Genomic DNA, 65,312 nt, shown 5'->3' on the forward strand with positions numbered 1-65,312 from the left:
TTCCATCTGATCCTAGTTAATTAGGTCTCATCAGGAGTGGCTGCATTGTCTCCTTCTGTGGCCTGGTAATGCTGCTCCCCCCTCAGAGAGAGGTAATTAAAGAGCAGGCCAATCAGATCATGTCAGAAACAGTCCCTGTTCCTATTACTATGGAACCAACTGGACACTGAACTGCCATGGGCTACATCTGTGCAGGGATCTTCGGTTATCTCCATGCATGGTCCTTGTTTGGAGTATCAGGCTCAGGAAAGACCCCTGTTGCTCTCCTTGTGGAGTTCCTGTCCTCTCCAGGTCTTACTATTTCCCACTTCTTTCATAAGGTTCCCTGCACTCTGCGCAAAGGTTGGCCTTAAGTCTCAGTATCTGCCTTGATAGTCTTCAGGACAGAGCCTTTCAGAGGTCTTCTGTGGCAGGCTCCTGACTTGTTACCTCTTTTCTCTTTCTTCTGATGTCCATCCTCTTTGCCTTTCTGGATAGGGATTGAGCATTTTAGCAAGAGTCCTTCCTCTTTAGGTGTACAGATTTTAGTAGGTTTATCCTATATTATATGTTTATATGAGTGAGTATATACCATGTGCGTCTATCTGCTTCTGGGATAGCTCACTCAGGATGATTTTTTCCAGTTCCCACCATTTACCTGCCAATTTCATGATTTCCTTATTTTTATTGCTGAGTAGTATTCCATTGTGTAGATGTACCATACTTTCTGTATCCATTCCTCCACTGAGGGGCATCTGGGCTGTTTCAAGCTTCTGGCTATTACAAATAAAGCTGCTACAAACATGGTTAAACAAATGTCCTTAATGTGTACTTGAGCCTCTTTTGGATATATGCCTAGTGTCACACCCACTCCAGCGTCTGGTGTAGCATGTCAATAGATAGCGCTACTCAGACTAAGAGATATGTGTCCTTTGCGATTATGCTCTCTGGAGGTCCCTGGCAGACCCCATCCCCCCCACCCACCTGTCTGGCAAAGAGACGCATTCTGAGATTTCTACACTTTTTCAGTTGCGGTTCTGGGGCTGGATTAATGAGTTTTTTGATCTTTCTCTGTGAATCCTGAAACAGCACAACTACTTTTATAAGGAAATTTATTATTAGTAGATTATTAAAAACTTTAATAAAAATAACATGTAAAAAATAACTTTAAGAAAAGTAATAAATTAGATTTAGTATTAATAGGCTCCTTCTTAAAAAATAATAGCATGAGAGGTGCAGCTGGCAGGAGTTTCCCCTCCCTTCAGTGCCTTGTTCCTAGGGAAGATCATAAATCTTTAGCAGGACATATGGGAGGATGGTTAACAAAGCTGTAGTTAGACTTTGATACAGAGAAAGATTTTGGCAGGCATCTGACTTAGCTCCTGACTTTCCTCTTCACTGGTTAGCAATAATGAAACTGTATTTGAGGTTTCTTTCCCTTTGTCTGCTTTGATTAAAAAGTTTTTAGGCCAAGATTTCTTGTGGGCACTCCCCTATGTTAAAATGTAAACTTTGTATCCTTTGTAAAAGTCTAAATGTTCTGGGAAGTATGCCAACTTTAAGGTGCCTTTTGTGAAATCATTATAAAAATACTAGCTTGATTTCAGTAAAGTGCAGCAGAGCCAAAACCATCAAGGTGTCTCTGTCTGTCAATTCATCGCCAAAACCATGTCTTCCTGTCCAAAGCCTTGTTCTCCCAAGGACGCCGGGAGCCCAACTGGGCCGGTCCTTGGCAGCCTAGGAGTGGTACAGCTGGGTTTTGAGGAAGCACTATTCCTAATTGTCTGAGGAAGCACCAAATTGATTTCCAGAGTGGTTGTACAAGTTTATATTCCCACCAGCAGTGGAGGAGGGTTCCCCTTTCTCCACAACCTCTCCTGCATGTGTTGTCACTTGAGTTTTTCATCTTAGCCATTCTGATAGGTGTAAGGTGAAATCTTAGAGTCGTTTTGATTTGCATTTCTCTAATGACTAAGGATATTGAACATTTCTTTGTTTCTCTGCCATTCGATATTATTCCTCTATTGAGGATTCTCTGTTTACCTCTGTACTCCATTTTTTAAATGGATTACTTGATTTGTTGCTTTTTAACTTCTTTAGTTCTTTATATATACTGGATATTAGTCCTGTCAGATAGAGGGTTGGTGAAGATCCTTTCCCATTCTGTAGGCAGTTGTTTTGTTCTGATGACAGTGTCATTTGCTTTAAAGAAGCTTTTCAGTTTCATGAGGTCCCATTTATTGATTGTTGTTCTTAGAGCCTGTGCTGTTGGTATTCTGTTCAGGAAGTTTTCTACTGTGCCAATGAGTACAAGGCTCTTCCCCACTTTTTCTTCTAAGTGGTTTAGTGTGTCTGGTTTTATGTTGAGGTCTTTGATCCACTTGGAGTTTAGTTTTGTGCAGGGTGATAAGTATGGATCTATTGGCATTTTCTACATGTAGACATTCAATTAGACCAGCACCATTTGTTGATGATGCAGTCTTATTTCCATTGAATGGTTTTGGCACCTTCGTGTAAAATCAGGTGTCCATAAGTGTGTGGATTTATTTCAGGATCTTTTATTAGATTCCATTGATCCACCAGTCTGTTTCTATCCCAGTACCATGGAGTTTTTAGTATTGTTGTTCTATAGTACAGCTTGAGATCAGGGATGGAGATACCTCCTGAAGATCTTTTACTGTAGAGAATTGTTTTAGCAATTTGGGTTTCTTGTTGTTCCATATGAAGGTGAGGATTTTTCTTTCAAGGTCTGTAAAGAATTGTGTTGGTAATTTGATGGGAATTTAATTGAATCTGTAGATTGCTTTTGGTACGATAGCCATTTTTACTATATTAATCCTGCCAAGCCATGAGCATGGGAGATCTTTCCATCTTCTGACATCTTTTTTTATTTCTTTCTTCAGAGACTGGAAATTTTTTTCATACAAGTCTTTGACTTGCTTAGTTAGGTTCAGACCAAAGTAATTTATGTTCTTTGTGGCTATTGTGAAGGGTGTTATTTCCCTAATTTCTTTCTTGGCCCTTTTGCCTTTTGTATACAGGAGGGCTACTGATTTTTTAAATTTAATTTTATATCCAGCCACTTTGCTGAAGTTGTTAATCAGCTGTAGGAGTTCCCTAGTAGAATTTTTGGGGTCACTCATGTATACTATCATACCATCTGCAAATAGTGACACTTTGTTTTCTTTCTTTCCAATTTGTATCCCCTTGTTCTCCTTTAATTGTCTTATTGCTCTAGCAAGGACTTCAAGAACAATATTGAAGAGATATAGAGAGAATGGGCAGCCTTGCATTGTCCCTGATTTCAGTGGGATTGATTTAATTTTCTCTTCATTGAGTTTGACATTGGCTATAGGCTTTCTGTATATTGCCTTTACTAAGTTCAGGTATGTGCCTTGTATCCCTAATCTCTCCATGACTTTAAACATGAGTGGGTGTTGGATTTTGTCAAATGCCTTTTCAGCATCTAAGGAGAAGATCATGTGGATTTTCTCCTTCAGTTTGTTTATGTGGTGGATCATATTATTGGATTACCGTATATTGAACCACTCCTGCATGCCTGGGATGAAGCCTAATTGGTCATAGTGGATGATATCTTTGATGTCTACTTGCATTCTGTTTGCAAGTATTTGTTGAGTATTGTTGCAGCGATATTCATAAGGGAGATTGGCCTGAAATTCTCTTTCTTTGTTGAGTCTTTGTGAGGTTTAGGTACTAAGGTGATTTTGGCTTCATAGAATGAGTTTGGTAGTGATCCTTCTGTTTCTATTTTGTGGAATAGTTTGAAGAGTATTGGTGTTAGCTCTTTATTGAAGGTCTGGTAGAATTCTGCGCTGAAACCACCTGACCCTGGGCTTTTTTTGCATGGGAAACTTTTGATGACAGCTTCCATTTCCTTAGGTGATATAGGACTATTTAATTGACTTACCTGGTCTTGATTCAGCTTTAGCATATGGAATTGGTCAAAACAATTCTCCATTTCATTTAGATTTTCAAATTTTGTGGCATATAGGCTTTTGAAGTAAGACCTAATTATTGTTTGGATTTCTTCAGTGTCTGTGGTTATGTCCCCCTATTTGTTTCTGATTTTGTTGATTTGGATAGTGTCTCTCTGCCTTTTAGTTAGTTTGGCTAAGTGTTTGTCTATCTTGTTGATTTTTTCAAAGAACCAGCTCTTGGTTTCATTGATTCTTTGAATTATTTTATTTGTTTCTAATTTATTGATTTAAGCCCTGAGTTTGATTATTTCCAGCCATCCACTCCTCTTTGGTGTGTCTGCTTCTTTTTTTTCTAGGGCTTTTACGTGAGCCATTAAGTTGCTTGAATTAGATGTTTCTCATTTCTTCTTGAAGGCACTTAGTGCTATGAACTTTCCTCTTAGCACTGCTTTCGTTGTGCCCCATAAATTTAGGTATGTTGTGCCTTCATTCTCATTGAATTCTAGGAAGTCTTTAATTCTTTTTTTTATTTCTTCTCTGACCTAGGTGTCATTGAGTAGCACGTCGTTCAGTTTCCATGTGTGTAGGCCTTTTGCTATTTCTGTCATTGAGGTCCAGCATTTTTCCATGGTGATCAGATAGGATACAAGGGATTATTTCAATCTTCTTGTATGTTTTGAGTCTTGCTTTGTGACCAACTATATGGTCTATTTTGGAGAAGGTTTCATGAGGTGCTGAGAAGAAAGTAAATTTCTTTTTTGTTTGGGTGAAAGGTTCTGTAGATGTCAGTGAGGTCCATTTGATTTATGACCTTTGTCAGAGTTATTGTTTTTTTGTTGTTGTTGTTTAATTTTTGTTTTGTTTACCGGTCCTTTGTTCAGAGTGGGATGTTGAAGTCTCCCTCTATTAATGTATGGGTGTCTATATGTGGTTTAAGTTTTATTAATGTTTCTTTTAGAAATGTGCGTGCCCTTGCATTTGGGACATAGATGTTCAGGATTGTGATATCTTCCTCGTGGATTTTTTCTTTGATGAGTATAAAGTATCCTTCTCTATCTCTTCTGATTAATTTTGGTTGAAATTCTATTTTATTAGACATTAGAGTGGCTACTCCTGCTTGCTTCTTGGGTCCATTTGCTTGGTAAACCGTCTTCCAGCCCTTTACTCTCAGGTAATGTCTATCTTTGTGACTTAGGTGTGTTTCTTGTATGCAACAGATTGTTGGGTCTTGTTTTCGCATCCATTCTGTTAGTCTGTGTCTTTTTATTGGAGAATTGAGTCCATTGATGTTGAGGGAGATTAATGACCAGTGGCTGTTAGATCCTTTGATTTTGATGTTGGCTGTGGTCATAAGTTCAGGTGTTTGGTTGCTTTTTGTTTTGCTCTAGTGAGGTTATTTATTTCCTGTGTTTTCTTGAAAGTAATTAGTTTTCTTGGGTTGTATTTTTCCTTCTAGTATCTTCTCTAATGCTGGATTTGTGTGTAGGTATTGTTGAAATTTGTTTTTGTCCTTGAATATCTTGTTTTTTCTGTCTATGAGGACTGAGAGTTTTGCTAGGTACAATAGCCTAGGCTGACATATGTGTTCTCTTAGTGTCTGCATGATATCCGCCCAGGCCCTTCTGGCTTTCGTAGTTTCTGTTGAGAAGTCAGGTGTGATTCTGATGGGTTTGCCATTATATGTTATTTGTCTTTTTTCCCTTGCAGCTTTTAGTATTTTCTCTTTGTTCTGTATACTTACTCTTTTGATTACCTTGTGACGGGAGGATTTTCTTTTCTGGTCTAATTTATTAGGTTTTCTGTGGGCCTCTTGTATTCTTATAGGCATTTAAGTTGGGGAAATTTTCTTCTATGAGTTTGTTGAAAATATTTTCTGGGCCTTGGAGGAGGGAATCTTCTTTTTCCTCTATTCTTCTTAGTCCTAGATTTTGTCTTTTTATGTTTTCGTGCATTTCTTGGATGGTTTGTGTCAGGAATTTTTTGGATTTATTATTTTGTTTGACTGATACATCGATTTCTTCCATTGTATCTTCCACACCTGAGATTCTTTCTTCCATCTCTTGTAGTCTGTTGGTTATGTTTACCTTTGTAGTTCCTGTTTTCTTTCCTGTGTTCTCCCTGTTTATGATTTCCTCCATTTGTGTTTTCTTTAATTTTTCCAATTCTATCTTCAGATCTTGAACCGTTTTGTTGATTTCCTTCACCTGTCTGACTGTATTTTCCTGTTTTTCCTTCAATTCCTTCACCTGTTTCTTTGAACATTCCTCTGTTTCTTTTATTTCTTTCAGTGATTGAATCATTTCCTCTCTGAAAGCCACAAACTGTTTTTCTGCATCTTCCTGTATTTCTTTACCGATGGCCATATTCTGTTTTATTATATCTTCCCCAAATTCTTTACGCATTTTATTTGCTTCCTCCATTAACCTCTTCATAAGCATGGATCTATGGTCATCTTCTTGAATTTCACTTATGTTAGGGTGTTCAGGGGTAGTTGCCCCTGGATAACTGGGTTCTGGGGATGCCATATTGCTTTTCCTTTTGTTGGTTGTGCTTTTTCGCTGGCCTCTACCCATCTGTCTGTCTCAGGTGTTGTCTGTAAATTTCTAGTGCCTGCTGGGTCCTGGGGTGGGAAGAATCCACTTGGCGGAGTTCTAAAGGAGTTCTCCTTAGCTTTTTGGCTATGGTCAACTGAATGGTGGTGCTTCTCAGGAATTGTCACAGTTTACTTCAGGTGTATGGACCTGTGTGGTAACTGTTGTGTTCAGGAAGGCTCTCCTCTCATCAGGAGAGGTCGTGGTGATGGCTGCCCTGCTGCTGGGTTTCTTGCTCTGAATTTAGTGAGCTGCAGCTGTTGCTCTTAAGGTGTAATTGTTGGGTGCAGCCCTCTTGAAGAACCAGGGATTCCCACAGTTTTGTCAGTTTAGCTAGGGATAACTGGTTGAACCTTGGAGCAGTATCTGAGGACTGCTGTAATGGCTCTCTGGCTTTTGTAGGTCTGAGGATGCAGCTGTTTGCCCCAGTGCCCTAGAGATACTCAACAATGGCAGGTGAGCACGACTCTCATGCCTGCAGTATTAGTCTAGAGCCTAGTGTGAATCCAGAAATTCTTCTGGAGCTGGGTGTTCTGAGCGTTGGACCTGATGATCCCCCCACTGTGGGGTTTCCTCCTGACAGGGACACCCAGACTGTGCTTTGGGGACCACCGTTCTGTCTGGGATGGCAAGTAGAACCAGCAGGCACAGATGCACGTGGCTCTGCCTTTCTGGCGATTGGGCGCCTGGGCGTCTGCCGAAACTGGATCATTTTTCCCGAGACCTTTTCGGGGTGGGGGTATCGGCTGAGTGCTTTGAGATCAGACCTGCTGTTCTCCTCCCTGTGGGTTTGCACCCGACAGAGAAACTGTGCTTCCCTGGGGCCCACAGTTCTATCTGGGGCAGCAAGTCAAGTGTGCAGGCAGGACTCTGTGCTGGCGCCTGTGTTCCCTGGCTTGCCTCTGGGCTCTCTATTGGGCTCCCACGGAACCCAGGGTCTTTTCCAGCGATTGTCTGGGTGACCTAAGATAGGTCCCAATCGTTTCCTGCACCGTGGGGTTATCTCTCGATTGGAAATCCCAGTCTCTGATGTTGTGGGGCCCACAATTCAGGCTTGGGACAGTGATCAGAACATGCTGGCGTGTGGCTCTGGGCTGGCAACCAAGTGCTTGGTGGAACCAGGATCTCTTCCATAGTTTAGCTGTGTGAGTTGAAGCTGATTGAATCCCCCACCTTGGGATATCCACTTACCTGGGAAACACAATCGCTTGTGCTTTAGGGCCGCGAATTATGACTGCTGATCACTGTGCTGATTCTGTAGCAAGTGATTTTAATCACTATGTTATCTCTTTGTTTAATAGGAAATTTTGAGAATATCACTACACTGTTTGCTAATACTTTGTCATCAATCATTTTAGGCAAGAAGTCTCATATGATGAAAATGTAGATAAAATTTTGCAACTCGCTGCAAGTAAAGCCCCAGAGAGCAAGCTGCAAGGTACATCGTTGTATGACTCAGAAATCTGGACCACTGAAGGCCAAGGGGGACGGCAGCTCGTTATCCATTTTGTGAAAAATGATGGTATCCTTCCTCTCTCAAGTGAATGTCTAATTTTGATAGAAGGTATGACACGTGTTATTGGTTTATTTTTTTTCCTTCTTCTTTTTATTTTATTAATTACACGTTATTCACTTTGTATCCCCCCATAAACCCCTCTCTCCTCCCCTCCAATCCCACCCTTCCTCCCCCTTCTTCACACATGCCCCTCTCCAAGTCCACTGATAGTGGAGGTCCTCCTCTCCTTCCTTCTGATCTTAGTCTATCAGATTACATTAGTAGTGGCTACATTGTCATCTTCTGTGGCCTGGTAAGGGTGCTCCCCCCTCAGGGGGAGGTGATCAAAGAGCAGCCCAATCAGTTTATGCCAGAGGCAGTCCCTCTTCCCATTACTATGTAACCCACTTGGACACTAAACTGCCATGGCCTACATCTGTGCAGGGGTTCTAGGTTATCTCCATGCATGGTCCTTGTTTGGAGTATAAGTCTCTGGGAAATTCCCTGTGTTCAAATTTTCTGGTTCTGTTGCTGTCCTTGTGGGGTTCCTGTCCTCTCCAGATCTTACTATTTCCCACTTCTTATATAAGAGTCCATGCACTCTGCCCAACAGTTGGCCATAAGTCTTAGCATCTGCTTTGATAGTCTGCAGGGCAGAGCCTTTCAGAGGCACTCTGTGGCAGGCTCCTGACTTGTTCCCTGTTTTCTTCTTCTTCTGATGTCCATGCTTTTTGCCTTTCTGGACAGGGATTGAGAATTTTAGCAAGAGTCCTCCCTCTTGGTTAGTTTCTTTAGGTGTACAGATTTTAGTAGGTTTATCCCATGTTATATGTCTATATACATATACATACCATGTGTGTCTTTCTGCTTCTGGGACAGCTCACTCATGTTATTGGGGTTTTTAAATATTGTTTTGAACATTTTTTTTCTTATTGATGTTTTAACTACATCTTACGTGTATCTTGTATCTGTGAAGTAAAAATACTGTTGATACGAATTTCTCAAAACAGTATATTAAGATTCAAATATATTTGAGCATACGCATCTACTGGAATTGGACTTTCAAATTAGCAGTAAGCTCACATTTATTAACCTTGTTAGATTTCTGACTGTAATCTAATCAGCTCAGTGTAGATCTATTAATATTAAGTTGGCTGTTTGCTAAGGTGAGGCTGGCAGTGGTTTGGCCTCTGGGTGTCACTGTTGGGTCACAGTACTGGGATGAAAATCCTCAACTAGAGATACCTAAGCCACAGAAAGGAGCCTTAAAAAGTAAGATCTGGAGAGGACAGGAACTCCACAAGGAGAGCAACAAAACCAGCAAAAGACCCCAGAAACACAGGGGTCTTTCCAGAGTCTCATACTCCAACCAAATACCACGCATGGAGATAACCTAGAACCCCTGCACAAATGTAGCCCATGGCAGTTTAGTGTCCAAGTGGCTTCCACAGTAATGGGAAAAGGTACTGCCTCTGACATGAACTGATTGGCCTGCTCTTTGATCACCTACCCCTTAGGGGGGAGCAGCCTTACCAGGCCACAGAGGATGACAATCAACCACTTCTGATGAGGTCTGATAGACTAAGATCAAAAGGAAGGAGAGGGGGACCTCCCCTATCAGTGGACTTGGGAAAGGGCAGGCGTGAAAAAGAGGGAGGGAAGGTGGGATTGGGAAGGGAAGAGGGAGGGGTTTATGGGGGATACAAAGTGAATAAAGTGTAATTAATAAAAGTTTAAAAAAGCCAAAAACGCCATAGCGTTTTGTCAAAGCAGTCCCACAGTCCTGGTGGGACTGCTTTGACAGGACACAAGGCTAGAGAACACCTTTAAACCTGATGCAACTTGTTGAGCTGGGGTGGATAGGAAAGGGAGCTCCCCTTTCCCTTGGAAAAGGAGTGAGGGAGGGAGAAAAGGAGGGAAAGAAAGGGGGGGCTACAAGGATGTAAAGTGAATAAAATAAATAAATAGGGAAAAAAGGGTGGGAAGCCATGTTAAGTTCACAACTCTTAAGAGAGTGGAATTGTATTATTTATTTCCTGTGCTTATTACATCCAATTCTCATGTAAATAGTCCTATTGTTTTGTCATGCAGTATTTAAATATTTTTCTAAATTTGTAATTCCCTTTTCTGTGTATTTCTCTGTAGCATTTGCCATGTCACACATGTTAGGTGCATCCTGCATCTTGTGCTGATTCTTTGTGTACTGTTGAATAATTTCTTTATTTTTTTTAACAGGAGGTCGGCTCTGTGAAATCTCTAAACTGTAGAGCATGTTTCACAGTGTAATCCCTGTGAGGTCAGGCCCCAAGGACCTGGAGCTCCTAGATCTTGCAGCACCTTTCCTCATCCGAGGAAAGGTGTGTCACTATGGGTGTGTGTTCTTGGGGGATCTGGGAATTACAATTTTGTCACTATTGCTTATTCTCCAGCTACTCTATGCCCAATTGATTCTTAATTGTGCCAGTTCCTACTTCAGGACAAGTGTATGTATATGATTATGGGATATGCTATATGAAGCTATAATGATTGTACAGATTGGTACAGGTTCAGCTAACTGTTGTTTGAGTTTGGAGAATTTTGAGTTCTGAGCTTTTCTAGTCTGGTGCTATGTGGTGCAATACTCAAATGCTAGGGAGTGACAGTAAACTCTAGCTCTCTGGATGACTGGATTATCTGTATTCAGCTGGGGTGAGTGCTATTTTCACTAAGCTAGATGTATTGATGCAACCCTATTGTAAGTTGTAGAACATCTGTACTCAATTTTTCTTGTATATTTCTAAGATTCTAAATACTCTGTGTGCTACATGTAACTCTTACGGCATTTTGTTTCTCAGTCATAAGCTAAACTTGTTTCCTCCACAAGAATTTAGGCGCTAGCTAAGAGGACATTTCAGAGTTACAAAGAATCAATTCCAGGACTACTGAGCTAGCAACTTGAACAGTTTCTGCCACTGAAAACTGACTAAATGTTCAATCCCCATCCTGAAAGGCAAAGAGGATGGACATCAGAAGAAAACGAAAATAGGAAACAACCTCGGAACCCGCTACAGAGGGCCTCTGAAAGCCAGAAGAAAACAGGAAACAACCTTGAAACCTGCCACAGAGGGCCTCTGAAAGCTTCTGCAGTATAGACTGTCAAAGCAGATGCTGAGCCTGATGGCCAACTGATGGGCAGAGTGAATGGAATTTTATGTAAGAAGTGGGAAATAGTAAGAGCTGGAGGGAACGGGAACTCCACAAGCAGAGCAACAGAACAAGATAATTTGAACACAGGGAACTTCCCAGAGACTCATACTCCAACCAAGGACTATTTGTGGAGATGACCTGGAACCCCTGCACAGGTGTAGCCCATGGCAGTTCAGTGTCCAAGTGGGTTCCATAGTAATGGGAAGAGGGACTGCCTCTGACATAATCTGATTGGCCTGCTCGTTGATCACTTCCCCCTGAGGGGGAGCAGCCTTACCAGGCCACAGTAGAGGACAATGCAGCCACTTTTGATGAGAACTGATAGACTAAGATCAGAAAGAAGGAGAGGAGGACCTCCCCTATCAGTGGACTTGGGGAGTGGCATGCATGCAGAAAGGGGAGGGAGGGTGGGATCGGCAGGGGAGGAGGGAGGGACTCATGGGGGGATACAAAATGAATAAAGTGTAATTAATAAAAAAAAATAAAAGATTTAAAAAAAAAAGAAAACTGACAAAGAGTATGTAGTCTGTGGAATCCAACTAGGAAGGGCGAAGTAAAGCAAACTGTAGTTCTGATGGAACATTTGCCTTGAAAGGCTCCTCTGTGAGAAGCCTCTCACTACACCCTAGTTGGCATCTGGTTTTCTTTCTCACTCTCCCTTCCTTCTAAGTATGTAATATTTGTTAGTCATTGTTTTAATGAACTCCAGTTTTGACTTTCTGTAAAGAAATATTTCCTGTCTGCCTTCTACAGATGGTAGGGGTTGTGGGAAGGCATCAAATGGCAGGGAATATTTTTTTTCCCATTATCTCTTTATTATTGCTGTTAGTGAAGTAACATCTATATATTTGATGATTAAATGACAAACTTGAAAGGAATTAGTTACTCCTATTTTTTTCCAATTCATAAATCCGAGGGACTCTTGAGTTCCATGTTTTAATTGATTATTTTTTCTTACTACATCTCATAGACATTTGATTATGGCTAATAAAATTAAATTACTCATATAATAAATTACTCATTACTGCATATATGTTATGCAGTGTTATGTCAGGAAGACAGGTTGTAGTAAATAATGTCCAGTAATAGTAATACTTCAGATGTTCTTGTATTTCAGACCGTAACTGACTTGCGGGCATCATACACAATACCTCTGAATGTGTGCTCACACAAAACATTAATTTAACTGAAATCTTGACCTCATTGTTCATTCAGAATAACTTTTTCTTATTGACTATGTTTTTTTCTTTATTAATTACACTTTACTCACTTTGTATCCCCCCCTGTGACTATGTTTTTATTTGATTATGACCATTAAGTATTGCTCATAGAACCATAAATTCAAAGAATTCCTCCAACATCTCTCCTTTGTCTTTTTGTTTTAACAGATAAGAAATTTAGCACCTGAATAAATTAATGATTGGACCTAGAGTCAAGTTCATGTTTCTCAACTTTGAGTTAGTAATTCTGAAGCTCATTCTTTTAGTCTCTGTTCTTTAAATATAAAAGAAAGCATTTAATTGGGGCCTGGCTATAGTTTCAGAGTGTTAGTCCATGATCAGAATGGCAGGGATCATGGCACCACATAGGCAGACATGGCACTTGAACAGTAGCTGAGAGTTCACATCTTGATCCACAAGTAGGAGGCAGATGAAGTTAACTGGGACTTTTGAAACCTTAAAGCCCATCCCCAGTGACACACCTTCACCAGCAAGGCCATACCACCTAATACTTCCCAAACAGTTTTACCAACTGGAGAACAAACATTCAAATATGAGCCTCTGAGGACCATTCTTTTTGAAACCACCATGCTCATAGTATATTTTATTGCTTTTGTGTAGTAAATTGATCATAATTTTCTTGAAACAAGCACATTACAGTGTAGACAGTCAAGTGCTTTTCTATATAATAGTTGACTTTCTAAAACTATTCCTACTTGAACAAGATGTAATGAATAAATGAATTTGGTTATATTTAAATACTTGCCATTTTTCTTATTTCTTTCAGATGTAAACAGTGCTCAAAGTTGAAACCCATACAAAACCTAAGTACCATTCCTAATAAAAGACTATGGATTCCTTCCTCTGTGGCAGAAGGTGAGCTACATTTTTGTATTCTAAAATTTTAATTCTGTCTTCTCACTGACTCATATTTCAATATTTGTAGATACTTAGGGCAAAACTGGTTTAACTTAACTGAGTTAACAGTTGTAATAAAATATAAGAGCTGAGTGTGGTGTCGCACACCTGTAATCATAGCACTCTGGAAGGTGAAGGCAGAGAGATTTCTGTGATTTTGAGACTAATCTGGTCTACAAAGTAAGTCCAGTATAGCCAAAGCAACACAGAAAAACCCTGTCTCAGCGGGAACAAAAAAAAAAGACTATTTAAAATACTTGCTATCCTTTCTGAGCATTATAATCCTAATCATATTTCAATACTTGACCAATTGTTTTCCATTTAATGATTGATCACAAATACCAATCCTGAGAAAATCTTTATGATTCATACTTTGAGTTGTAACAGGTGTTGAGATGGCTTTTATTGTCCTCTGTGTCTTTAGCGAGCACAAAGGAGACTCTATTGATGACATGACTGTTCACCCAGCCCTCGATTTTATTTTCCATGAGCAGAGTACAATGTAAGGTGTGTACTAAGAGCTTTTCCTTTTAACTTTTAAAAGGCAAAAGACTTCTATGATCTGAAGAGAAACCAGAATATTCTTCTTAACTTTTAGATAGGCCTTAATAGTGAAGCCAGGTCTCCCTACTAGTATGTACGATGTCCTGTCTACTAGAATTATATGTTGCATTTGTATATCTATTTCCTTTTCTGTAAGAACAATGCTCTTTTTAGGTCTCACAGTGTCTTTTGTGCCTATATGAGTCTATATTTTCAAGCCAAGTACTTGTCCCTCTTTTGTTACTTTCCTGTGTTCCTGACTTCTTTGTCTCCTCAATAAATGTCCACTTTGCCAATGTTTTTCTCAGAGTTTATGCTTCATAGCCATTGACAGCTGTAGGTTTAGTTTTGGCAACTCAAATTATTAATTTCATGAAAATAAGAATTTCAATGAAACTGTATACCCAGCTTCTCTCCTCTAGGCTGAAATTTAGCTTTCTAAACATGTAAACACGTGTGCTTTCTCTTTGTCATACATCTGTCTTGTACTTTGGGCCAGTGAGATCTCATATCACTTTGTATGTGCTGCTCCTGTTGAGCTGGGCAATGCCGTTTCTTGTCCTCCATGATTTTGAATTTTCTCCTTCTTAGGATTGCTTAAGTATAACTCTTGAGACCATTTCCGTCTCAAGGCTTTTGCACACTAAAATTGTGTCTATACTCTAACTTACTCTTCTGACTTGCCTCTTCATTTAATTTTTCTATTGGAATATGGGCCGTAATAGAATAGTTCATACATCTATACAGTTACTTCAACTCCTAAAAAATGGTGTTTTTCTTAACTGAAAATTCTCATGGTCGGTATCTCCAGTGTATTCATATTCTTCATCCAGCAAATTCTGGGACCCCAGATTCTGGCAGGTTTGTTCTTTCTCTGGTTAAAAATTAAAAAAAAAATAATATTAAGAAGAATAAAGGATACTATACTCATAATAGAAAAGGAGATAAACTTTTAACATTGTAAACTATGTGTTGGTTTCTATAATAGTCTATGTTTTTAATTTTATTTTTTCATATAATTAACATGCAATGAGTTATATTTTATTAATCACTTGCTATTATTGTATCAAGTACTAGAATACAATTCTCTATATCATGAGACTATTCTTGCCTAAATACAGTGGAATGTTCCAAAGTGATTCTGTTGTGTGGGTTTCATAAATTGATCCTGGAGAAGAAAGTGTTCCTTCTGTTGCAAATACTCGTCAGTGAACATTATCTGCTGCCATTCACTAGAATAAAGCACTTTCAACTTTATCTTATAGAAAGTCTAGCAGCCTGGAATAATGTGCTTTTTCCCCTTACTAGTTTTGGGCATTGTACCTCTGCAGTATGTGTTTGTTATGACTTTCACATTTGATGATGGAACAGGAGTCTTGGAAGCTTACCTCAAGGATTCTGTAAGTAACAGACTTGGTAAAGATATTTAAGCTAAAATATATATTTAAAATCTTTAAAATTCATCCTACTAAATTTACTTCAGTGTAACTTATGGAGACCTTTTAACCTGAAATCCTCAGTTTCTCTTTGTTTTTTTCTTAAAAGGATTTAAAATAACTTGGAATATATAACTGAATTACAGCCACATGGATCTAAAACTGTATTTCTATAGCTTTTGGTTTTCTATTGTAAATCACATTTTACAAATACAGAGTTGAGGAGTTAAAATCTGAAGAGCCATTCTACCTGTCATTCAGAACTTCTACTGCTTGGTCAAAGAGCAGATGCAGAGCCACACCGTCATTATCTCACTATACTTTGAAAGCCTCTATAGCTTCATCTAAAAGGAAATGAGGTCATTCGATAAATAGATATGTATTACTGTGTATAGTGTGGAGAAGCCCTGAAGATGCATGTCATTTCTGATTCTAGTAGTTGTAAGTTGTGAAGTACTTGAAGCTGCTCATTCTAAACATTGCCTTTCTGTGCTTTCATATTCATAAGCTAAACCTCTCCCGTGAAGCCAACACTGTTAGTTTTCCTACACTGTGTATAACAGTATACATGGACTACTGGGAGCTAGGGCAGCTTGACTTTGGCCAGTGGTTCTCAACCTGCCTAATATCTCTGTTATGGTTATGGTGACCACAAGCATAAAATTTTTGTTGCTTCTTCATAAGTGTAAATTTGCTATCCTTATGACTTGTAAATATCTGATATGCAGCCTATGTGAAATGGTCATTTTACTCTCAAAGGGGTTATGGCTCACAGGTTGAGAACCAGTGACCTAGGTTATGATGCAATTATATCACGTAAGTTGTCATAACTTTCTGTACGTGTGGCTGATTGCTGTCCTCTTGAGGTCAAGCTAATGCTACATACTCCAAGCTCTCCAAACTCAGATGACATTGTTAGGTTTTCCAAAGTGACCCATAGCTCCAGTAAACAGTCAAGTCACTGGCTATCACAAGGCTAGGCATACTGAATTTTGCTAAGATAAAGATCAGCCTGTAGGCTTAGATTTTTCAAAAACCTACTTTATTTAGAGTTCTTAAATGCTTCTACCTCCATTTTAACCCACTGAAGAAAGAAGGTGATTAGGAAAAGGGGATTGTAGACTTTTTTAGACATAGTTTCTTGGGGCAATTCCACTCTTCCTCATCTGGATACCAGCAGTCCATTCAAATAGTGGAACATCAAACAGCAACACAAAGCAACTGCAGCAGCAAGATTCAGCAGAAACAGCAAGACTCTGCTGAGTCAGAATGAGTCAGCAAAAGCAGCAAGACTCAGTTGGAGTGCCATGAGAAGTTCTCTGGAGCATTTCTCTTTGCAAAGTGAAATCTTGCAATGGACCATTGCAAAACCTAACTATCTGGAAGTCCAAAATCATTGTCTCCATGTCCCTGGACTTCTATTTATATCTTCTCAGAGTCCACGCAAGGTTGTTTCTCCAGTTGGCAAAAGCCAGGCCCCTTGCAAAACAAAGCTTCCAGCAAAACACGTCTTCTCACACATCTGTTTCAGCTATCCAAGATAATGTGCCCTTTTATGAGTTTTTTTTTTTTAGCTGAGGACGAACAAAAAATATTTTTACATCCCATGTGTGGGATGAAAAAATAAAAAAAAAAAAAAAACACATTGAAGAAACCAAAACTTGCACTACCCCAGCCTTTTGTTAGGGTAAGAGTTTCTTCTTTTTTTAATATGCATTGGAAAACAACCCAAGTTGAGCTTTAGTGATTTTTTTCTTTCAATCTAGACAGTTTATCTAGTCACTTATTAATGAATATTTACTGAGGAGCTGTTAGTGTCTAGTGTATGTGTTGATAATAGAAAGCTAGCAGGCCAATAGAAATCTCTAAAACTGTAACATAGAAAGGGAAAAAATGAAATAAATTTTCTTTAATGTTATATCCTTTCATACTTAACACTAGATTTATTGCCCTGGGTATACAAGTGTCATCAACCTTGCTACATGATCTACTATGTGTGTGTACAACTCAAAGTTGTTTTAGAATTAAAGCAGAGGATTGGGTTTTAGCTTATACCAGTTTTCCATTTTATGAATTCTGCAACTTTAATAAACTCATGTATAGTAGGTTATTATAGCAAATTAGTTACTGAAATTCTGTGCTTAATGCTTTTCTGATGATAGTTCCTTTGTCATCATTTTTAGGAGAAATTTTTCCAGATCCCAGCATCAGAAATCCTCACTGATGATGACCTTCAGAGGAATCTGGAAAGGATCATGAACGTGATTTGTCCTTCAGGAATAAAAATTGGTAGGCCATATTTCAAAGGTGCTTCCTTTTCATTCTTGAAAAGGCACCCAGTATATATCTAATCCATAGACTGGATTGAAGGAAGCTTGAGTTCATGGGAATTACTAAGTGTGAAAATACCTATCCATGTCTTGATGGGATAGCAGCAGAAGTACAATAAATGTAAAAAATGAAGTTTTAAAATATTTTGAAATACACTTAAAGCATAGCAGTTTTGGTCACATCACATTTGACTCTTGAGTTTGGACATAGAGCCTAGAAACATTATGTATTTTGAAAATTTTATGAAATTTAGCCATTTTGTGCACAAACACTGGCTTGTCCACTGGCTTCTGCACAGGTAAAATTTGTGCCCGTTGTAGTCACTGCCACCAAGTCTTTCTCTGACCACCAATTCTTTTCTGTTGGAACCTTAAAATAAATTTTAAGGTTTAATTTATTTTAAGAAGTTTGATTCTTGTAGTAATTGTTCTCAGTGACAAATATCACAGCTGCTTGCTTCTATGTTGCTGGTGGGACTCTTAGAGGTTGCTTCTCCATAGGAGGTCTCTGCATTGTAACATCAGTTTTCAAGAAATGGGAAAATGTGTGCATTTAGAGCAAAGTTTTAATTTTGTTTTCAGTTTTAATTTGTGTTGAGTATTGCTCTTACCACATATTTATTTTCAGAAATAAATGCCTGGTAACTTTTGAAATATACAGGTAAATTAATATTTATGTGTACCTTATATTATTAAATATGTATTATATATAGCATTATATATATAAAATATAAATATATATAATATATATATATTTTACAATATAGTTATATAGTTATAATATATAGTATATAGTTATAGCAGCCATGCACAGGAGCTTCTTTACCATGGGTGAGCTTGAGTACCATACCAGATGGCCTAGTAGACCTACCAGGGCCTTCTGTTGATGTTAGAATTGAGCCTGCCCTGGTCTTCGACAAACATGATGGTCAGCATTATTACTGTCAGCTGGGCAGGTCACATGTAAGGCTCATGCTGATGTGATCACAAGTGCAGTTTCCACTTCCCTTTAGTCAGTCAAGGAAAAGACAAGGAGGGCCATAGCAGGAAGGCCAAGAAGAGGATAAAAAAAGTGGGTGAGATTATTGGCTGCTTCTGCTGTCAAGTATTTCTTGAGCTTTTAATCACTTTCATCTGAGGTTGGGAAAAATTATAACTAATCAGCGTTACTGCTGATATGCTTGGCATAATGACTGAATTTGATGCCTTCCTGGTCTGTAGATGCATACCCATGGCTGGAGTGCCTCATCAAGTCCTACAATGTCACGAGTGGAACGGAACATCGCATTTGTTACCAAATATCTGACACCATGGTTGTAGAAGACATCATCTAGCACAGTGTGTGTGTGTGGTGGGGCCTTTACTGTCTTACAGAAGGTTATGACTGACTCTCAGAAGGCACGCTTGTTGTTGAAGTGCCATTCCCATTTTCAGTATAGCCTTAAAGTTCTTGTATACAGAAAGACATTGTATTGTCATTTATACCTTCTACATTGTAAATATGTTTAAATGCCTTGTTGCTCAGCTTGTCCAGGGTGACAAGTAGAGTTAAAAAATAAGGCCACATTTTGTGTGGAGGAACTAATTTCATTTCTTCTTCAGTTCCTTGAGGCTATTTGTGTTACTATTATAACCTGTAAGCTTCATTTTCTGCAGATGAGACACTAGTTTCTGTGCCGTCCACCACTATCCCTGGTTGGGTTTATTTTCCTGTCTTGAGTTTTATACCAACAGTTGATATTAATATTGGTGTAAATAAGAACACATTCTGTTCTTGAGTCCCTTGGCTGACATTGATTAAAAACAGAGTGGCTATGTTTTTGTTTTTGTTATTTTTATCCTATCTCATTTTACTTCACAATTTTACACAATTGCTTAGCCTGTCCTGAGGAAAGAAACCTTCCTATTCATTCACACAATGGGTAACTGACTTCTTGAACAAATGTTTGTCTGGGTGAGTCACAATGTACTAAAAATATTTAAGGAGGTATGACAGAATTGTTTTGTTTGCCTCTTAGTTTAGCCATTTTAGGGCGATTTTTATCACTTTGAACCAGACAGTTTATTTGATTTCCACTTCTCTGAATATATAGCAGTTATTCCATCTCACACCAGCTAATGGAGTGATAAGGTTCTGCTTCAGCTGTATTCTTTTTTTCAATAGCCTTATTTAAACATCTTCCTATATTGGTGGTATTGAATGTCAGCTTAATAAAATGGTATGCTTCTTAACAGTGTTTAGCAGGTTTCAAGTTAGGTCAATCACCTCTGTACAAACATATATACATATATGTATATATACATTTGTTTATTTGCTAAAAACTGAGAGATAACAGATCTGTATAGCCTAAATAAGTATGTAGTTAAATAAATTCACACATTTCTATGGTTTTCTTAGTGTAAGTGTTTGGTGGCAAAATAACATTATGAGCTTGGGTACTATAGATGAATGTTCAATTTCCTCAAGTGACCATGAATTGAAGGCATGGCATCATTAGAGGTTGTGAAAACCTTAAGGTTTGGGGGCTAGTGAAAGCAGTTAGTTTCTGGGTACCCTGGAAAGGGTTTTGGGAGCCTTACTGCTCATGTTTTATTCTTCTTTCTGCTGCCATGAGGCAGATTGGCCTCCTCTGCCCATAATATACTCAGCGGGCACAGGTCCCAAATAACAGGGGCACATGACCCTGAACTGGAAATTCTGAGACTATAAGCCAAAATTCAATGTTTCCTTTTTATAAATGTTTTATTGCAGTAACAGAAATCTACCTTGGCAAGAATGCTTACAGTCCAGATCTTTGGACAGCTCTCTGCATATGAGGTGCTATACTCAAATCTTTACATATATTTAAAGGTCAGAACAACTAATTAATCTAATAAGAAATTTGAATCCTTTTGTAAAACTGACTTTAATGTATTCATGTGTTTCTATGTTCCAGATTCATGTGTTGAGTGCAGGCAATCTATATTGGTAGCCACCCCAGCCAGGACTACATTGTGTCTGTTTTGTTGCAGAATTTTTGGTATCTAGGAGACAGGTTTCTTTGTGTAATAACCCTGGATATTCTGAACTCTCTTTGTAGACCAGGCTGGCCTCGAACACACAGATCTGCCTGCCTCTGCCTCCTGAGTGCTACGATTAAAAGCGTGGCCCACCACTCCTGGCTGACACAACACACTTACAGAGGACTCAAATTTATTTAAGTTGGATCTAACCTGAGTCTCCCATTGCATTCTAGCTTCTATGGCACCAGAAACTACTATGCGTACTGCCAAGGAAAGGAAGAAATTACTAGTTCTACCCAAATGCAATATTCATGACTCCATGTGATGCACATGGCAAGTTAAAGGTGAAGTGGTAGCATTCACATATGAGGGGTAACCAACAGTTGTCTAATTGGATTGAGAGTTTACTCAACAGGAGGGAAATCGTGCCTGGTACTTGACTCCTAAACAGTTTCCATTCTGTTAGCCTGTGTCTTTTTATTTGGGAACTGAATCCATTTACATTGAGAGATATTAATGAGAAATGCTTTGTTAGTTCCTGTTGTTTTGATGATAGTGATGTTTGTGTGTGTGTGTGTGTGTGTGTGTGTGTGTGTGTGTGTGTGCTTCCCTTTTGTTTTTCCTGTTGAGGAATTATTTCCTGTGTTTTCTTTGATGTCGTTACCTTCCTTAGGTTGGAGATTTCATTCTAGTATTCTCTGTAGGGATGGATTTATGGCTCATAGAGACCTCACCTGTCTTTCCCAGATGGCCACCAAAGGTCTCCAGGGATGGGGCACTGGACCCAGAATTGTATTTTCCTGTATTTCTTTAAGGGATTTATTCATTTCCTCTTTAAAAGCCTTTATCATTTTTATAAGGTTGGATTTGGATTTAAGATCATCTTCTAGTACTTCGGCTCTGTTGTGATATTCCAGGTTTGCTGTAGAAGGATAGCTGGGCTCTCGTGGTACCAGATTGTCTGGCTTTTGTTAAGTGTGCTCTTAACCTGGTCTTTAGCCATCTGACTGCCCTTGGTGTTGGCCAAATGTTCCTGGTACACAACTCCTTGGGAAGTCAGCCAGAGCCTTGGGCCTGACAGTGGAGCTCAGGGAAGAGCTTGCTGCTTACCTGTGCTAGCTGTGCCTCAGGTGAACCTGAATGTATTTTGGGATTTTGTAGGACTCTGCTCTGCAGGCTGTACCTCAGGTGCATCAGACAGGTAGGGAATAGGCAGAGGGGTCTCTGTGCTGAATGTTGCTGACCCCCACAGGCCTCTTTGGGATAGAGGGTAATGGGGCTTGGGGACGACATGCAGCCCCTCCTTCTAAATCTTAAGCATTGCTTCTAGACCATGAAACCCATTCTTATGAGTGATGTCACTTGGGCTTTATGGCAGTTTAAGTGACTTCTGTATTATCAAGGGCCATACTAATCCTGACACCCACAGGCATTATATTTATCTCAGTTAAGTTCCCTAGATCCTAAATTTTGGGTACTATCTCTCAGTCAGCAGTAGCCATTCTTGTGAAAGAAGCCAGATACACTTTGTAAAGATTTTCAGTGTAAACATGTCTTAAATTTTTGCACACTTAGGACTAAGTTAATTGTTATCTGAATACTTCTCTTTCCTCCTAATTTTGCTGTGCTTAAATATGTCTAAAGTAAATTGATCTGGGCTAAACTCTAGAAATTACAGTAAAGTTGGAGTGAACTGAGTTTTATTCCTATCTCACCCTGATCGGTTTTTTTGTTTGTTTGTTTCTTTGTTTTGTTTTCCCTGCCTGTTTTAAAGCCTGCAAGAGAATCACCACAATAAGGGACCTGGGCAGCTCTTCTCTGTCTCTGAAACTACAACACATTTCTTGTGTTGTAGGATCAGTGATCACCATTCTGTTGCCACTTCTCTTTCTTCTTCGTGGTTATGGCATATACAATATGCTGGTATCTCCACTATGTCTGAAGCTTTTTCTTCACAAATGGCTTCTTCAGACCTCTTTAGGTATGTCAGTCCTGACATATGGCAGGTACCAAGGCTTGAATCTCTCTATGAACTCTTTAATTTTGAGTTTCTACTGCTACAGATGCTGTAATGTAACCAGTGTCCTCTTGTAGATTCTTCTAATGCCCATGCTCAGATGCTCCTTATTAATTACACCTTCAATTCTGAGACTTTCATGCCACTAAAACCAGTATCCTATGGGAGAATCTTACACACCACCAAGTTTGGCTGCCAGCTTATCATGCAGGCTTGAGACCCTATGGACCACAATTTCTGAGTACTGTCCTGAGAAAATTCTTGTAGAGGATTTCACCACAATGATAATGATCTCTTCTCAATCACAGCTGATTTATCAGCCCTGGCTGTCCACCATCAATTGTCCTGGTAAAGTGGAGGTTTTACAGCATTGGTATTTATCTTGTTAATCACAGTTGCACCTGAGCAGATACCACAGTTTTCTTAATTCAAACATATCACATGAAGCACCCTGAAAGGGCCTTTGACGGACTCTCAAATGTCCCTCTGAAACTTCACAGTGCTGGTCTCCATTGCCTACAATGCTTTCAATATTCTTTTCCAAACTCCCAAATAATAAGAACACAGTTATCTTTAAGCACTCAGTAGCTTTTCCAGCTCAAAAGTCCAGAATCTCTAAAGATTCCTCACCAAGTAAGATCATCCATGGAAATACTTAGGAGCCCAGTGCTACTTTGTCTTACTTTAATTTCTATTGATGTAATAAGCACTGTAACCGAAATCAACCCAGGATGGAAAAAGTTTATTTCTCTTCACAGTTTATAGTCCATCATGAAGGGAAGTTGGAGCAGGAACTCCAGTCAGGAACCATGCAGACCAGAACTGAATTGCAGTCCATGGAGGAACCCTGCTTATTTGTTACTCTAGGCCTCGCTCATCCTTAAACCAGAACGACCATCTCAGGGATGGAATTGCCTAAATTGTGTTGAATTTCCTCACACCAGTCATCAATATAAAAGGGGGGATGGGGGAGAAGTCTCATAGGCTTGCCTACAACGTAATCTATTAGAAGAATTTTTCAGTTAAGATTTCTTCTTCCCATATGATTCTTCATTGTGTCAAGCTGACAAAAGTTCACAGGAGTCTAACTAGGCAGCCTCCAATGGAAATCTTTGAGATGGACCAGACATGTAGGAAAATTAGCATAAAGGGGAAGAAAGATGCATTGCCTGTACATCAAAAGCTTTAGAATGTCAAGTGCTGCCACAGGTGCTTATACAGACTGTGAGCTCCTCACTCAGTTTATTCTGTTGTGTTTGAGATGCAACAGAACCCATTTATTCCTGTTTCTTGAGAATAAGAATTTTATCAAGACAAAAACTTTCTGATTGACATATTCTCATGAACTGTGAAAGCACTATCAACTTCCAAAGATTTCATGTTTTCCCATACCTACTTTAGGAGCTATGCTATCATGTGGGAATTTAGGATGAATGCTGGCATATATATTGCACTTGATTTGAAGATTTTTATGTTTGGATCAACCTCAGTCATAGTATCTGTTCATTCTTTTCAGTTTGCCAAAAAGAAAATTATTTTCTGTTTTTTGTTGTTGAGGAGATCAACAGGAACCCTAGTCTTTTAACAAATGTGTCTTTGACATTTACTTTGCCCAATGGCCAATGTGATTGATTATAGATTGACAGATTTGGATGAACTAAATTTGCTCTGTTCACACTTCTGTTCAAAGTCTGTTCACACTTCTCTTAAGTACATCTGTAAAGTACTTGCATATAGAATGGGACTTAGAGGGCAATCATAGGCAACATCTGCAAAACTAATGATATCCAGGAACCTGCCAGATACTAGGTTTTATCATACATAGTTACTCAATTCTCTGGTATCAGGAGAAAATTGAATCCAATTTTCTGGATGTATGCCTGTATTTACCTAAAAACCTCAAGGGTTAAATAGTAAGAGAAGTTGTGTGCCACAGACACTACCATGGATTACATACAAGACCAGGTAGGTTAATAAACAAGTGGATTTTTGCCCTACCTTGGCAATAATTCTATAGAATCCCGTGGTAATAAAAGAGGACATTGATGAGATGAAGGGATTATCCTTCTTAGTAGTTCCTAAAGGTTCTAAACGTAATTCATATTTTAGGCTGACTTCTGGCAGTCATATTTCATATGTTGCTTCTTATGTTTGCATGCTTGAGAGTTTTCCTTGGACCATATCTAACCTGAGTGACAGTGATCTTTTCAACATATTTATTAGCACCTGAAGACACTTTCTGTCCCGTACTGTGATGCTTCATTTGAGTTGGAACTGGGTGGGGTTGGTTATCACTGATGATGACCCAAGTGTTCATTTTCTTTTAGCTCTTAGGGAGAAATACAAGGAAATGTTTGTGAATGTGATTCCAGAAAACATGCACAAATACATAACAAAGGCTGAGATATATAATGAAAAAACAATGACATCAACAGCAAAATTACTTTCTAAAGGGAATTCAGAAGATGGTAATATTTAGGTCACCAGCACATAGTGGGACGTCATTACAAGTAAAATGTCAGCTTTGACTCATTCAGTGGCACTGTCACTTTTCATTACCACCATGATGAGATTTCTAATTTCAAAATTTTATCTGAGCAATGGATACTTAAAAAGCTCAGCAGACATTTCTTGATGAGTCTGGAATGCAATTATTTTCATTGTTCATTCTCCAAGACCTAGAGCATGTTCAGTCCATAACTCATTGTATGGTTAGCACAACACAAATTTAATGTGTCCATGAGTGAAGATAGTTGCTGTTGCCCATATCTACTATAAAATCCTTTCCAACAAGTGGGTACTCCACTATGAAATATTGCAAAGGAGTATTCCTAGACTCTCTGGATTCTAATGTACTCCTTCAAGGTAAAGTTTCTTCTACTGTACAATATTTACTTTCTTACACATAGTTGTTAAATGGGTGTGTGTGTGTGTGTGTGTGTGTGTGTGTGTGTGTGTGTGTGTGTGGTTTAGGCGTGTTCCAAAAATGCCCAAAGCAGGTCTTTGGGAACTATTGTGTCATATATTAGGATTGCTGTATTTTTCCCCTTCATTGGATGAAAGCTAGGTGGGTTCACACATCATAAACCTCCTTTAATTCTCAAAAGTGGGCAGCCCTCCTCCCCTACCATCTGACTCTAGCCTATCAAATCTCATTAGGACTGACTATAACCTCTTCCGCTGGCTCCAAATTTTTTGGATTTGTTTAGCTCCTTGTGGAACTTGTGTCCCCTCTGGGTCCTTCTATCCCTTCCTCCTCCTTCCATAAGACTCCCTGCACTCTGCCTAAAATTTGGCTGTGAGTCTGCATTTGCTTTGATCCCCTGTTACGTGGAGTAGCATCTATGGTGAGGCTCCCATCTTGTTTCCTCTCTTCTGCCACTTTCAGTCTCTATCCTTTTTGCATTTTGAATGAGAATTAAGCATCCTCCCTGGGGTCCTCTTGTTGTTTAGCTTCTTTGGGTCTATAGATTTTAGTATGTTTATTCTGAATTATATGGTTACTATCTGCTTGTAAGTAACTATACCATGAATACCTTCTGAGGGCACATGATCTTTGTCAGCTGCAAACTGCCACACACAGGGAACTGGGAATAAATAGGAGGCAGAGAGAGAGAGAGAGAGAGAGAGAGAGAGAGAGAGAGAGAAGGATGCTTCTAGAGAGGAATGCTCCAGAGAATGCTTCAAAGATTCATTCTGCTCCTGCTGTTTGCTATTTGCTGTTTAACTGGATTGCTGGAATCCTTATGATGAAGAGTGGAATCTCACCCAAGAAACTAATTCTGGTAAGGTCTGCATCCCTTGTCCTTCCTACTAACCTTTTATCTTCCACCTAGGGTCAGGAGTCTGAAGGAAGGTAGAGTTATTTAGGAGTCTCAAATGCAGTAGGTTTAAAAAAAAAAGCCTATAGGTGACACCCAGACATGGCTTAAGCATAATGGAAAACTTAGTCTCTAATGCTGTAGAGGAAATGGCAGATGTTGAAAGTATGATAGTACTGTTTCAGGATGTCAGGAAAATGGTTCACTGGGTTCTCTCCTACCTTGCTCCCAGACAGGATTTTTGTTTTTGCTTTATTGTTTTTTTATATTTCATTTTTTAAAAGGTTGGGGAAAATGCTGAAAAAGATGTGCCACTCAATTCTCATTTTAGAAAGGATTACAGAGTTAGAGATTACAGACTTAGTACAATAAAATAGTCTGCAGGTAAAGGATTAAGCACTTGTAAAGCAAATAGTGCCACTGTTAACGGAAGACCAAAAATGTTTCTACCTGATAACTGAGAGCCAGAGTTTCTCCACTCTCACCATCCCATCCTGATTCATGCACTTTGGTGGACAGGTCCCAGCAGCCCATGAATGAGGCAAGAGACTGGGAAAAGCAGATCATATAGGGCAAAAGGATTAAGATGGAGCAAAGTGCACCAGCGGAGGTGTTGCCTGGGAGCACACAGAAACCATCAGTTTTTCTAGTAATTGTGCAGCACATGCCTGGTAGTAATGGTTGCCATGCTTATGATGAGATAACATGGTGTTCAATGGAAATGTGTTGTGAGTTATTAATACTTATTATTGATTTATCTTTTAGTTAAGCAACAGTTATTCTTAAACCAGCTGTATACTCAAATCACCACACAGAGACTAGTATTTATTTAATTAACCTAGAGCACAGTGCTGGGCAATAGTTATTCCATCCTAAACCTCCAAGCTCGCATAATTTCCTACCATTCAAATTTCACCCATTGTACTTACTTTTAGTCCTATCTTAGGTCTGGTTCATCACTCCTCATGGTTCAAAGTCCTGTCCTGCTGAGCTCAGCTCTCCTAGTCTTCCCACTTACTTCCTTCTCCTTCCCTCTGGACCAGGATGTCCCACCCTCTTCTCTCCATTGCTCAGAATTGTGGCTGGTTGTTTTATTGACAATACAGAGAACACATGATGGCATGTTTACACAAACTTGGCACAGGTGATGCTTAGAATGCAATGGCCAGATTGAAACCAGATAGTGGGGTAGAGAAATCAGCATTTGAATGAACAAGGGTAAATTGTGTACATTCCAAAAGAACATTATACCAACAGAAATGTCTGATTTGAAGTTATTTATGAGTCTGTTGTGTCCTACAGAATATATTTCCCATTCATTGGACAAATACTAAGTAACTGGTCTATGCAAAATAGAATTATTCCCCAATATTAGAAGAGATTAGTGTAAGCTGTGCTAGAAGCTGGTCAGCAATTACAGTGGTTATCACAGTTGAGGGACAAAGCCAGGCTAATAGGACAAATAAATATAGGAAGGGGGATAAATGTTGTTGAAAATCAGTTGCTTAGTGATGACCCATAAGAACAAATTTGATCTGATGATGTGGTTATAGAGCAATGCTTGGGATATGATTGAAGAGCCTGGGGAAAGATTGAGATAATACAAGGATCCTACAAAGCCCTCACAAACTTCTTACAGAGCTTGGCTTTAGCTCTAAATAAAGTCATATAAAACCCTGATGCCATTTAGGTGTTGATAGAGACCTTGTCACTTAAGAATGAAAATACTGAATGTCAGAGAGTAATTAGACCATTAAAAGCATGGTCAGCCCTAATAGGTGAATGGGTAAGCTTATGCTGGCTCTCAGAAGCATCATGTCAATAGCATAGCACAAGTCATATCTAGAGGTCTCAGATATCAACATACCTGATACTTTGTGATGAATGTGTTCATTTATAAAGAAATTGTAAGGTTAAAAACGTCAAAGCTCAAGATAGCAGGTGCACTAACCCAAGATAAATTGGTATTTGTAGTAGAATACAAGCAGATTCTGGCTGTAATGGAATGCAAAGGCTTTCAGGGTTTTGTAACCCCTGTAGAAAGTGAAAACATTGAACTAGGAATTTCAGATCCAGGAGAGACATATAAGGTAACCTCTTGCCCTCTGGAAATGAATGGAAGGGCCTGTCAGCTCACTCCTTGCAGCAGAAGTTACAAGCCCCCTTACCTTTGGTCAGCCAAGAGGTAACAAGCAAGCAGGAAAACCAAAACTAACTATTGCTGATCTTATGCACACTACTGATCTTATGCACACAATGCAGCTTTGGATCTGACCACAGATAAACATATCCCCCATAGTTAAATGTTATAAAATAACCACTGACGTTTATGGTCTTTTACCTTCAAAGACAGTAGGAATAGTTTTGGAAAGAAATCTATTAACCTCTCAAGGATTTATTGTGCATCCCAGGATTATAGACGAGGATTTCAAGGAAGAAATTAAAGTCATGGCTTAAGTAAAAAAGAAGATGCAACATAATACAAGGGATAGACTTGCTCAGCTGTTACTGTTTCCTTACAACAAGGACAAAGCCACTCCAGTAGAAAGAACAGTGGTATTTGGGAGTGATGGAAAACATGTGTTCTGGCAAGTAGTGGTTAATGATCAGAAACCCAAATTAATATTACAATGAATGATGTTTAAATAGAAGGTTTGGTAGATACAGGAGCTGATGTCAGTATCCTTTCCCACAAATCTTAGAATCCAGAATGGCCACATCAGAAGGTTTACAGACAGTTTATAGGAATTGGTAAATTATCACAAATAAGATAAAGTGTCTGATGGATTAAATATATGGGACCAGAAGAGCAAACAGGAAAGCTGAGACACTATGTGGCTGACATACTCATAAATTTATGGGGAAGGGATCTTTTACAACAATGGGGTACTGAAAATAATATTCCAGCAATCCCAGAGACAGCCAATGGTGTAATTAGAGGTGAAATGTTGGATGCTCCTGGGGAAGGTATTAATATGTGTAACTAAGAACAAACATAAGCTGTGCCCATTGACCAAACACAAGATATCACAGGCACTGAGTTTTCAAATATATAAGGGGTCATTCGTGAAGTACCAACAGTCCCACCCTTAAAATAGATATCAAGCAGTCCTATGTGGCAGGAGCAGAAAAAAAAATACAAGCACTTAAACAACTGGTACAGGAGCTGCTGGAGGCTCACCATACAGAAAAGTCTACCATCCTATGGAATTCCCCTGTGTTTGTTGTAAGAAATAAATAAGGAAAATGGGGGATGATACTGGATTTCAGAGCAGTTAATATAGTAAATCATCTAATATGTCCTTTACAACCTGGACTTCTTAACCTTCTTTTTTACCTACATTGTGGCCTGTAATAATAATTGACTTAAACAATTGCTTTTTCACAATACCTTTGCCTGAGCATGCTATGGAAAGGTTTGTTTTCTCATTGCATATTCTGAACAGCAGTCCAATAAAGAGATACCATTGGAAGGTACTTCCAGGAATTGTTAAATAGTCCATTATGTCAATATTTTGTGCAACAACCTTTAGAAATAATTTGTAGCTAGTTTCCTCAGTCTATCATTTATCATTACTGATGATATTTTGTTGGCTGATTCTGATGCAGATATTTTAGAGAAAATGATTACAAAAAATAGAAAAAAAAATTCTTCCATCTGGGGTTACATATTGCTCCAGAAAAAATAGAAACAGGAGATTTAGTTAGATATTTGGGTAATAAGTCAACAAAAATTCAATCATGAAAAGCACAGACAAACGGCACAGACCTGTAAATACCAGTTGCAAACTCAATGATTTTCAAAAATCTATGTGAGATAGTAACTGGCTGATGCCTATAATCGATTAAGTACTTATGAGTTAAGTAATTTATTCTAGATATTAAAAGGAGATTCAGATTTAAACAGTTTAAGATGTCTAACAACTAAAACGGAAAGAGTAAATTCCAGTAAAACAAAGACTGCAAAATGCTTATGTGAATGGAATTCATCATAAACATGATAGTATTTTGGTCATTTTGCTTTCCATTCATTCTCGTATTGGTCTAATCATACAAAGGGAAGATAGTATTATGGCATGGATTTCATAGCACATGAGCAAAAGTGAAAAAATGAATACATACATAGAAAAGATTTCTGAATTAATTGTAATAGGTAGAATAAGACTACATCACTTGTGAGGAACAGATCTAGCCTAAATTGTCGTGTCTCTTGCTAATACTGAGATTATGTCATTATGGGTAATCAAAATGAAAATCGGAAAAGAGCTTGTAGATCTTGTACTAACTACTTGGGAGAAATTAATAACAAATATCCAAAAAGCAAATGTATACAGTTTATAAAAAGAAACTAATTGGATTCTTTCATGTGTTGTTAAAGGAGCATCAATTCCAGAGGCACCAACATTCTATACTGATGCAAACAAGCTTTGATTTCCTTAAAAACCTCAGTTATATTATGTAAATATGTTTTAATTGTAATTCTAAATGTGGAATGTAGGAATACTTTTACTTTTTTCCACAGCTCATAACAGCCTCATGAGAAGGTTTATGATCTTTCTCAGCTGGAAACTGTCTTGTGCTGGGGGCCCAGGGGCTTGTCTTTTGCCAGCTGCATAACATCTTTGTGCAGACACTGAGAGGTTATAAATAGAAGTTCAGAGAAAGACAGAGAGAGAGAGAGAGAAAGAGAGGATGCTTCAAGATGTTCCTAGAGAGAAACAATATAGAAAATGCTTCAAGCAGGCTGCTGCTGCTTTGTTCCACTGTTGATGTTTGCTGTTGATCTGTTTGAACTGCTCTAAACTGCAGGAATACTAATGATGAACAGTAGAATCACCCCCAAGGAACTAAGTCTAAAGAGATCTACAACTCCTGACCTTACTAACCTTCCTTTTCTCCGAACTAGAGTCAAGGTCAATATATTCATATATTCAGCAATGATATTAAAACAGTAATAGTTTCCCACCCCTCATCATTATTGTCAGCACCACTGCCATAAGAATATCAATGCACTAAATCCTAAATACACGTGCTTTAGGATTTCTTTTGTTCTTGTTTTTTTCAATAGCAAAATTTATATAAAGAAGTTATTACTTGAGATATTTATGAAAATTTAATAATTCACTTAGAGCTATATCACATATCCTTCCAACTTCTTACATTGTATACCAAATGTTTATATATATATAAACATTTATATGCCAAATATATGCCAAATATCATTAAAGAAGAGATATTTAGGGGGGATCATCCTTACCAGGCCACAGAGGAAGAAAATGCAGCCACTCCTGATAAGCCCTGATAGGCTAGGGCCAGATGGAAGGAGAGAATGACCTCCCCTATCAGTGGACTGGGGAAGGGGCGTGGGAAGAGATTAGAGAGGGCAGGAGGGATAGAGGGCAGGATTGCAAGGGGACAAGGGTGGGGGCTACAGCTGGGATACAAAGTGAATAAATTGTAATAAATAAAAACTATTAAAATTTAAAAGATATATAATTTTCATTTCTTACTCTCAACTCTAATAGCTCCAACTTTCTTTAAAAATCAATGACCTCTGTCTTAATCATTGTACAACTATGTGTTTATTAATAACCCAAAATAAATGGAATCAGAGTTATTAATAAATATATATGTATATGTTCAAAAATACCTAATAAAGAATAGCTATTTAATGTTAGATAAGTATGTGTCAGTAGAGGTTTATAGGATAAAAGGTAGACATTACATAAATACAGTACCCAGTTATAAATGATTAGACAAGGTGGATGGAGATATGGCTCAGAGGTAAAGAGCACTGGCTGCTCTTCCAAAGGTCTTGAGTTCAATTCCCAGCAACCACATGGTGGCTCAATAATCTATAATGAGACCTGGTGCCCTTTCCTAGCATTCAGGCACACACACAAAACACTATACATAATAAATAAATTTTTAAAATAAATAGATCTTTCATGTAAACAGAATTAGAATCAATAAAGAAAACACGAACAGAGAAAATCTGGAGCTGGAGAATTTAGAGAAGAGATCAAGAACCACAAAGGTAAGCATCACCAACACAATACAAGAGATGGAAGAGAGAAGATACAATTGCAGAAATTGATACAAATCTGAAAGAAAAAGTAAAATGGTAAAAGTTCCAAACAAAAAATATCCAAGAAATCAAGGACGCCATGAAAAGATGAAATCTAAGAATAATAGGAATAAACACAAAAGAAAATTCCAGGCTCCAAGGTCCAGAAAATGTTTCCAAGAAAATCATAGAAGAAAAAAATCTCCCAACTTAAAGAGATGTCCATAAACATACAAGAGGCCTGCAGAACACCAGATAGACTAGACCAGAAAAGAAAATTCTCATGTCAAAACACAAAATCTACAGAACAGGGAAAAAAAAATGTTAAAAAGAGCAAGGGAAAAAGGACAAGTAACATATAAAGGTACACCTATCAGAATCACACCAGTCTTCTCAACCAAAACTATGAAAGCCAGAGGGCAGATGTCATGCAGACTCTAACAGAACACAGATGCCAACCCAGACACCTATACCCAGAAAAGCTTTCAATCAACATAAATGGAGAAAACAAAGTATTCCATAATTAAACTAAACTTAAAACATTTGCACAGCAACCCAGCTCTACAGAAGATACTAAAAGGAAAACAACTACACCAAATGAAAGCAACTACACCAAAGAAAACACAGGATATAGATATAACTTCACAAAAAGAAAAAACAAGCTTTGAAACACAGTAACACCACCAACTCCACAATAAAAGGAACTAACATTCATTGGTCAACTCTCCAATAAAAAGATACAGGCTAACAGAGAATGGTTGTGGAAACAGGATCCAACATTCTGCTACATCCAAGAAACAAACCTGCTAAAAAGATAAACACTAACTCAGAGTAAAGAGCTGGAAAAATGTTTTTCAAGCAAATGGACCCAGAAAACAAGCTGGAGTAGCTACTATAATATCTAATAAAATACTTTCAACCAAAAGTAATCAAAAAAGAGGAGGGCCACTTCATTCTCATGAAAGGGAAAGTCCACCAGGAGGACATCACAATCCTAACCATCTATGCCCCAAATACAAGAGCACCTACATTTGTAAATGAAATGTTATTAAAGCTTATTACACACCGATCTCAACACCTTAATAGTGGGAGATTTCAACACTCCACTCTCACCAAGGGACAGATCATCTAGACAGAAGCTAAATAGAGAAATAATGACACAGAGGTCCTAAATCAAATGACCTAATAGATGTCTACAGAACTTTTCACCCTACTCAAAAGAGCATAACTTGTGAATAACATGTGAATTCACCATGTATTCAGGCACAAAGCAAGCCTCAAAACATACAAGAAGACTGAAATAATCCCTTGTATCTTATCAGACAACCATGACCTAAAACTAGACCGCAACAACAGAAAAAAACAAAAAGTCTACATACACATGGAAACTAAACTCTACTCAGTGATAGCATGGTTAGGGAAGAAATGAAATAGAAATTAGAAACTTCCTAAAATTCTATGAAAATGGATGCACAACTTACCCAAACTTATGAAACACAATAAAAGCAATGTTAAGAGGAAAGTTCATAGCACTAAGTGCCTCCAGGAAGAAGTCTGAGACTTTGCTTCTCATTCAAGCAACTTAATGGTACACCTAAAAGTCCTAAAAAAAGAGAAAGCAGACACACCCAAAGGGAATAGACAATTTGAAAAAATCAAACTCAGAGCTGAAATAAATGAATTAGAAACAAAACAATTCAAATAATCAATGAAACCAAAAACTGGTTCTTTGAGAAAAATCAAGAAGATCGACAAACCCTTAGCCAAACTAACTAAAAGGCAGAGAAACTAACCAAATCAGCAAAATCAGAAATGAAAAGGAGGACATAACAACAGACACTGAGGAAATCCAAACAATCATTAAATCTTACTACAAAAGCCTATATTCCACAAAATTTGAAAATCTAAATGAAATGGACAATTTTCTTAATAGATTCCATTAACCAAAAGTAAATCAACATCAGGTAGAAAGATTGAATAGTCCTGTATCCCCCATGGAAATAGAGCAGTCCTCAAAAGTCTCCCTTCCAAAAAAAAGCCCAGGGCCAGATGATTTCAGCGCAGAATTCTACCAGACCCACTAAGAAGAGATAAATCCAATCCTCTTCAAATTATTCCACAAAATAGAAACAGAAGGAACATTACCAAACTCATTCTATGAAGCCATAGTCACCTTGATACCTATACCACACAAACACCCAACAAAAAAGGAAAACTTCAGACCTATCTCCGTTATGAACATTGATGCAAAATACTCTATAAAATACTGGCAAACTGAATCCAAGAACACATCATCCACCATGACCAAGTAAGCTTCATCCCAGGCATGCAGGAGTGGTTCAACAAATGGAAATCAATCCATGTAATCTACCATATAAACAAACTGAAGGAAAAAAGCCACATGATAATCTCCTTAGATGCAGAAAAGCATTTGACAAAATCAAACACCCATTCATGTTTTTTTTTATAATGAATTTTACAATTTATTTTTTTTTGAATTTTATTTTTTTCTTATCAGTTATGTTTTATTAACTCTGTATCCCAGCCGTGTCCCGATCCCTCATTCCCTCCCGGCCCCTCCCTCCCTCCCTCCCTCCCTCATCTCCACCGTGCCCCTATCCAAGTCCACTGATGGGGGGAACCTCCTCCCCATTCATCTGATCCTGTTTTATCAGGTATCTTCAGGACTGGCTGCAAAGCTCTCCTCTGTGGCCTAACAGGACTGCTCCTCCCTTGGGGGGTGGGGAGGCCAAAGAGCCAGTCATTGAGTTCCTGTTAGAAATAGTCCTTGTTCCCCTCACTATGGGAAACCAATTGGTTAGTGAGCTACCAGAGGCTACATCTGAGCAGAGGTTCTAGGTTACATTCATACATGGTCCTTGGTTGCATGTCAGTCTCAGAAAAGACCCTGTGCCCAGATATATTTGGTCCTTGTAGAGCTCCTATCCTTTCCTCATCAGACTAACTCCCCTTCTTTCTTATGATTCCCTGTACTCTGCCAAAGGTTTGGTCATGAGTCTTTGCTTTGCTTTTTTTTAGTTAGAGTCTTTCAAATGTGCTCAGTAGACTCCTGTCATATGTTCAATGGGCATCCCATCTGTCTTTCTAAACGAAGATTGATAATCTTACCCCATGTCCGCTCTCTTGATTATCTTTTTTAGGTGTGTAGATTTCATTATGTTTATCATATCTTATAGGTCTATATAAGTGAGTATATACCGTGTTTGTCTTTCTCCTTCTGGATTATTTCACTCAGGATGATCTTTTCTAGATCCCACCATTTGCCTGCAAATTTCATGATTTCCTCCCTTTTGATTGCTGAGTAGTATTCCATTGTGTAAAAATACCACAATTTCTGTACCCATTCCTCCGTTGATGGACATCTGGGTTGTTTCCAGGTTCTGGCTATTACAAATAAAGCTGCTATAAACATGGTTGAGCAAATATCCCTTTTGTGTACTTGAGCAAACTTTGGGTATATACCTAGCAGTGGTATAGCTGGGTCTTGAGGAAGCACTATTCCTAATTGTCTTAGAAAGTGCCAGATATGGTTGTATCAGTTTACATTCCAAAATGGTTGTATCAGTTTACATTCTCACCAGCAGTGGAGGAGGGTTCCCCTTTCTCCACAACCTATCCAGCATGTGTTGTCCCTTGAGTTTTTCATCTTGGCCATTCTGATGGGTGTAAGGTGATATCTCAGGGTCGTTTTGATTTGCATTTCCCTGATGGCTAATGAGGTTGAGCATTTCTTTAAGTGTTTCTCTGCCATTCGATATTCCTCTGTCGAGAATTCTCTGTTTAGCTCTGTTTCCCATTTTTTAATTGGATTACTTGGTTTGCTGCTTTTCAGCTTCCTTAGTTCTTTGTATATACTGGATATGAGTCCTCTGTCAGATAAAGGTTTAGTGAAGATTCTTTCCCAATCTGTAGGCAGTCATTTTTTTTTTTTTGATGACGATGTCCTTTGCTTTACAGAAGCTTTTCAGTTTCATGAGGTCCCATTTATTGATTGTTGCTCTTAGAGCCTGTGCTGTTGGTGTTCTGTTCAGGAAGTTGTCTCCTGTGCCAATGAATTCTTGACTGTTCCCCACTTTTTCTTCTAACAGATTTAGAGTATCTGGTTTTATGTTGAGGTCTTTGATCCACTTGGACTTTAGTTTTGTACAGGGTGATAAATATAGATCTATTTTCATTTTTCTGCATGTAGACATCCAGTTGGACCAGCACCATTTGTTGAAGATGCTATCTTTTTTCCATTGAATGGTTTTGGCTTCTTTGTCAAAAATAGAGTATTCATAGGTGTGTGGGTTTATTTCTGGGTCTTGTATGTGGTTCCATTGATCCTCCTTTCTGTTTTTATGCCAATACCATGCAGTTTTTGTTACTATTGCTCTGTAGTACAACTTGAGATCGGGGATGGAGATACCTCCAGATGATCTGTTGTTGCACAGGATTGTTTTGGAGATTCTGGGTTTTTTGTTTCTCCATATGAAGCTGAGAATCTTTTTTTCAAGGTCTGTAAAGAATTGAGTTGGTATTTTGATGGGAATTGCATTGAATCTGTAGATTGCTTTTGGCAGGATGGCCATTTTCACAATGTTAATCCTACCAATCCATGAGCACGGGAGATCTTTCCATCTTCTGAGATCTTCTTCAATTTCTTTCTTCAAAGACTTGAAGTTTTTCTCAAACAGGTCTTTCACTTGCTTGGTTAGAGTCACCCCAAGGTACTTCATGTTATTAGTGGCTATTGTGAAGGGTGTTGTTTCCCTAATTTCTTTCTCGGCCCTTTTGTCTTTGGTATACAGGAGGGCTTCTGATTGAGTTGATTTTGTATCCTGCCACTTTGCTGAAGGTGTTTATCAGCTGGAGGAGTTCTCTGGTTGAATTTTGGGGGTCACTCATATATACTATCATATCATCTGCGAATAGTGACACTTTGACCTCTTCCTTTCCGATTTGTATCCCCTTGATGTCCTTTAGTTGTCTTATTGCTCTAGCTAGGACTTCAAGTACTATGTTGAAGAGGTAGGGAGAGAGTGGGCAGCCTTGTCTTGTCCCTGATTTCAGTGGGATTGATTTAAGTTTCTCTCCATTGAGTTTGATGTTGGCTATAGGCTTGCTGTATATTGCCTTTACTATGTTTAGATATGTGCCTTGTATTCCTGATCTCTCCAAGACTTTAAACATGAATGGGTGTTGGACTTTGTCAAATGCTTTTTCGGCATCTAAGGAGATGATCATGTGGTTTTTCTCCTTCAGTTTGTTTATGTGGTGGATTACATTGATGGATTTCCGTATGTTGAACCACCCTTGCATGCCTGGGATGAAGCCTACTTGGTTTTGGTGGATGATATCTTTGATGTGTTCTTGGATTCGGTTTGCAAGTATTTTATTGAGTATTTTTGCATCAATGTTCATAAGAGAGATAGGTCTGAAGTTCTCTTTTTTTGTTGGGTCTTTGTGTGGTTTAGGTATCAGGGTGACTGTTGCTTCATAGAATGAGTTTGGTAATGTACCTTCTGTTTCTATTTTGTGGAATAGTTTGAGGAGAATTGGTGTGAGCACTTCTTTGAAGGTCTGGTAGAATTCCACGCTGAAACCATTTGGCCCAGGGCTTTTTTTGGAGGGGAGACTGTGAATGACTGCTTCAATTTCCTTGGGGGATATAGGGCTGTTCAATCTTTCTACCTGATCTTGACTTAATGTTGGAAGATGGAATCTATCAAGAAAATTGTCCATTTCATTTAGATTTTCAAATTTTGTGGCATATAGGCTTTTGTAGTATGACCTAATGATTGTTTGAATTTCCTCAGTGTCTGTAGTTATGTCACCCTTTTCATCTCTGATTTTGTTGATTTGAATAGATTCTCTCTGCTTTTTAGTTAGTTTGGCTAAGGGTTTGTCTATCTTGTTGATTTTCTCAAAGAACCAGCTTTTTGTTTCATTGATTCTTTGAATAGTTTTATTTGTTTCTAATTGATTGATTTCAGCCCTGAGTTTGATTATTTCCAGCCTTCTGCTCCTCTTGGTTGTATCTGCTTCTTATTTTTCTAGGTTTTTCAGTTGGGCCATTAAGTTGTTTGTATGTGATGTTACGAATTTCTTCTTGCAGGCACTTAGTGCTATAAATTTTCCCCTGAGCACTGCTTTCAATGTGTCCCATAAATTTGGGTATGTTGTGTCTTCATTTTCATTGAATTCTATGAAGTCTTTAATTTCTTTCTTTATTTCTTCCTTAACACAGTTGTCGTTGAGTAACAAGTTGTTCAGTTTCCATGTGTTTGTTGGCTTTTTGTTATTTCTGTTGTTGTTGAGGTCCAGCTTAAGTCCATGGTGGTCTGATAGAATACAAGGGATTATTTCAATCTTTTTGTATCTGTTGAGGCTTGCCTTATGACCAACTATATGTTCTATTTTGAAGAAGGTTCCATGCGGTGCTGAAAAGAAGGTATACTCTTTTGAGTTTGGATGAAAAGATCTGTAGACGTCTATTAGGTCCATTTGATTTAGGGTCTCTGTAAGTGTTTTTATTTCCCTATTTGTTTTCTGTCTAGTTGATCTGTCCCTTGATGAGAGTGGAGTGTTGAAGTCTCCCACTATTAGGGTTTTAGGATCAATGTGTGATTTAAGCTTTAATATTGTTTCATTTACGAATGTAGGTGCTCTTGTATTTGGGGCATAGATATTCAAAATTGTGATGTCCTCTTGGTGGATTTTTCCTTTGATGAGAATATAGTGGCCGTCCTTATCTTTTTTGATTAACTTGGGTTGAAAGTCTATTTTATTAGATATTAGGATGGCTATTCCCGCTTGTTTTCTGGAACCATTTGCTTGAAAGACATTTTTCCAGCCCTTTACTCTGAGGTAGTGTTTATCTTTGTTGCATAGGTGTGTTTCTTGGATGCAACAGAATGATGGATCCTGTTTCCGCAACCATTCTGTTAGTCTGTGTCTTTTAATTGGGGAGTTGAGTCCGTTGATGTTGATAGAAACTAGTGACCAGCAATTGTTACTTACTTTAGATGTGGTGTTGGTGGTGTCATTGAGTTTCATTGCTTGTCTTCTTTTGGTTTTTTTCTTGTGTAGTTATCTATTTCCTCTGTTTCCTTCGATGTAGTTGTTTTCTTTGGTTTGGAGTTTCCATTCTAGTAACTTCTGTAGAGCTGGGTTACTACGCAGATATTGTTTAAATTTGGTTTTGTCTTGGAATATCTTGAATTCTCCGTCTATGTTGATTGAAAGTTTTGCTGGGTATAGTAGTCTGGGTTGGAATCTGTGGTCCCTTAAGGACTGTATGATTTCTGTCCAGGCCCTTCTGGCTTTCATAGTTTCTGTTGAGAAATCTGGTGTGATTCTGATAGGTCTACCTTCATATGTTACTTGGCCTTTTTCTCTTGCTGCTTTTAGAAATTTTTCTTTGTTTTGTAAATTCAGTGTTTTGACTATGATGTGACGTGAAGAATTTTTTTTCTGGTCTAGTCTACTTGGTGTTCTGTAGTCCTCTTGTATGTTTATGGCCATCTCCTTCTTTAAGTTGGGAAAGTTTTCTTCTATAGTTTTCTTGAAAATATTTTCCAGACCTTTGATCCTGATGTCTTCTTTTTCTTCTACTCGTATTATTCTTAGGTTTTGTCTTTTCATGGTGTCCTTGATTTCTTGGATGTTCTGTGTTTGGAACTTTTCAGATTTTATTTTTTCTTTGAGAGACATGTCAATTTCCGCAAGTGTATCTTCGGCTCCTGAGATTCTTTCTTCCATCTCTTGTATTCTGTTGGTGATGCTTACCTTTGTAGTTCCTGATCTTTTCTCTATGTTCTCCAGCTCCTGGTTTTTCTCTATTTGTGTTTTCTTTATTGATTCTAATTCTGTTTTCATGTCTTGCACCATTTCCTTCATCTGTTTGAATGTGGACTCCTGCTTTTCAATGATAGCTTCTATTTTTTTGTCCGTTTCCTCTCTATGTACCACTAATTGTGCCTCTACTTCTGTGGGTATAGTTGCCTGTATTTCTATGAGAGCTTTGTTTATTTCTTCTTTATTTGCCTTCATTTGTGTGGACATTTCTTTGAGAGCTTTGTTCATTTCTTCTTTGTTTGCCTCAATTTTCGTGGTCATTTCTCTGAGAGCTCTATTTGTTTCCTCTTTGTTCGTCTCGATTTCTTTGGCTATTTCTATGAAGGCTTTGTGCTTTTCATCTTTATGGGCCTCTAATAGCTGGAGAAACATAGTTTTGAGGTCGTTTTCTTGTATATCTAGTGAATTGAAGTGTCCATTGTTTTGTGGGGTTGCTGGTGAGGTCATTATGTCCTGATTTTTGTTGGGAGTGTTCTTATGTCTGCCTCTAGCCATCTGGTTATTTATAATCCTCACTGGTTGTTCCTCGAGATTGTAGTTTGGGCTATGATCTGCTCTTTCTGTTTTCTGGACTGTTTTTTCAGGAAGATGAGAGAGGTTCACTGCTTTGGGAGTGTGCACTGTGTTTTCAGTTTTGCTGAAAGTAAACTTAAGTAAGGAATGTGATGCTGGTGCTATTCGCGTGCGCTTTTAGCGGGTGCAGTGTGCATGCGCGGATTCTCTGACTATTGCAGTGGCCTGGAAGCCACTATTACGCATTTCTGACTGAGATCCAGGGATTGTTTGCCTGGATTACCCTGGTGGACCCACAAGGTAGAGGCTTCAATGTTGGGGTCGCTATCCCAAGAATCCCTATGATGCCCACGCTAGGGGTGTGGGTGGCAGGGATCTCGTCTGGTTGCTTCTGTGGAGAGGCCCTGGGTCTGGGGCAATCTCTCCCTAGAAGGCTCACTCACTCTCTTGCAGGACCAGTTGGAATGCACAGGGGTTCCCCTTGCTCACTACTCTCTGTTTTGGTCCTGCTGCGGAAGTGCACGGGTAGGCTAACAGTCAGCTCTGTGGCACTGTGGCTGTAGGACTCGGTGTCCACCTTTCCTGTGTGCTGCCTCTTTGTCCTTTCCCTCCGCCAGGAGGGGTTATGTTGACTGGTCCCTGGGTGGCGCGGGAAAGAGTTAGGATGAGTGTACTCAATCCCAGGTCCCGGGCCCAGATCTCTCTGCCAGAAGCAGCCTAGTGGTGGAATCTATGTTTGCTGATCCCAAGAGAGTACCGGGTAGGGTTGAGTGTCCTCAGATCCAGAGCTTGGGTTTCTCTGCTAGGGGCCGCTGGAGAGAGGGTGCTGTGTCCTTGGCAGGCTGCCTCTCTGTCCTTCCCCTCTGACCTTCTCCTCTGCTAGGGCAAGTTTATGGAGGTGCTCTCAGGGGAGTGCCAGCATGGGTTGGGGCTTCTCAGTCGGATCCTGAGCCCTGAGCCGGTGTTTCTCTACCAGGGGTCGGGGGGGGGGGCGCCGGTGATAGAACTTGCTGCTAGACCTTATTGTGCTGGACCCAGGATAATCTCAGGACGTGTAGAATGACCACAGTCCCAGATCCCGAGCTGTAGTTTGTTTGCTAGGATCGTCCGGCAGCACTGGAGTTCAGTCACTGTGAAGCCGCTGTGCGCCTCTTTATCCTTCTGCTCTGCTGCGGCAGGTTTATCGCGGCGTTTGGGGGAATGCCCGAAAGGATTGGGTTTCTCAGCTCCGATCTTGGGTTGGGGTACAGACAATGTGGTCTGTGGCAGATTCTGCTGGCCGCCTCCTGCCTCCTCCGAAAAGGGAGTAGGGATTTTGAGCTGGGCACACAGCTGAAATCCGTGCACGGCAGGAGCTCAATTGTGATGGTGGCAGGTAGCCGTGGTTGGAGAGACCTTCCAGGGAAAGACTGGGTCACCCGTGACCAGTTTGGCAACTTTCCCTCCCCGTGGGTTTTTTTTTTTTTTTTTTTGTGACTGGGACTCTCAGCCTCAGGCACCCTTGTGCCCACCAATCAGCCTGGGAAAGTGGTTGGGACAAGCAGGCTTGCGGCACCAGTCCAGAGACCCAAAGCCCGCGTTAGCCAGGTTGTCTTCCGGGTTCTGGCTGGGCAGCTGAGAGTCGACCCAACCGATTCCCACATCGTGGGAGCCTCCCCTCACCTGGGAAACACGATCGATCGCTGTTGTTTTAGGGCCCAGAGTTCAGTCTCCTGGTTGCTGCACAGAGTGTGTTGTCCCGCTTCTCAGACACGGTGTTCTCCCGGTGCTGCCATCTTGGCCCTTCCCCCATTCATGTTTAAAGTCTTGGAAAGATCAGGGATACAAGGCACATACCTAAACATAGTAAAGAAAATATAGAGCAAGCCTATAGCCAATATCAAAATAAATAGAAACTTAAAGCAATCCCACTGAAATCAGGGACAAGGCAAGGCTGCTCATTCTCTCCGTATCTCTTCAACATAGTACTTGAAGTCCTAGCTAGAGCAATAAGACAACTAAAGGGAATCAAATGGATACAAATCGGAAAGGAAGAAGTCAAAGTATCACTATTCACAGATAAGATTGTATACATGAGCGACCCCAAAAATTCATCCAGAGAACTCCTTTAGCTGTTAATACCTTCAGTAAGTGGCTTGACAGAATATTAACTCAAAAAAAATCAGAAGCCCTCCTGTATTCCAAAGACAAATGGGTTGAGAAAGAAATTAGGGAAACAACACCCGTCACAATAGCCACTAATAACATAAAGTACCTTGGTGTGACTCTAACCAAGCAAGTGGAAGACCTGTATGAAAACAACAAAAATCATCAAGCCTCTGAAGAAAAAAATTGGAGAAGATATCAGAAGATGGAAAGAGCTCCCGTGCTCATGGATCAGTAGGATTAACATAGTGAAAATGGCCCTCCTGCCAAAAGCAATGTACAGATTCAATGCAATTCCCATCAAAATACCAACACAATTCTTTACAGACCTTGGAAGAAAAATCTCAACTTCATATGGAAAAACAAGAAAAACCAGAATTGCCAAATGATCCTGAAAAACAACAGACCATCTGGAGGCATTTCCATCCATGATATCAAGCTGTACTACAGAACAATAGTAATAAAAACTGCATGGTACTGGCATAGATACAGAATGGTGGATCAATGGAATTAATAGGTTACCCACAAATAACCCTACACACCTATGGTTATTTGATTTTTGACAAAGAAGCCAAAACCATGCAATTGAATAAAAAAACAGCATCTTCAACAAATGGTGCTGATCCAACTGGATGTCTACATGTAGAAAAATGCAAATGAATCCATAATTATCACCCTTCACAAACTTAAGTCCAAGTGGATCAAAACCTCAACATAAAACCAGGCACACTAATCAGTTAGAAGAAAAAGTGGGGAAGTGCCTTGATCATTGGCATAAAAGAGACAACTTCCTGAACAGAACACCAACAGCACAGGCTCTAAGAGCAACAATCAATAAATGGGACCTCATGAAACTGAAAAGCTTCTGTAAAGTAAAGGACACTGCCCTCAGTACAAAACATCAGCCTATAGACTGGGAAAGGAACTTCACTAGCCCTATATCTGACAGAGGGCTAATTTCGAGAACATCCAGAACATTTGCTCAAGTACACAAAAGGGATATTTGCTCAACCATGTTTATAGCAGCATTATTTGTAATAACCAGAACCTGGAAACAACCCAGATGTCCATCAACGGAGGAATGGGTACAGAAATTGTGGTATTTTTACACAATGGAATACTACTCAGCAATCAAAAGGGAGGAAATCATGAAATTTGCAGGCAAATGGTGGGATCTAGAAAAGATCATCCTGAGTGAAATAATCCAGAAGGAGAAAGACAAACACGGTATATACTCACTTATATAGACCTATAAGATATGATAAACATAATGAAATCTACACACCTAAAAAAGATAATCAAGAGAGCGGACATGGGGTAAGATTATCAATCTTCGTTTAGAAAGACAGATGGGATGCCCATTGAACATATGACAGGAGTCTACTGAGCACATTTGAAAGACTCTAACTAAAAAAAAAGCAAAGCAAAGACTCATGACCAAACCTTTGGCAGAGTACAGGGAATCATAAGAAAGAAGGGGAGTTAGTCTGATGAGGAAAGGATAGGAGCTCTACAAGGACCAAAGATATCTGGGCACAGGGTCTTTTCTGAGACTGACATGCAACCAAGGACCATGTATGAATGTAACCTAGAACCTCTGCTCAGATGTAGCCTCTGGTAGCTCACTAACCAATTGGTTTCCCATAGTGAGGGGAACAAGGACTATTTCTAACAGGAACTCAATGACTGGCTCTTTGGCCTCCCCACCCCACAAGGGAGGAGCAGTCCTGTTAGGCCACAGAGGAGAGCTTTGCAGCCAGTCCTGAAGATACCTGATAAAACAGGATCAGATGAATGGGGAGGAGGTCCCCCCTATTAGTGGACTTGGATAGGGGCAAGGTGGAGCTGAGGGAAGGAGGGAGGGACTGGGAGGGAATGAGGGATCGGAACACGGCTGGGATACAGAGATAATAAAATGTAACTGATAAGAAAAAAAAAAGAAAATTAAAAAAAAAGAACTAAAGAAGTTAAAAAGCAACAAATCTAATAATCCAATTTAAAAATGGGGTACTGCACAGCTTGCATAGTTTCTCAGGCATCTTGGATTACTTCTTCTAGTCACCTTATGTCATCTTAGAGTGTCTCTCAGCAATTCTTCCTGCTTATATTTATGTCGGGATGGAGGTTTCTTGTCTATTTCGCCTGTTTCAGAGACTTCCTAAAGCCTTTGATCACTTTACACCCTGAACTTAAGAAACTTCCAAGTGAGATTGGTTGTTTCATTTTACTGACTTTAAAACATCTTGTGTCTTAATGCTGTTAATTGTAGAAGAACTGCTACACAATACCAAGACTGCTGATAAATATTCTCTCTAGTATTGTGCATAGAAAACTTTGAACTCTGTGTCAGCTAGTCAGTATGTATCACACTTCCATATCAGTTCCTGCTTGTTTTCTCTGTCTTATGTCTAAGGTATAGTGTGTCTACCATAACAAAAAGACCATATCGTCAAGTTCTGGAGGGTGCCCAAGAACAATATAAACCACTTGTAATGTTTGAGGTTGTCTATTGGATTCCACAGAGCAACTTCTTCAAACAAAGTATCACATACCTGGTATACTTGGCTTTTTATTTGAAAGTGTGTGGTGAATCATTGAGGTATTGTCCCTCCACACAGGGTAATGCCATGGAAACTCTGCAATCTACAATTTATGGACTGAAGTACATTTCCCTACAACATGTCAAAGGTCTTTAGTACTAGTTATTTCCTTCCATATTCCCCCCCTGTATTCTGCCTAGCAGGTAAACTTCTTTTAACAATACATGTTTTGCTTTACAGATACCCCCTTTTGTAGGCAGTGTGAGCTGTGCTCCTGCATTTAAGAAAGCCCGCTCAGAAGGAAAAGCATCTTGCTGTTTTGATTGTTCCCTCTGCCCTGAAAATGAGATTTCAAATGCTACAGGTAACCGCAAGCTGTAGGGGAAAAGTCAATATAGACTTACTCTCTTCTCTCACCTGAAAGGGACTGGTATGAAAATGAGGAGATAAAATGACTATGTTGCTTAATATAATATATTATTTTATATAATTAGTATACTATTATACAAATATATTTGTATAACTATGTGTAGTGTTCAGTTTCAAGTTTCAGTGTGGAATACATATGTGTTAAGATGAATGTGTGGGGTTCTTTTTTTTTTTTTGCTTGAATGTGCAACTGTGAACTGTATATGTTCACAAGCATTCAGGGGCAGCATTTGATACTTTCTGTCTTTCTCAGCCACTCTTGTGTTTTCAGAGTATTCTACAGAGCAGAACTATTGGAATGAGTATAAACTTGAAGGGAATTTTTAGACCCATTACATGGTAGAATTTGGCCAGTAAAACCATGCCTGTCCTCATACTCAGGAGGCTGAGGATGTATGGATGCTCAGTCCACGACCCTAGGTACTTTGGAGGTTCCAATCAGTGTTGAAGGTCAAGGGTATCCTAACAGAATTGGTGTCCTTCAATCCATGTGGAAGTGCCAGTGAGGGTGGAGTCTGCTGTTATTTAGGAATGGCAGCATCAACCTCCCTAGCAGCAACAGGAAAAATGACAGCTTTCTTATCAAGATCAAATACTACAACTCACCACCTTTGGAGACAGGGCCTCTAAGTGGACATGTAGCTCACAGGTTTTTCTGGTCAGCTGGATTTCAATCTCCAAAGCTCTCCCTATCTCTGTAACACCATTTTTGGGTGAGTGCCACTACCCCTTGATTCCCACTTGGATGCTGAAAATTTGAACTAAGGTCTTCAAGCTTTTGCTACAAGCAGTTTAACTAAGCTGCCTCACTAGCCTTTCCCTATTCTCTGAACCACATTTTTTCAGTCATTATGCAAGCACTTTGTGTAATATTCTCTGAAACTGACCATTTAAAGAAGTAAGCCTTAATGTATTATGTGCCTTAGTGAATTTTACTCATACTTATATGTTTGATATAATGTTTAATATTATCTTTTCATGACTCAAGCAGTTGAGATTGAAGGTTGAGTCTCCTTTATCTTAGTTCCTCATGAAATTCTTTATGAAGACCCCATTCTCAGAGATGCTGCTTTCAACTTAACTGGCATGTGCTTTGCATTCCCAAATGTATTCCAGAACATCTCACCTTCTGAGAACAGGTTGTATTTTCTGTTCATCTCTAGCTCACAAGTGAGTTAGAAATGTGTAGACAGTACAGTCTTAGGAGGCTGCAATGAATACTTGGAAAATTCAGTGTTTTTTATCTCAAGGTCATTGATGTGTGAGGCTTTTGAAGCTGACATTATAAGTTTATATTTAAGATGAGATATGTACTTCATATATCCTCCTGTTTCCCAAACCTGTTCAATATGAAGTTTAAAAAGGGGTGGGTATATAAGAATATGATGTAGAAAAGGTTCCTAATATCAATTCTGAAGGTTTAAGGGTCTGAGTCCAGTGTTTCTTGTCAGTAAAACAGTTATATAGTCACATATTGAAACAATGTCACAAAATTATAATTATTCACATTTAAATATTACATAAATCCATTATAAGAAGTAAGCAACTAGGTTATAAAATTTATTGGAGGGTCCTAGTGGAGGATATTATTCACTTTTATTTGCTATTTATATTGTATGTGATAAATACAATGAAATTCTGAATATACAATATCTCAATTAGAATACACATTAAATCTTTAGTTACACATGCTCACAAACTTAAGAGATAATTATTGAAGAAGAAACACTTCATGAAGAGGAGATTTGCCTGATGGAAGAATTCAATAGGCAAAGTATTATAATTGCTCAAAGTTACTGAAAGAGAAAATAAAAATGCAATCAAGACTTCTCTGCTCAAGCACATTCAATGCTGCCAGAAGACCAGATAGATTGCATGTAGACTTTCCTACTCTCTGTTATCTCAGACCCAGTTCTTATGGTCTTCCTAGTGCTGCAACAGAACACCAATTGCAACTACTCCTCCCTCCTGTCCAAACATCTTTAGATCCTTCAGACCATCTCTCCTTTGTGTCCAGTGCCCCCAGGCTCTACCAGCTTTTGAACATACCAGCCAAGCAGACTAGGAAAAGGGAACACATTCTTGAAAATCCATAGACAAAATAGAAACTAAGAAATTATACACCAACCCAAACAAGTCAAACTTGGAAATCAGCACCTACATGGATAATCACATGAAGCCCAGACAACCCAGATGCCAGTGTAAGAATACAACAATAGCAATGGCAACATATCTCTACCAGAGCCCAATTATATAACTCCAGCAGGTCATGAATATTCCATCACAGTGGAAGAATAAGAAAAAGACATTAAAACCAACTGTATGAAAAAGATACAGGTGCTTAAAAAAGAAGTGAATCAGTTCCTCATAGAAAGCCAGGAAAATACAAACAACTAATTGAAGGAAACAAATAAAGAAAGGAAAAAATTATGAAAGGAAACAAAAATTTTCAAGACCTAAAAATGGAAATAAGAACAATAAAGACAAGAAAAACTGAAGGAATCCTTATACAAAATTATGAATTTTAACAGGAAATACAGAGTCAAACTTCACTAACAGAATAAAAGACATGGAAGAGAAAAATCTCAATCATAGAAGAAACAATAAAAGAAGTGAAAATAAAAATCAAAATATTAATTCTACAAAATTTTTTGACACAAAACATCCAGGAAATATGGGATACTATGTAGAGAAAATATAATAATGTTTATATTTAAAATAATAGGAATAGAAGAAAAGAATGTATCCCAGATCAAAGGCCCAGAAAATATTTTCAACAAAATCATAGAAGAAAAATTTCCTGATTTGAAGAAGAAAATGCCTATAAAGGTGGAAGAAACAACAAATAGATTGAATCAGAAAAGAAAGTCACCTCATCACATAATAATAAAAAAGCTAACAATACAAAACAAAAATATTAAAGTCTGCAAAGGTAAAAAAAAAAAAACAAGTACCATATAAAGTTACACCTATTATAATTACACCTGATTTCCCAATGTTAAGTCTTAAAAGCCAGAAAGACTCTAAGAGACTATAGATCCTATCCCAGATTACTGTTCCCAGCAAAATTTTAAAACACTATAAATGGAGAAAATGAGATATTCTATGGGAAAGTCAAAATTAAATACTATTTGTCTACAATACAGCTCTACAGAAGGTTCTCGAAGGAAAAACACAAACCAAGGAAGTTAATTATACATACGAAAACAAAAGAAATACATATTCTTCCATCTCAAAGAAAGGAAATACACATACACTCAGTTATTCACACACACAAACACACACACTAAATTATTTGTACACACCACCACCACCACAAATAACGATAACAAGAAAAAAATTAACAATCATTGTTCATGGAAATTGCTCAATAACTATGGTCTCAATTTTTCATTAAAATGATACACACTGACAGAATGGATGCATAAACAAGGATCCATTTTTCTGCTGTATACAAGAAACAAACATCAAAATCAAGGATATATGTTACTACGGTTTAAAGGGTTGGGAAAGATATTCCAAGCAAGTGGACCTACAAAGCAAATTGGTGGAGCAATTTCATATAAAAAATATTTCAAACCAAAATTAATCAAAGGAGATGGGGAAGAACACTATACGTACATTGAAGAGAAAAGCCCATCAAGATGGCATTTCAATACATCTATGCATCAAACACAAGGCCACCTACTTTTGTACAACAAACACTACTACAGCATAAATCACACAGTGATCCTTACACACTGATTGGTGGAAGACGTCAATATTCCCCCATTGGACAGCTATATAGACAAAATCAAAACAGAGAAATGCTAGTTAATTGACATTATAAACCCAATGAAATTAACATATTTACAAAACTTTATACCCAAGCATAAAAGAATGTGCCTTCTTCTCGGTACCTCACAGACCTTTCTCCAAAATTTGCCACATACAAAGCAAAGTCTCAAGACATACAAGAAAATATAAATAATCCCATGCTTCATATCAGACCACCATGGCTTAAAACTAGAAATTAACAACAACTGAAACTCTTCTTTAAAAGTTGGTAGAATTTTGCTATCAAATCGACTGTCACTGTTTATTTGTCTTGTTTATTTGGGTGAGACAATTTAATGATAGTTTCTATTTTACTAAGGGGTATAGGGCTATTCCACAAAGTAGAAACAAAATAAACATTGTGTAATTGATTTTATGTGGTGAAAGGTGTGCTGATACTCAAACAACATGAAGATTCAACAAAGAGAATACAGAGCAATTTTGTTTATGAAAATAGATACACGTATATGCAATGAAACACTCCCAAACTGAATGCAAGAACACATCCAAGAGATCTTTCACCATGATCAAATAGGCTTTATCTTAGAGATGTAGAGGTGGGTCAATATGAAATGAAATTGGCCATATAAATAAAACAAAAGAAAAAATGGCCATCTTATTAGATGGCAAAACAAGCTTTTGACAAAAATCCAATACCCCTTCATGATAAAAGTTCTGGAGAGATTAGAGATACAGTGGACATACCTAACCATAATAAAGGCAATTTAATCCAGCCTATACCCAACATGAATTTAAATGGAGAGAAACACAAAGCAATTCCATTAAAATCATGGACAAGACAAGGGCTCTCTACTCTTTCCACATCTATTCAATCTAGTACTTGAAGATTTAGTTAGAGATACAACTGAAAGCTATCAAGGGGATACAAATTGGAAAAGAAGACATCAAAGTATCGCTGTTGGCAGATGACATGATGTCATAAATAAGTGACCTTAAAATCTCCACTAGAAAAATCATGTATCTGATAAATATTTTTAGAAAACTGCCTGGATATAAGATTAACTCAATACCAGTGCCCTTATAATTACAAGTACCAAACAGGCTGAGAAAAAATCTGGAAAACACCCTTTACAATAGTCAAAAACAACATAAACTATCTTGAGGTAATCCTAACACAGCAAGGGAAAGACTTTCGTGATGAAAATTTCAAATTTTTGAAGAAAGAAATTGAAAAAGATATCAGAGGTTGGATTAGTAGACTTAACATAATAAAAATGATCATTCTACAGAAAGCAATCTACTGATTGAATGCAATACCTTATCAATATCCCGGCCCAATTACTTGCAGACATTAAAAGGACAATTCTCAACTTTATTTGGATAGCCAAATAAATCCAAGATAGCTAAAATGAAAAAAAATCTGAACAATAAATGAAATTTCAGAGGTATCACCATTACTTGTTTCAAGAGTGGTAGTAAGAAAAACTACATGATATTGGTATAAAAACAGATACGCTGGTAGATGAAACCAAATAGAAAACCCAGACATAAGTTCATACACTTATTTATGCTTGGTTTTTCTCTATTAATTAATTAAATTTACATCCTGATTGCAGGCTCCACCTCCTTGACTACCAGTCCATCCTCACAATCCTCCCACTCATTCTCCCCTCTCCTTCTCTTCAGAGAAGGGGAAGGCATTCCATGGGTACTAACCCAACCTGGCACCCTAGCTGCAGGACTAGATGTGTTCTCTTCAGACAAGGCATCCCAGGTAGAAGTCAGAGCGGGCACTCATTCCAGTTGTTGGGGATAAACATGAAGACCAAACTGTAAATCTACTACATATATTCAGGAGCTCTAGTAGCATGCTTGTCCTTTGGTTGGTGGTTCTGTCTCTGTAAGCCCATGTGGGCTCAGATTAGAACTTCTTCTGGAATTCTTGACTCTTTCAGCTCTCCCAATCAATCCCCTAACACTTCTATTGTAGTCTTTGAGATCTGTCTAATGTTTGGCTATGGGTCTCTTCATCTGTTTCTATCAATTGCTGGGTGAAGCCTCTCAGAGAAGTTATGCTAAACTCCTGTTTACCAGCATAGCAGAGTAACATTAATAGTGTCAGGGATTAGGATTCTCTCCTGGTATAGGTTTCAAGCAGGGGCTTTGGTCCATCTTTGTGTCTGCACATCTTGTAGTCAGCACCAATTTTGGAGCAAAGGTTTTGAGGCTGGATTGGTGTCCTTACCCTCAACTGGAAGCCCTGCCTAGCTACAGCAGGTACTCCTCCTGCTGTGAGGAGTCTCAGCTTAGAGTGACCCCATAGACTTTTTGAGGCCTCACTTATCCCAGGTCTCTGGCAAGTCCCAGAGTTGCCCCCCACCTCTTTTTTCCATTCTTTCATCATGTCGTTTCTCCCCGCTTCTTCCTACTTCTAATCCCCACCTTTGTTCCCTTCCCAATTCCCTATCCTAACCAGTTTCCTCCCTCCATTCACCTCCAATGCCTCTTTTATTTTCCCATTCTGAGTAGATTCAAGCATCCTCCATCGACCCCTCCTTGTTACTTAGTTTCTTTGGGTCTGTGGATTGTAGCATGATTATCTTGTCTTATGGCTAATATCCACTTATAAGTGAGTACATACCATGAATGGTTTTTTTGGGGGGGTTACCTTACTCAGGATGATATGTTCTAGTTTCATCTATTTTCCTCCAAATTTTATGATGTCCTTGTTTTTAATAATTTATTAGTATTACATTGTGTAAATTCACCACATTTTCTTTATCCATTCTTCAGTTAAAGGACATCTAGGTTTTTATCCAGTTTCTGGCTATTACAAATAAATGAACATAATTAAGCAAGTGTCCTTGTGGTATGTTAGTCAATAATTAGGTATATGCCAGTGAGTTGTTATAGCTTTTTCTTGAGATAGAACTATTCCTAATTTTCTGAGAAACTATCAAATTGATTTCCAAAGTGGTTGTATGAGTTTTAACTCCCACCAACAATGGAGGAGTGTTCGCCTTGTTCCGTATCTTCACCAGCATGACTTTTCACCTGAGTTTTTGGTCTTGGCCATTCTGATGTGTGGAAAATGAAATCTCAGCATCATTTTGATTGACATTCTTTGGTGATTAAAGATTTGAACATTTAAATGCTCCTAGATAGATTTGAATTGAAGAATGGATAAAGAAAATGTAGTAAGTACATTTACAAAATGTAATATTAGAGTTTTAAAAAGAACATCATACAATTTACAGGCAAACAGATACAACTAGACAATGTTACACTAAGTGAGATAACCCAGACTTGGAAAGACAAATATGGTATGTATGCTCTTATAAATGTAAATTAGCTGGTGAGTAAATGATCAAGTTACAATTCACAGACCAGAGAGGTTAGATAAAGAGGAGGGTCATAGGGGAGAAGTGGGGATCTTTCTGAAATGGGAAAATATAATAGATTCAAAGGGTAGACTGTGTGCAGGTAGGGAGTAAAGCAGAAGTGATCAGGTAGAATGGAGAGAGTGAATCTATGGACAGAAAGATAGAGTTGGGACTATTTGGGGCTAGTGTGAAAGCTTAGCACATTATAATCTTCCTGTAATCTATGAGGCTGACCTTAGAGAAGGACTACTATTAATAAAGGATGTGGAGACTGAACTGGCCAACAACATTTATAACCAGGCAAGTCTTCCAGTGATGGAACTTCTTCACATTTGATTGAGTTTTTGGTTGAGGTTTCATGCAGATCATTAAAAAACCCAGGCTGACACTAAAATAGAGGTTGTTCTCTGAAAACTGAGAGTGGGGCCCCATTGCAGAGGACAACTTTTGCCCATCTCATTGTGCAAAGAGAAGTCAAATGCATGCAGGCCTGAACAATTCATCTCTATGTTCTAGTCTTTTGGTGCATAAAGGTACAATGAAGGACAACCTTGACGCTAACCCAGCAAAAACAAAAACAAAAACCTCACCAACAATCTGTCTACAGTCATGCCGTGATGGTGCAATGGTGGTGCAAAACATGTGGGATCGGCCAACCAAAGTTTTGATTAAGTCCAAGTGGATCAAAGACCTCAATATAAAACCAGACACACTAAACCTGCTAGAAGAAAAAGTGGGGAAGAGCCTTGAACTCATTGGCACAGGAGACAACTTCCTGAACAGAACACCAACATCACAGGCTCTAAGAGCAACAATCAATAAATGGGACCTCATGAAACTGAAAAGCTTCTGTAAAGCAAAGGACACTGTCGTCAGAACAAAACGACAGCCTACAGATTGGGAAAAGATCTTCACCAACCCTATATCCAAGAGAGGGCTAATATCCAGAATATATAAAGAACTCAAGAAGTTAAACAACAACAAATCAAGTAATCCAATTAAAAAATGGGGTACAGAGGTAAACAGAAAAATCTCGTTAGAGGAATATCGAATGGCTGAAAAACACTTAAGAAATTCTCAACGTCTTTAGGTCATCAGGAAAATGAAAATTAAAACAACCCTGAGATTTCACCTTACACCCATAAGAATGGCTAAGATCAAAATCTCAAGTGACAACGCATGCTGGAGAGGTTGTGGACAAAGGGGAACCCTCCTCTACTGCTGGTGGAAATATAAATTTGTACAACCACTCTGGAAATCAATCTGGCACTTCCTCAGATAATTAGGACTAGTGCTTCCTCAAGATCCAGTTATACCACTCCTAGGCATATATCCAAAAGAAGCTCAAATACACAATAAGGACATTTGCTCAACCATGTTTGTAGCAGCTTTGTTTGTAATAGCCAGAATCTGGAAACAACCCCTATGCCCCTCAACTGAAGAATGGATACAGACATTATGGTACATCTACACAATGGAATACTACTCAGCAATAAAAAAAAAAAAAGGATATCATGAAATTTGCAGGTAAATGGTGAGAATTGGAGAAGATCATCCTTAGTGAGCTATCCCAGAAGCAGAAAGACACATGGGGTATATACTCACTCATAATTGGATATTAGACATATAATATAGGATAAACCTGCTAAAATCTATATACCTAAAGAAACTAATCAAGAAGGAGGACTGTGGCTAAAATGCTCAATCCCCATTCAGAAAGGCTAAGAGGATGGACATCAGAAGAAGGGAAAAATGGGGAACAGGACAGGAACTTGCCACAGAGGGCCTCTGAAAGGCTCTACCCTGCAGGGTATCAAAGCAGATGCTGAGACTTATAGCCAACCTTTGGGCAGAATGCAGGGAATCTTGTGAAAGAAGTAGGAAATAACAAGACCTGGATAGGACAGGAGCTCCACAAAGAGAGCAACAGAACCAAAAAATCTGGGCTAAGGGGTCTTTTCTGAGACTGATACTCCAAATAAGGACCGTGCATGGAGATAAACTACAACCCCTGCACAGATGTAGCCCATGACAGTTCAGAATCCAAGTGGGCTCCATAGTAATAGGAACAGGGACTGTCTTTGACATGAACTGATTGGCCTGCTCTTTGATCACCTCCCCCTGATGGGTGAGCATCCTTGCCAGGCCACAGAACAAGGCAGTGCAGCCAGTCATGATGAGACCTGATAGACTAGGATCGCAGGGAGGCAGCGGAGGACCTCCCCTGTTAGTGGACTTAGGGAGGGGCATGAGTACAGAAAGGGGAGCCGGAGGGTGGGGCTGGGAGAGGAGGAGGGAGGTATACACAGGGGGATACAAAGTGAATAAACTATAATTAATAAATTTTTTAAAAAAATTAAGGCCCACTCTACAAGAGGGAGCCCATGTGCTACACTGCTGGATGGCCAAGATCAAAAGACTGGATAACCCAGAGACCTAAGGTGGAACCAAACATAACTAGCACACATACTCACACACATTCAGTCCCCTACCACAATCAATGAGGAATTCCTAATGATATTCTTCTACATTTACATAATTTCTTTTCAAGCATCATCACCAAGTCTTTCTCCAGCAACAGTTAGAAGTGGGTAGAAAGGCCCACAGACAGATAGCATGCAAAAAGATTCTAAGCTGGAGGTCTCCATTCCCTTCCCACGGAGACTGGGAACTCCATGTAAAAGGAAGAGGAAAGACTGCAGGAGTCAGAGGGGATGGAGGACATCAGTAGAACATGGCTCACTGAATCAACTAACTAGGGTTGACATGTGCTCACAGAGACTGAAATTTCAAGCAATTGGCCTGAATGGGTCTATACAAGGTCCTTTGTATATATTTTATGGCTATTAGCTTGGTATTTTGTAGGTGAAGGGTGTATCTCTGATTCTTTTGTCTGCTCTTGAGACTCTTTTCCTCTTATTTGGTTACCTTGTCCAGACACTATATGAGAGCTTTGGCATATTTTATTGTATTTTCTTTAATCCTGGTTGACTGCTGTCTCTTGGATGCCTGCTCTTTTCTGAAGATAAAATAAAAGGGAAGTGAATCTGTGGAAGAGGAAAAGCAGGACAGCCAAGATGAGTAGAGTAAGGAGAAACTGTGATTGGAATGTATTATACGATAGAAAATTTTATTTTCAATGAATATGGAAAATGTAATCAAAATACAAACCTGTATCAGTAAAATGAAGCAAATACAATAAAATGATATTTCTTTACTTCTTTATGTATCATATCTATCATATCATATCTCTTTGGGAAGTTTACAGCCTATCTTTCATGATGCTTTCTCTCTCAGTTCTTAACTGTTCTGTGCACTTACATAGACAGATGCTTATAAAGGTTGAATCAACTCAAATATGCAAAAGTATGTGCTCCATAAGTCAAAATGTGAACATATACACCTCATGATTATGGTATTAAAACTGACCACTGTGGTGCTATTTTGTCATGACTTTTATACCTTCATTTGTATAATTATTAATTGTAACAAGCTATATATTTTAGGTATAATACTTTGCCCTGTTGTTGTGTGTATAAATATTCACAGGGAATCATCAATGAAGTGGAAAGACTTCACTAGTAAGGAACAAGCTTCATTTGTGACCTTTAAATATACAGTTTGTTTGTGTATATTAAATTCAAGCTTTTATGAATCTTCAATTCTAAATTCTTTCACACAAATATTAAGGAAATTTTTTGCTTTCTTTTGAGATAAAATTCTTTTAAACATGTGTGGAAAACAAAAATAGTGAGTATTTAATGGTTCTGCCATCATCATGAATGTAATAGAAAATGATTTAAATACATGCTGTCAATCAACCCAATTGATTTTCTGTGATGCAGCAAAAAAGGAAAGTTTTAGTAACCTTCAAAACATTTATTTAAGGATTTCCATGAATAGCAGAAAAAAAAAAGAAAATTACACTGATAACATTTTGTTTTCCATCTCAGATCTAGCTCAATGTGTGATGTGTCCAGATGATCAATATGCCAACATAGAGAGAAGTCTCTGCTTCCCCAAGCTGTGATATTTCTGGCTTATGCAGACCCTTTAGGGGTGGCACTGGCCTGCATGGCCCTGTGTTTATCAACATAAACAGCTCTTGTTCTCGGGATCTTTTTGAAAAGCCAGTACACTCCCATTGCGAAAGTCAATAACTGCACTCTCAGCTACATTCTGCTTGTTTCTCTTTTACTTTGTTTTCTCTGCTCTCTGCTCTTTATTGGGCATCCAAGCACAGCCAGATGTCTCCTGCAGCAGATTACCTTTGGGATTCTGTTCACTGTGGCTGTTTCCAGTGTTTTGGCCAAAACGATTACTGTGCTTCTGGCTTTTCAGTTGACTGCCCCAGGAAGGAGGATGAAAGGGCTGCTGTTATCTGGGACACCCAAAGTCATCATTCCTATCTTTTCCATTTTTCAACTTATTCTCTGTGGATTCTGGCTGGGAATCTCTCCCCACTTTGTGGAGAGAGATGCAAACTCTGAAAATGGCCACATCATCATTGTATGCAAAAAGGGCTCAGTCACAGCCTTCTACTGTGTGCTGGGATACCTGGGCTGTCTGGCCACAGCAAAGTCATCATGGCTTTTCTGGTAGGAATCTGCCTGACACCTTCAATGAAGCCAAGTTTCTGACATTAAGCATGCTGATGTTTTGCAGTGTCTGGCTCACCTTCTTTCCGGTCTACCACAGCACCAAGGGGAAAATTATGGTGGCTGTGGAGGTCTTCTCCATCTTGGCCTCTAGTGCAGGCCTCCTAGGCTGCATCTTTCTTCCCAAGTACTATATTATTTTTTAAGACCAGATAGAAACTTTTTACAAAAGTTCAATAGTACAAATCATCCCTGACACCTCCTTAAAATTCAAACCATATACACAATACTAGAACAAAGCCCAATAATAACACCTCAGTGCTCTAACCTACAAATAATACATTTCAATATGCTATTTGTTTCCATATACAATTAAAGTTTTAAAGAACATTTTTACTTTAATGCTGTGTTTGTTTAGTAAATTTAAGAACATTATATTCTATTCTGGTTTTATGTTTTTTGTTTTTGTTTACTCACATTTTGTCAGTTAATTTATAGGAATCTGTATGAATAATTACTGGAGAGATTGTAAGTTATTTTTTTAATCAAAGTAAAGAATTTATCAAAATTAATTGAATCTATTTCTGGAAATTTTGTGCCTTTTTTCTATTTATTTCTTCATATATTCACTTTACATCCTGATTTCAGGCCCTCCTTCTTTTCCTCCTAGTCTCAAACTCCCTCCATATTTCTTTTAGCTTCCCTCCCCTACTCCTCAGAAAAGGAGAGTCCCTTACTCACCAGCCCACACGTCAAGTCATGTCAGGACTGAGCATATCTTCTTTCCCTGTGGCCTGGCTAGGCAGTCCCGCCAGGGGGAAGTGTTCAAAAAGCAGATTACAGAGTCCATGTTAGAAACATCTCCCTCTCCATTTTCTAGGGCACTTACATGAATGCCAAGCTACCCATCAGCTATCTATGTATAGGGGGCCTAGGTCAAGTCCATGCATGGTCCTTTGTTGGTGCATCAGTCTCTGTAAGACCCTTGGGCCCAGGTTAGTTGGCTCTGTTGGTCTTCTTGTGGAATTCCTTTGCCATCTGGGTCCTATTCTTGTCCCCATTCTTCCACAAGGCTCCCTGTGCTCTGCCCAATGTTTGGCTATTTTAGCATCTGTTTTTCATTAAAGGTTAAGTGCAGAACCAAAAATATAAGAAATGGTGTGTTTTAGTAAGGTTTCCATTGATGTGTAAAGACACCATGACCTTGGCAACTTTTATAAGAAAAACATATCATTGGGATGGCTTACAGTTGCAGAGCTTTAGTGTATTATCATCTTGGTTGGAAGCATGGAAGCGTATAGTCAGACTTGGTGCTGGAGCGGAAGAGAATTCCACATCTTGATCCCAAAGCAAGCAGAAAAGACTGTCTTCTGAAGGCAGCTAGGAAGAGACTCTCTTTCCACACTAGGCAGAGGAGACCTTAAAGCCAGGCTTCACAGTGACACACTTCTTCCAAAAAGGCCACACTTACTTCAAAAAGGTGCCACTAATAGTGCCACTTCACATAAGGCATGCTTTCAAACACATGAGTCTATGGGGATCCAACCTAGTCAAACCATCATATGGTGGAAAGATGATTATTGATTATTGTTGAATGCTAAATAAAAATTAAAGATATATAATGGGAGGGGGAAATATTCCACATAATATTGTTCAAAGTAGGTTTTGCTCCTGAAGAATAATGAAACCTCCATGTGGAAAAGGAATGATTATAAACTCATGATTTATTTAAGAAATTTTGTTAAAGAAATGCCGCTTACAAGTTACAAGAGGGAATACTGAACATTGCAAGATGACTCAGAAAGGACCCAGAAATTCAGCTATTTAATAACGTATTCTGAGATTGTTGGAATTTCTGAAATCTACTGAGAATAGCACAGAATATATAAGTAAGATTCAGGTTATACATATGCTGTAAAAGCTCTGAAATTACATAAAAGATATACCATTGAAATTATACAACTGAAAAAAGATGTGTTGTTACAATTTATTTAATTTACTTCATATTTTCATGAAATATAGATCACAATTTTGTGCATATATAATATTCTTAGTTGCTTGTTTAAATATAATCACAACTTAAGATGTGTGTATAGTGTAACTACATGTGTGATTTATGATATATGTTATTTTTATATACACACATAAATCTCAAAATAATAGTCTTTCTGTCATCCAGCAAGAGTTCTATGATTAGATGCCATTGGCCTTCAAAGATTTGTGTGGAAGAGTTTTCCTTCTCAGTGTGAGAAGATTGAAAATATGTGATCATTGAGAAGTCTTCTGTAATTGGCATCTATTGTCTGCCTCTCCTTCTTCTGTGAATTTATTTTCACCATTTATCTGTCTACTTCTACATCATGATATCACTTATGGTAAACCAAGGTATCCAAGGTATGAGGTCTGGCTAGTGAAGTATCATATTGATATTTGGACTCCAAAATATCATGTTAATAAGTAAGCTACAGAACATGAATTTTTAAAATGTAAGTGGAGATGTCAGACATGGAAATAAGCAATGGGTTTAGTATAAGAAAATTTGAGGATGCAAATTATTTTTTTACCAGCCATCACACAACAAGACAATTGGCAAAGATCCATAGTCTCTTCCTTACTCTAGTGATGATAAAAATGAACAGACCAACAGCAAGTGATAAGAAAAATACAAATATGGTCATTAAAAGTAAAACTAAAGCCAAAAACGACAATTACTTCTATAAATTATTCTCACTCAGACATTTTTGTTCCTCTGGCAAACATCATTTGCTATTTTCTTTAGATACGTGAAAAATTGTCAAGTCAAGATGAACATTTGAAATCATATTAAAAATAGAATCTTGGGAAAGAATCAGCCATCATTACTAAGGATATAACTCATTAAATAACATGACTTGCATCAGAGTCCCTGGGTCCACTCCGCAAAACCACAGGGTACTTCATTGATTGATGACTAACTGGTTATAGAAGAATGTCTCTTACTGTGTGAATGTTTACAGAAGAAGGCTTAACTTATACAAGCAAGAATATGAGCTAAGGCTCACAAACAATAAAGAAGAATAAATCGGTCTGGTAGTTTCTCAGAAAATTGAGAATAATCCTACATCAGAACCTAGCTATACCACTCCTGAGTATATCTCCAAAAGCTGTTTCACCATACAACAAGGAGACTTGCTCAACTATGTTCATAGCAGTTTTTTTTTTTTTGTAATAACCAGAAACTGGAAACAACTCAGATGTCTCTCAACCAAAGAACAGATAAAGAAAACATTGTTAATTACACAATGGAATAATACTAAGCTACTAAAAACAAGGACACCATCAAATTTTCAGGAAAGTAGATGGAACTAGAAACTAAATCCTGAGTGAGGTAATGACATGCATATTATGTACTCACTTAAAGTGTATATTAGCCATAAAGTACAAGTAACTATGCTACAATCCTGAGACCCCCAAGAAGCTAAGTTACAAGGAGGGCCCAAGCAAGGATGCAGGAATCTCACTTCCAAGATGAACTAAAAGGGGCATTGGAGGTGGATGCCCCAGGTAATCTAAGCAGGTCACCCTACCCGAGACTCAGCAGTGTGAAATACGGAGCCTGAAGTGGCCACCTCCTGAAGCCAGGCAAGATGTCCAATGGAGGGATAAGGACACCAAACCATCCACAAAACCTTTGACCAAATATTTGTCTGGCCTACAAGATGTAGAGGGACAAAGATGGAGGAAGGTTTGAGGGAATGACCAACCAAAGACTAACCCTACTTGAGACCCCATTGCATGAGAGAGAATAATTCCTAACACTATTAATGTTACTCTGCTATGCTAATTACTCCTTTGAGAGTCTTCACCCTTCAGCTGATGCAGAGATCCACAGTCAAATATTAGACAGAGTCAGGGAGTCCTATGGAAGGGTTTGGAGAATGACTGATGGAGCTGGAGGGGTCAAGAACTCCACAAGAAGACCTATAGTGTCAACTAACCTGGTCCCATGGGTGCTCACAGACACTAAACCACCAACCAAAAAACAAGCATGTGTAGGTACTAGGCCGCCTGAACACAAATAACAGATGTGCAGCTTGGTCTTCATGTGGGTCCCCCAACAACTGAAGTGGGAACCCTTTATGAAACCGATGCCTCCATTTCTCTCTAACTGGGCTTCCTTGTCTGGTCTCAGTAGGAAAGGATGAACCTAGTCCTGCAGTGACTTAATATGCCAGGGTGGGTTGGTATCCATGGGGGATCTGTCCCTTCTCTGAAAAGAAGGAAAGGGGAGATTGGGGGAGGCATGGAAGAGGGAACTGGGAGTGAGGAGAGGGGCTCCAGTTTAGGATGTAAAGTGAATAAATAAGTAAATTTTAAAAATAAAAAAGAAAAAGGAAAAGTCAATACATATGTAATGTTTTTTAAATTTACAATCAGCATGGATTTTAAAATTAGTATGTCAAAGAATGATAAATTACATGCAAGAAAATATCTGGTCATCTTATCTGTTACAGTGTGGCACTGAACACATTTACTTATAGTTTACAGGGCATTTCATTTCACAGATGAATTACCCCCACCTGAAACTCAAGCTCCCCAAAAGCAGCTAAACTCCCTGATCCTTTATCCAAACATCTGACCATTGTTGATGTTGGGATCAGTAAGCAGGCACTTCTACGGCCAGCCCCAAGGGACCTAACAAACCCGTTATCAGGCATTTGTGAAGACACCCTGACCACCTGGAATTACCTGTGCATGCCCTGGGTCACCCTATAAGAGAACTGGAGCCCTCCCTCTCTCTCTCTCTCTCTTACTCTCTTACTCTTACTCTCTCTCTCTCTCTGCAACCCCCCTTCCCCTAATAAACCTCCCACGTGGAACCGATCTCGTGGTGTGATTTGTGAACCCACGTGTAACCTCCACAGGCGCACAGGTGCACGTTTCCCAACATTCCTACGTTTCCAAACATTGGTGCGTTGGTCCTAACAGTTGATACTGATGTATAATTGTTCATCTTAATTTCAGTCCAGCAGCATCTGTGCACCTCAATTATTATATTTTGGTGCTTATTCAGTTATCTCTCAAAATGACAGTTATTAGTTCTAAATGAACTTGTCCTTAATCATGCTAAACAAATTGTACTTCATACTCTAATAGAAGACTGAGCCTTTATTTTTAAAGGCCAGAAAGTTGATATTTTTAGCTTTGTGAATCATATATTATTGACACTATTTAACAACACTACTGTAGTCTAAAAGCAGCCACAGCTGACAGAGAACAGTGATGTGTATTTGTTCAAATTTAAGGAGTTTTATGTTTTTACCAAGTTTTATATTTTACCGTTATAGTATTTTCATCAAGTATTAAAGTTTAGAGAGCTTGAGTAAAGTTTGGCAACCAGCATTTATAATAAACTATTTTGTATCTGTTGTCTGCTAATTGATAAGCTCTGAAACTAATATAAAATTCATAAAATGATAACTCCTATAATTAGGCCAGTGTATAATATGTGCAAACTTTGAAAAACTACATATCATTCCATAAACATATACTATTCATTTATATTCAAAATTTTAATGTTTAGAAAACCAGAGGCATGACAGAATTTTATTATTGTAGTTAAACATGAATTGACACTACATTGTGTTTGCTAAATATGCAAAATTAAAATAACTTACAAAGCATAGCTGTTTATATATTATAATCATGATAAAAAATACTTAACTGTATTTTTATTTATGGATTCCATGTTAACATAATTACAAGAAGGTATTTTTACAAAGTAAAAATCCTTAACAGTTAGATTGTTTTCATTATGAATTGTTATAAGCGTCTATATTTTTTAATATGTGATTTTTTTCACATATCTCTCCTGTGTTTTCTATTTTAAAGATCTATTTCCATTATTTTTGATTATGTGTAGATGTGAATGTTACGAGCCCATGAATCCAGGTGACCACAGAGTCCAGAGGTAGTGGATTCCAGGCATCTGGAGTTACATACAGTTGCAAGCCACCTGATGTGGGTGCTAAGAACTTAGGTTTCTGGAAGAGAACCAACTATTCCTAACATTCGAGCAATGTCGCCAGCCTTTCTGTGTTTTCTTATACAATGGCTGATGCATAGAATATATGCTAAGTAATTATTCTGCTTTGAATTTGTGTCTCTTAAAGGCCAATATGCTGAAATGTTTATTCCCTGGTTACACTAATACTGAAAAATAGTACTTTTCAGTCCTATACACTATTGTTAGAAAGCCAGAGGACATCATGTTGAAGGGGATATTGGAGAGAAGTCAGAAAGTTCTTTATCAGTTCATCAGTTGATATACATTTATGTTGTTTTCATTTCGTAGCTCTTCTGAATACAGCACTTGTGAACATAACTGAGCAAGTCTATGAAGTAAAATGGTGACTCTTTAGACATATACCAAGAAGTAACACAATTGAGTCATGTAGTATATCTAATTTCAGGTTTTTGGGAATTATCCACATTCATTTTCAAAAAAGCTACAGCCCTTTGCAATTTTATAAGCAGGAAATGAATATTCCTTTTATTCCACAACCTCTCCAGAATTTGTTGTTGGTTCTTTTACTGATCTTCTGCATTTGGACTGGGGTAAGATGAAATTGCAAAGCTGTTCTGATTTGCATACTATCAAAAGCTTTTAATAAACATCTGCCAGGGAATCAGGTTGGTTGAGTGCTGATATTTGCATATTTTCTCCTACAGCTTACCTGCTCCACTTGTTCCATCTTCAGTGGGTCGCACATAGTTTTCACTACAAATTTTCTTCCTTTGCACTCACTGCTCTTCCTCAGCCCTTAACTCCATCAAGCACTCTCTGAGAAGCCACAGGCTATTATGACCAGAAAAGCATATAAGGTAAAGTCATATATGCTTCTCCCTCTGCTCCTCCAAATGCAATCCCCCAGTCTCATTCCCAGCTCTATAGCAGACATTTTGCTTTCTCCCATCCCTTCAAACCATTAGCGGGATAATAATAAGATTCTGGTATAACACTCTTTTTTTCCTCACACTTTGGAACCCTTCAACTCTGAATCACCTCAACAACATTCGTAAGTCTAAGCTCCATATGTCCAATATTACATTCTCCTTCAAACACCCAGCTGGCCTAATGTATAGTATCCCAGAATAATTTCCTACAAAGCAAAAAAATAGCTGCCACAATCTCCTAAGGACCAAAGAGAGTACCAGAAGCCAAGGAACAAAACATCCACTGACAGCAGGCCCTAAGTATTCCAACATAGCTTACCCACAAGAAAAAGAACTTAATTCATATTTATGAATATGAGAGAGATATTTAAGAAGGTAATAAATAAATGCATTATAAGAATCTATAAAAATATTAACAAAGAGTGAGAAAAATGAATTAAGCAGGTCAAGATCTAAGTGTAGACATAGAATCAAAAACCTGAAGCTGAAGCAAATCTGGACATGAAAAATGAACACCTCAAACAGGAACCATAGAGATAAGCTTCACCAACAGAGTACCAAAGACAGAGGAGAAAAATCTTAGGCAC

At 38.5% G+C, this 65,312-nt stretch overlaps 1 protein-coding gene and 1 pseudogene across 1 annotated transcript in view; both read left to right on the forward strand.

Annotated features, from left to right (window-relative positions):
* Positions 1-19,567, forward strand: part of LOC129684673 (protection of telomeres protein 1-like) — a 54,539-nt gene extending 34,972 nt beyond the window's left edge. Inside the window, 6 exon segments of the mRNA XM_055617884.1 lie at positions 7,867-8,072; positions 10,239-10,374; positions 13,197-13,285; positions 15,179-15,270; positions 17,490-17,595; positions 18,858-19,567. Coding sequence (XP_055473859.1) covers positions 7,867-8,072; positions 10,239-10,374; positions 13,197-13,285; positions 15,179-15,270; positions 17,490-17,595; positions 18,858-18,970 — 742 coding nt within the window. The 3' untranslated portion in view covers positions 18,971-19,567.
* Positions 19,568-28,357: 8,790 nt separating this feature from the next.
* Positions 28,358-58,045, forward strand: LOC129684660 (vomeronasal type-2 receptor 116-like; annotated as a pseudogene).
* The last annotated feature ends 7,267 nt before the right edge of the window (positions 58,046-65,312 follow it).

This window comes from Psammomys obesus, unplaced genomic scaffold (genome assembly GCF_907164565.1).
Source record: "Psammomys obesus unplaced genomic scaffold, mPsaObe1.curated_primary_1811, whole genome shotgun sequence".
NCBI lineage: Eukaryota > Metazoa > Chordata > Mammalia > Rodentia > Muridae > Psammomys > Psammomys obesus.